The sequence below is a fragment of the Coptis chinensis genome, chromosome 6 (genome assembly GCF_015680905.1).
Source record: "Coptis chinensis isolate HL-2020 chromosome 6, ASM1568090v1, whole genome shotgun sequence".
Classification (NCBI taxonomy): domain Eukaryota; kingdom Viridiplantae; phylum Streptophyta; class Magnoliopsida; order Ranunculales; family Ranunculaceae; genus Coptis; species Coptis chinensis.
The window spans coordinates 24,583,575-24,644,867 of NC_141461.1; the positions used below are offsets into that span (position 1 = coordinate 24,583,575).

A 61,293-nucleotide genomic window follows, 5' to 3' on the forward strand; every position below is an offset into this window, starting at 1 on the left:
AAAACTCACCGAAAAACAAGGACAACACTTATCTATTTACCTACGGGGCTTTTATCCTTATCTGATAGTTATCTATATTTAGTTTAACCTATTATCATTATTATTATTATTATTATTCTTATTAGTATTATTATTCTTAGGAAAAATAAAAGAATAAAAACACGGGGTGTTATAGTGGCCAGATGAGTATCGAATCCCAAATTTCTCAGGCTGAAACCACCAAAATTCCCAATGCCGAACCAAATCCCCTGAATCTGCTACATATCTCAGAGGATCCTTCGCTTTTGCCGATGTGGGAAATTGGGTCAGCTTCGTCTTCACATTATCAGGTGCAAACTCCCACCCCCTTCTACCACTGTTTAAATAAAATGTTTTCCAATATCATGATCTGTCGCCAAGCATGCTACCTCTTAATCCATCTGTTCAATATCAAAGCCTTTCCTCCTAAATGCGTTTATGAATTCGGTTTATATATATGGTACTTCATATTTTATGCCTCTTTTACCTTATATCTATACCTCCTGTATCACTGTTTAGAAACCTTTAGTTTCTATGATGTCTATTATATGTTGTTCAGTAAGTTCTCCACTCATCATCTGAGTAATGTCATCGAATCTCTGTGCTATAATAAATCTTGGTTCCTATTTAGGTTTGTGATTGTACCAGAACAGTCACCAGTAGTTATTTAATGAAAACGATCAGTTGGAATTGCCGAGAATGTGGTAGCTCCTCTACCATTAGACATTTGCAACATTTGATCACCCTTGAAAACCCCGATATTCTTTTTCTATCTGAAACAAAAGCCTCTTCTCAATCCATAGCTATTCTAATACACCAACTCAACTACCCTCACCAATTTTCTGTACCTTCAATCCACACTGCAGGTGGACTTTGTCTTATGTGGAAATCCGGCATTAACCTATCTGTCCTCTCTAATTCTACCAATTCTATCACTGCTAAATTTAATAAAGGCTCTTATCAGTCTTGGATTGCTTGTTTTTTCTATGGAAGCCCATATAAAACCATTAGAAATATAAGTTGGGACCCTATAAGAAATTTAGAATTTTTTACCCTTCCTATCCTAATTATAGGAGATCTTAATGTAACTATTTCTAATGAAGAATCCCTAGGTGGGAAACCTTATGAATACCAAGATGGAGAACCTGCTCACACTATTATAAATGATCTTGCTCTTATTGATATTGGTTTTCAAGGTTACCCATACACTTGGTCTAATAAAAGAACTTCACCTGACAACATCCAAAAACGACTTGATAGAGCCCTTGTTAATACAGACTAGTATACCCTTTTCCCTGATGCCACTCTTGTACATAAAGCTGCTATTGGTTCTGATCATTGTCCTATCCTTCTGGACACCCAACCACCCAATAAAACTACCCCAAAACCTTTTAAATTTCAGTCAATGTGGATACATCACCCTGATTACCACAAAACGGTCAACTCTGCTTGGAATAATTCTTATCATCAAGAACACCTTTTTCCTCCACATCTTCTTTTCTCAAAAAAATCTTGGTTCAACTAAAAAGGCTTTTAATCTTTGGAATAAAGTAACTTTTGGTACTATATTTGAGCAAATAAAAAACTTACGTATAAAATTGCTTCCTATCAAATGAAGGCACCCACTGCTGAAAACATTTTTCTTGAGAAAACTGCCCTTAATAAACTTGATAATCTGTTTGAATGTGAGGAAAGTTTTTGGAAACAAAAGTCTAGGGATGTAGATATAAAATAGGGGGACAGAAATACGTTGTACTTTCACATTAAGACCCTAAGACACATAAAATATAATAGGATTGATCATTTGAAAACTGAAGATGGTTCTTGGGTCTCCAACTCATCCCTCATTGGTAAAACTCTGGTGACTCACTTTAAAAACTTTCTTAATGAAGATAAACCTGTTAATTCTACAACCATCCCCTCTCTCTTCCCCCATATCATTACACAAGATGAAAATAATGCCCTTCTTCTTCCTATCACCAAAAAAGAGGTTAAGTCTGTTCTTTTGGGGATGGGCGCTCTTAAGGCTTCTGGTCAAGATGGTTTTTCTGCTTTATTCTACCAAAAATCTTGGGATCTGTTACATGAAGACATCTTCAAAATGGTTTCAAACTTTTTCACCTATGCTCACAGTCTTGAAAATCTAAACCATACTAACATTGCTCTTATCCCAAAGTTTGTTAATCCAACCAACAATAAAGATTTAGGCCCATTAGCTTATGTAACATCTCTTATAAAATCATTTCCAATACTCTAGCGAACAGGCTCAAAGCTATTCTCTTCCCTAGCATATCACCTTATCAAAGTGCTTATGTTACTGGTAGGCAAATCTCTGATAATGTTATTCTTGCACATGAGATTTTCCACACCATGAAAAAGAAAAAAGGCATCTCTGGTCTTATGGCGATCAAAGTTGACATGTCTAAAGCTTTTGACAGAATCAACTGCAATACGATAACTGAGATCATGAAATCCTTGGGTATTGACCCTCATTTAAGTACCCTTGTCCATAACTGTATATCCTCCCCTCACTTCTCTGTCATTGTTAATGGTACTCCTCATGGTCACTTCAAATCCAAAAGAGGACTTAGACAAGGTGATCCGTTGTCTCTTCTTTTCATTTTGTGTATGGAAGTCCTCTCTAGACTTATAAATAAACTTGTTTCTGATAATAATATTCATGGGATTAAAATAGCTAAAAATAGCTCTCCCATTGCACATCTGCTATTCGCAGACGATGCATTTATCTTCTGTAGAGCAGATATAAAGGAAGCAAACTCTGTTCTTGCTATCCTCAATGATTTCTGTCATATCACTGGACAAGAGATAAATTTTGAAAAGTCAGGAGTTCACTTTAGTAAAAATATTCCCAGCTGTAAAGTAGTCGATATACAAAAGATTCTTAATATGAAAAGAATGGTCATGGGAGAAAAATACTTGGGTACAAAACTCTTTCTTGGTCAGCCCAAATCTGAGATTTTCAATGATCTAATCCTTAAAGTTAACAAGAAGATTTCGGGTTGGAAAAGTAAAATTTTATCTCAAGCCGCTAGAACAGTTCTCATTAAGTCCATAACCTCTGCTATGCCTGTTTATCATATGAGCACTTTCCTTTTACCCATAGGTATTACAGAAAAAATTAATGCGATTCAAAGAGATTTCTGGTGGGGAAAACAACCAGAGAAAAATAATCCTTGTTATCTTAAAACTTGGTCTTTCATATGTCAACCCAAAAAAGTCGGAGGCCTAGGCATTAGAGACTCCAAACTTAATAATTTGGCTCACCTAACTAGAATTTTCTGGCAAATTCTTACTAATCCAACTTCTCTAGTAGCTTCCCAGCTAAAGAGTAAGTATTTTCCAAACAATAACATCTTACAGACTTGCAGAAAAAATGGATCCTCCTGGTTCTGGCAAGGTATGTTGTATATTCTACCTCTCATTAGAGACAATTCCACATGGCGTGTTGGAACAGGTACAAGCATAAATATATGGGAAGACTCTTGGCTACCATGTGGTAAAATCCCTCTATCTTATCCTGTCAATATTAATTACACTACTGTATCACATTTGATTAATCAACACAGTAGAACATGGAATTCTTCTATTGTACATTCACTATTCGATCAGGACATTGACATGCATATTCATAATGTTTACCTCTCAACTAGAAACCTAGTTGATTCTTTACACTGGGACCTTACAAAAAAAAAGCACATATAGTGTTAAATCTATGTATAATAAACTAAGCATGCCTGTAAATATTTCGGTAACCCACGCTCCCACTTTGTCTTTCTGGAATAATGCAAATTTGCCGAGACACACACTCCTAGCATGGAAGTTCTATCATGAGATGGTACCCACTAGAGATCATTTATCTAATATTATGTTTATCCCTAATAAATCATGTCTTCTATGTGGAAATGTGTTAGAGAGTGTGCACCATCTTCTGCTGGCCTGCCCATTTACAACAGCTTTGTGGTTTCAAACACCTTGGCTGTTTCGTCTAGAGGAATTCAAGCTATACTCCTCTAACAGGTGGATTGACATTTGGTTCAAGCCACCCCCTAATTGGCCAATTGAAACTAAACAGTGGACCAATTTCTGCCTGCTTCTTTACTATAACATATGGGTGGACAGATGTAACATCCTCCATACCAAGACTACACCTTCTATTAACAGAATAAGCAAAGTCATAAAAAAAAAATTGACCTTCTTATTATACCTAGGCCCAACATAAACAATCTGCTTTTGTCCATCACAGTTAAATGGTTTCCTACTCCAAAGGAACATCTAAAGTTGAATGTAAATGCTAGATTTCTTAAAAATAAAAAACAAACAGGTTATGGGTATCTGTTGAGAGATGACAAAGGCAAATTCGTGGCTGCAGGAACAAGCACAAGCGGCTCTACCAGTGCAGAGGAATATGATTGTAGAGGACTTCTCAGAGCCATTAGTTGGTGTCCAAAAAACACCTCCTTAAAGCTTCATGTGGAATTGGAGGTGAAAGCTGCAGTTGATTATATGGGCAATAAGCCTTCAAATCTTTCCTGGACAGCACAATTTATACTTTCATATGCAGCAAATCTTTTTAAACTTTTTGGTTCTGTAGATATTAATTATGTACCCAGAAGTGGAAACTTAGTTGCACAGAAGTTGGCGGCTATTGCTTCTACAAATCCACAGTACAAGAACTGGACAATCACCCCTCGAAACAATGAGGTCAACATTCAGTTTGTTTTCCCTAGTATTCCTTGTCAGATAGTTCCAATATGGCTGAAACAAAGCCTGGAGCATGACAATGCTAATGTAATCCTTTGTTGATATAAATAAAACAATTTGATTACCAGAAAAAAGGGGGGGGGGACAAGAAGAAGTAGGATTTGTACCTCAATTCAAAGACCATACTTCTAATATCTACCGATATATCTATGTACTTGATATATTGGAGAATATCAAAACCGATCAAAAGACAAAATTGGAAACATAAATATCGGTTTCGGATTTTTCGACCCAAAATATCAAAGTCTCAAAATTTAATCCCGCTTTAAATTTACCGCCATTTCTCCACACTTTAAAAAACCAAAAATTGAAAAAAACGAGTAGAGAGCAAAATGAGAGAAGAAGAAGAAGAAGAAATGTCTTCATCTGATTCTGATTCTGATTCTGATTCTGATTCCAGTGATGAATACGTTGTTGACGTGGAAAGCAGCAACGACGACGAAAAAGCAGAAAAACAATCCCAAAATAAAAAATCACTAAATGTAGAAGCCCTTGTCAGGTATAAGAATTAAACACTCTCAATTGTATTCATTTTCGTATATAGTGACTCAAAGTATTGACCCCCATTTGTTTACATTTTCATTTTGATAGATAATTTAGGGTTTCAAATTTTATATGTGATTTAATGGTATTATGTTAAATTGATTTGTGCCTATTGTTTTAATTGTGATTTGGTATGATGGGTTGTTATAAAGTTTAGATTTTTAGGGGTTGTTAATATATTTGAAGTTTTTGTGGGTATTTTTTAGGGGTAACCTTGTTGTGAAAAGACAGGCATTGATTCCGAGAGTTTTATCTGTGTCTGAAGGAGCTGCTATAGCTAGGAAACCATTTAAACCACCATGTAATGAAGGGTATAGTGATAAAAAGGGAGAACTTAGTCGTCGTCTTTATGCTCGTAAGAGATTCGTGCCGTGGGGATCTAATAGACCGGTGTTGATATCAATTACGAATGTTTTGTACGGTACGAATAATGTTGAGGAGGATGTGAAAGAGGAGACTGTGTCTCTGCCGCCTGGGGTTGAGCCTTTAGTGTTGTGGCAACCTGAAGAGGTAGGAGAAGGATGTGGGAATTCTACGGTGATAGAAGTTGATTTGTTGCTTGTTCGTTTCCTTCGACCACATCAAAGGTATTGCATTTTCTTAGTTTGTTTGATAATCCACTTCTGATGAATTTGTCAATCTCTATATGAGCTTATAGCGGGCCTTTAAATTTTAATGCAGAGAAGGAGTTCAGTTCATGTTTGACTGTGTCTCTGGTTTATTAAGTTCTTCTAGTATATCTGGGTGCATTCTAGCTGATGATATGGGGTAAACGTCTCATCTTATCTTAGTTGTTCTTCTTGATTTGTGGATATAGTGTATTCTGGTCTTAGTAGTGGCCATGTTCTCAGAGAATCTTCTATTTTCATTATTTCTGCAGTTTAGGGAAGACATTACAGTCTATCACGTTATTGTATACTCTTCTTCGTCAGGGATTTGAGGCGGAACCAATGGTTAAAAAGGCAATAATTGTCACTCCTACCAGCCTTGTTACTAACTGGGAGTCTGAAATTAAGAAGTGGGTTGGAGATAGAATTCAACTTGTTGCTCTGTGTGAAAGCACCCGAGAAGATGTTGTCTCTGGAATAGATAGTTTCATAAGACCTCGCAGCCCTTTCAAGGTAATTCAATTCCCCCCTGCTTTGGCAGTACAATGGATCTATGACACTGATACACCATATGGTTTTGAAGGTGCTTATTGTGTCCTATGAGACATTCCGGATGCATGCGTCAAAATTCAATAAAAGTGGATCCTGTGACCTTCTCATTTGTGATGAAGCTCACAGGCTGAAAAATGATCAGACATTAACAAATCGGGTAAGATGAGCAATAATGACTATTTTTCTCCACGACTATCAACTTATTGGTCCTTCTGGAGTAATTATAATCGTTTGAATTTCAAATTCAGGCATTGGCTACCCTTTCATGCAAACGGCGCATATTGTTGTCTGGAACACCAATGCAGGTGACATCGAACACATATATTGAAGTGACTTTTGTTTTAGTCTTTTATTCTACTAATGACAGTAATTCTATTACAATTTCTTTGCAGAACGATCTAGAAGAATTCTTTGCCATGGTTAACTTTACTAATCCAGGAGTATTAGGAGATGCTGCATATTTTCGTCGTTACTATGAGGTAAGGTGATGTCTTTGTATAACGTTCATCCATCTCATACTGATATGTAGCCAAATACACTGATATTTTGGTTTTCCATGTTGTTGAAGAATAAAAGCCCTATTAATCAATTCAAGAACCTTTGACTAAGTATCCTGTCCTTAAATAGAAAGAAGTCTTTGTGAAGTAGTTTATTATTTCTATGTTGATGAAGAAATTGTCGTTATGGATATCTAGGATAGATTTGGGCGACCGACTCACAATATATTCTCATCCGTTTCACACATTTAGCGTGAAAGGACTTCCCTGTTCTTTTAACTCTTAGTCATCAGAAGAACGTGTTAGCGTGATTTGTAATGCAGCCCTGACCTTTGTAGAGTCTCATAAAAATAACTATTTTGTGTTTCGATTCATATCTTTAACTTTATTTATTATGTCCTTCACCCTCTTACCATGTATCTGATTTTACCATATATAGGCACCTATTGTTAGTGGAAGAGAGCCTACGGCTTCTGAAGATGAGAGAAAGTTAGGCGTTGAGCGCTCTGGAGAGCTAAGTGGAAAAGTGAATCAGGTAAGTTTCTAAGAAAGAAAATATTTACATATAATTTTGTTCAAGATTGTGACTCTGTTAACTCGAAATTGTTATTGTTGTGAATTGCACAATATTAGTAGCTTGTAATAGGTTTATGAGGAAGAATTTTTTTCCCCTTGTGACCTGTGGATATGTTTTTCAGTTTATACTTAGAAGGACGAATGCTTTGCTGTCAAATCACTTACCACCAAAGGTATGTGTCTTGCTTTGCTCTTAATTTGATAGTTGAACTGTTGGTTCTGAGTTTTAGACGTCATAATATTTTCTTTATGATTGTACTAAAGCAGATAGTGGAAGTTGTTTGTTGCAAATTGACTCCTCTCCAGTCAAACTTGTATAACCATTTTATACATTCCAAAAATGTAAGTGTTACTTTCTTTCTTCTTTTGATTTGGCTTCACCTTTTGAAATGTCTAACGCTGTTCTTCAAACTGAACTTAACAGATATATGGCCAACGTCACTATTTTCTTTTTGCATCATTGTAGGTTAAACGAGTAATTGCAGAAGAGATGAAACAGTCAAAAATTTTGGCTTATATTACAGCTCTTAAAAAGCTGTGCAATCATCCAAAGGTATGATGTAGTTGAGGTCGACGTTTTTTCTAGAACCTCCTTGAACTGTTTAACTATTTGCAATAGCAGTTACTTGCTTACTTTGTGGATGTGTGTGACGAGGACCTAAGATGATGTGAAAACTGAGGTTTATAGGAGAGATTCAGTAAACCTGTACTTGTGCAGTTGTACTGCTGACAGGATAATTTCTGGTTGTGTTTATCATGTTAGAAAACCTCAATGGTAAATCCAAAGTGAATCTGAGAACGTTTTGTAGCTGATCTTCTCATACATAAGCGTAGATTTATTTTACACTTGCTACTTCTAGAATCTTTTATACATTCACCAGAGGTGGTATTTTTTCTTGTAGCTTATATATGATACAATCAAAAGCGGTACTCCAGGGATGTCAGGGTTTGAAGATTGCATACGTTTCTTCCCGCCAGAGATGTTTTCTGGGAGGTTAGTACACTAGCATTTATTTATTTTTGGTTGTTCTGCTGCTATGTGTTTCAGTTTCCAAAATGTTTCTATTCTGTTTTGGTCAGATCCGGATCATGGACTGGTGGTGATGGGTTTTGGGTCGAACTGTCTGGGAAAATGCATGTTTTAGCACGGTTGCTGGCCCACCTGCGTCGTAAAACTGATGATAGGATTGTTCTTGTGTCAAATTACACTCAGGTATGTTATTCGTTTTGTAAAAAAATAATCACTACTCTACAGAATTGGTGAAATTTTTAAAGGAGGCCTTTGTGTCTGCATCTGTGTGTGTCAATATGCTGGCGAGATTTTCTCACCACTGATGCCGCACATTCTGATATTACATTTAGGCCTAAAACAATGTTAAGTCATGAGTTATAAATGGACTTGAGCTTTGTTTGGGCTTAGTGTTAACTATACTAAGCTGGCCTTGAGACCAAAATAGATAATTTGTTGAAATGGATACAGATAAGAGTTCGGATAAGCTGGTGTGAAAATAGTGTATTAACTGTTTCTATGTACTTTCAAGATGCCGTGTCAGACAGCCACATGTATCTGTCAACTTCACTTAGATAATAAGTTAATAACTAGATACGTAGAGATTATAGAGGTTTTATAGAAAAAAGACAAAAAGTCATTTCCAAACTGTGCTGCACAGGTACGGCTGAGACATGGCAAGGACACTCTGCATTTTTAGTTAAATAGGGAGTGCCCGACACCGGTGACACGGGTACGGCTTCCATTTTGAAGTACCTGTGCATTCTAGCATCTAACATCTACAGACACCAAATACTATGTTCAAAGTAATAACAAATGAAGCATGCTTAGAACAAGAATTAAATGCCCAAAATCAAACTATATAGTGGTCGGTATAGATTACTGAGGATAATATTTCTATCCTCTCTTTTCTTCTTTTATCTTCTTTCAAATGTGAAGGGGTAAAACTATTCTCGTCTTTCCTTTTTCTCACTTTTTATTCCTTCGTCTTCTTTATCTTCTTCTGAAATCATCTGCATCAGCATGTGTCTCTGTGTTTAGCACGAATGTTGGTGTGTCAGGCAGGGATTTTCTTGAAAACATGAAGTGTCCCTGTTACTCAGGTTTATATTAAGTGTACCTAATTTGTATGTAGATGTAGTTGTTTATTTACATATATATCTTTTAGGAGGATGTATAGGAGTGACTAACATTACAATTGACTATATATGATCAGACGCTGGACCTTTTTGCTCAATTATGTCGTGAGAGAAGATATCCATACTTGAGGCTCGATGGCACTACATCCATCAGTAAAAGACAGAAATTGGTGAATTGTTTTAATGACCCTTCAAAGGTAAATAACTTTCTGCCCTGTTCCTTTAGTAAGAAACGTGAGTGCCTCCTTAATATTTATTGGTAAACCTATCTTAAATCATACCTTGCAGGATGAGTTTGCCTTTCTCCTAAGTAGCAAGGCAGGTGGTTGTGGACTTAATTTGATAGGTGGTAATAGGCTTGTCTTGTTTGATCCTGATTGGAACCCTGCCAATGACAAGCAAGTATGTCCTCATGTTTAGATCGTATATTTGTGTATTTTGGAAAGAACCACCCTGTTCCTATATGGACATAATCTTATTATTCTTTATTTGTATTTTATTTGTAATCAATAGGCTGCTGCAAGAGTCTGGAGAGACGGGCAAAAGAAGAGAGTGTACATATATAGATTTTTGAGTACTGGGACCATTGAAGAAAAGGTGTGGACACTTAAACAGTCGTAATTATTGTTGTTAGTACCTTATTTCTTTCGTATAGTATTTCTGTTGCAGGTCATCATCGTAATTATTATGTGTCTTATAGAAACTGCAATTGTTTCGCTGGTTATTTTAAGAGTGATTGATATCATAACTACATTTTGTAGGTATACCAGCGCCAAATGTCTAAGGAAGGGCTTCAGAAAGTTATTCAGCAAGAGCAAATAGAAAATGATAGCGCACAGGTGCTGGCATTGGCTTCTTTTTCTTGTTTTACTTTTAACAAACGTGTTGGATGAACTGAAGGAAAATCAACATCGTCTTGCAGGGGAATACTCTTTCAACAGAAGACCTTCGCGATCTATTTACTTTTCATGAAAACTCAAGGTGAGGTCTTTTTAATCTATTATTTTTTTCTTAGATTGGAATTTTTCAAGCCGAGTTCCATAACGTGATAACAGGGATACTTATCTAAATTCAATTACTACTGAATAGCTAAACTAATTGGTAAGTGGAAGAAATTGTGAAATTCACATGTTAATAACCAGCCATTGTGATGGAGATTGTAAAGGTGTACAGTAGCTCTCCCCAGGAACTCACATGTTAGTTGGCTAGGCTTTAAACTCCCAATGTCAGTCTGAACACGCCCCCTCACGTGTGGTTAGACTTGAACCTAACACGTGTACTTTGATTTTAGCGGGTGACATGTTGCACATGGGCCTTTTGGACCAAGCTAGCTTGTCTGCTACCATCTTATACATTGGAGCATCCAACTTTGCTACCATCTTATACATTGGAGCATCCAACTTTGCTACCATCTTAAACTTGTATATAATTACCTAGATTTTAAACTCCCCATGTTGAACTATTAATTTCAAGGGGAGATGGGTGAGAGATTCCTTGTACGCCGATCAAATCAAGACCACATCATCTTGGGGCTGCCATAAAAACCTAAAACAAAAACTTTGGATGAATGCACAGATAGTAACCTCACCCGTTACTCTGTTAGTAAATTTCACTGTTCTGTTGTACATTGTTGTTACTCATGTTTTGTGTTTGATCTATTTAAGTTGAAGGAAAGTTCTATCCTAGGTGTTTGTACCTCACTTGCTCAGCTATTGTTTGCTAATATTATATCTTCGGCATGTGCCAATATCTAGAATTTTTGTTTATGGAGTTAAGAAGAACTTCACTAAGCTTAGGGTTTTTTTCACTTCTAATGAATAAGTTAAACTGATCTGACCAATCAGAGTTGGCAAATTACCTGCGGTGTAAATCTGTGATTTTCTCCTATAACTAATTGAAGGATGTCATGTACACATGGATATATCCTCTTACGGAAATCAACATGCACTCAAAGGGAATTCATTAATAGAACCTTCATTTTTTAGCTCTAATTAGACATCAAAATGTGTTTTATATGGTTTATACATTCTTCAATTTGCCAGTATACTGTATACCTATAAAACATTCATTTGTAAACTAGAATACTCACTTTGCCCCGTAAACCAGAGATTCGTGATGACAACAATGGAGGAAGCTGGAAAAATGAATGATCACAATGGATTTTATTCAAAATGTTCTAAATTGCTTCTGTAGTTAATATGAGAGATCAGTTTGGCTATTACAACTAAATTTTTTTACACCATCTTTATGTTTGTGAAGATGTCCCCTTGTTAATATTTATCAGCTTGCAGCACCGGTGGCATAACATACATGGATTAGCAGAACGTATTTAAATTGTATAAAATCTATTGAATGTTCTATCTCTCATTTATGTAGGTCGGAAATTCATGAGAAGATGAACTGCATTCGGTGTACAACATGTAATTTGGAAGTTGAGAGTTCTGATACTGTAAGAAATGTTGGGGCTGGATCAGATTCAGGTGATGTCTGTGAAGTTGATGAAGATGACATTGGTGGATTTGCAGCAATATCAGGTTGTTTGCACAAGTTAAAAAACTCAGAAAAACAGGTGAACCACATTTCATCAATTCCGCATTTGCGTACTAATTGCTAGTTAGATCCTTATTTTAATTCTTTTTTTTTCTTAAAACAAAACTGTTAAGATCGGAAGTCCTCTAGAGGAAGATCTTGGAAGTTGGGGTCATCATATTTCCCCAACGTCCGTACCTGATGCAATATTACAAGCTTCAGCTGGCGATGAGGTAAGCAACAATATAAGTTCATCTGTATCTGATTTTTGGAGGGAATTTTTTTTCATGTTACATCACTTTATTGCAAAAAGTTCGATCACCACAGAATTTAAGGATTTCTAGGAGCTGAAAATGAAAGCCAACTAAAAGTTGTTCTAGTCTGGTGTTAGATTTAATCCGATAAACACGATGCCGAGACATTACATCTACAATTAAAACTGTGGATTCGATATATGATCCTCTCAACTAAAATTTGGTTTAGTCTTGTGTTTGATCTACTATAAACAAGAGGCCCAGAGATTACTTCTATAGTAAAAGACCTTGGGTTTGATCTACTATGATCCTTTGTTTTCTAGTTACCACTTTTCCTTGGACTAGAACATGGACATGCGTAGGTGGAATTTTTAATACATATGTGAAACATGGCATTAGATAAGATGTGAGTTGCATATCTTATTACCTGATCTAGGGTGGTTCTGTGGGGTACTTACCTTAAGAGCAAGTCTAGAAAACACTAGTCCGGTGTTTGTCTACCAACAGATTGAACCTTAATTTTGACACCTCCGATTTGAACTGCCAAGCATTAAACAACAGTTACTAGGTTATTTTCAAATTTCAATTTTATGTGATCAAGGCTGATGCAATTTATAAATTTTCATTTTCTTTTCATTTTTACACTTGAGCTACTCGTCTAGTGTCCATTGAGGGAAATGCGTGATGTTTAAATTTTATGTTTGTATTGCAGGTCACATTTGTCTTCACAAACCAAGTAGATGGAAAACTTATTCCCATTGAATCAACGCGCTTGAAACCTCGAGAAGTGGAAACACATCAAGCTCATTCCGGTTTTACTGGAAGAACAAAAAACCAAAGAAGTCCTTTCTTGTCACAACCACGTCCACAACAAACACCTACAATCTCTTGTAATACTACTAGTACTATAAGCAGGACACCTACCCCATTCACACCTTTGCAGAGTGGATCCATAAAATTGGCAAGAACATGTCCTAAAACTACGACGCCTGTGCCAACAAAGCCTCGAACTAGTCTTGCCAAACATTTGCCCCTAAAAAGATCATCTGCTGAGTCCGTAGGAAATGATGATGATTTTATGTAAACTTATAAGCAGGTTATAAGGCTTTGTCAATCTTAAGCCGAGGTTTTACCAACTTTCTTGTCAACTATCATAGAAGGTTGCCTGTTGAGTGTACAGTCTGCATCAGTATTAAAACTACATATAAAGGATGCTTTCATAGATACTTTGCAACCTTTTTAGCTTTGCAGACTAGTTGGTCACAGGTATGTTGGTTCATATGTTCACTTCCAAGAGGTCGAGGTGCACTATATTACAAACAAGAAAAGCCACCAGAGATGTTTTACCGAAAATCACCAAATTCACTATGCTCTATAGCAAACAAGAAACATAGTTAGAGCAACTATTTATTTCACGGTTTATTTGCCTAGATTTCTATAATATGAACCGAGAATGCGTGGATTTCCACCTAGAGTCAGAGTGTAACTGGTTGTTTTATATTTGTCAATTCACCTCGTTGCTTCATACATGATTCTCATTTTTTTTTCCGATAGCCATCACCCCCCAATAGATGATTCTTTTTGTTTTTTCTAAGTAAGCAAATATTGCATTAAGAGTAAAAAGAAAGTGTACAGAGTACAAGGAGGACTTATAGCCCGCTAAAAACAACCAATACATGATTCACATTCATCACATTATTCTGTACAAAAAAAGCATCAGAGATTGTTTTTTTTCTTTCACCCTGATATGTTGAAATCAGTGGGCTCATTTCTGTCTGCTGGAAACAAAATGTTTCAAAGAGCAAAATATAGATACGTGGCTAGGCTTAAAACAAGGGCACAGGTTGGATCAGAACAAAGTTGGAGCTTATTCATTCATTGTTTGCAACAGTTGCATCTGAGAATGGTTCTTGTTCGCCAAGGGTTTATCAAAGTTACACTTAAAATTTTAAACCAGTTTTTGTGTATGTTATTGTTAGATAGTCCACAAATGAATGATTGTAAAATGCCATTTAAATTTTAAAGTAGCCTTTAGTTTTGTGCCAGTATATATAAGACAGACTACTGATTGGTATGTGAATCCCATGATTGAAGGAAAGATTGATTGCTTATTAGCTGATTAGCAAAAATATGGAATACTAAAGCGGGCCAAAACTTCTGATCTAACCTTGGAGAATGAGCCATAAACATATTTCATTAGATTGAACTCACTCCTAGTTTGATTTATATATCAAATTTTGCAAGCATTGTAGGAGACCAAAAGAGAGACATCACCCTTAAACCAGGCATTAAATAATTATATCTTAAGAGGTTCAATATATTTGTTTAGTGTTCAAAATTCTCCACTAATAAAGGCATATGAGACTTTGCCATTTGTCACACGAGTTTCACTATGAAAGAAACCATGTGAGTGACAACCATGCAATTTGATGCATGAACCAACGAGTTATTCTTCTCGTGTTAGTCGGAAAAAAAAATGTTAGTCGAAACTAGGTCCTAAATTCCTAATCCTAGTATAGTTTGTTAAACATTGAAGTGATAAGGAATTGAGGACTCACTCTGCTGTCTGCTGTAGACTTCTAGGTCCACAAACGAGCACAGGCTCTAGAAAAATATATGGAAGCAAATACTACAAACTTTATCCTCATTTATCACATAAAGCAACTCCATGGAGTCAAGGACCATGAGTCCATGACCATGATCCCTTCTTTACCAGAAGTTTTTCACGTGACCACATGGTGATGATCTATAATACAGATTTCCAGAGCACAAACAATAAACAGAAAAACTATTTTGCTGATGCTTTCACTTTTAAGTTTTTCTGTTTTTGCAATTGAGGAAATCTTAATAACGTGGTCCCCTCGATTGATCAGCATCACCAGCTCATCCACCACTAGAAACATACAAGTCAAAGACAGGTCAAAATTGTTTCTATAAATTAATCATACACCTTTGCTTTCCATGCCAGCAATATAGTAACTGCATTCTCACCCCACCAGAACTCTGATCCTGCATGAAGAATGCGTCCCTCAATTCCTCAAATATAGTATCCTCCTATTCATTGCTCACATGCTTATCAGTAATCACCCCATGCATGAACATGTAATGCCATGTGCATACATACAAAATAACAATACGGGATAAATAGTACACTCACCAAGTCCTTAAGGACCTGTAGTCCATGAGACCATGACTCCATCATCTCAAATTCTCATTTTCATTCCTACAATCTTATGTGGACTTGTGGGTTGGACAATCGACAAAAACCTTATCTCCAGCTACCGTTTCTCAATATTTCACTTTTAATTTGAGACTTGTTATCAGCATTCAGTTATATCTCCAACCAGTGAAGCAGTCTGACACTCTGGCTAGGGCAGCCTTTGTTGATATTTAGATGAGCGTGTTTGTATGAACCAACCACTCGAAAAGTTAATCAGTATATACAAGGTATTTGTTAATTTGTATGACCCTTGAGATTAGGAGGTTGATCAGACATTCAGGCCTACACCTACTGCATGCCGCTCCTTGTGAGATAGTTTGGAATCCACACAGAGCCAAAGTTTTTGAATTTGATACTTTAGAAGTAGAAGTAGAACCATAAACTTAACCTTGCATCAAAGAATACTAATTTGTTTGTTATGCAATTTCGTCACAATCGATTGGTCATCAATAATTGATTATGTGTCTTAATTCTAATAAGAAGTTAATATGTCTACTTTAGTAGACTCAAAACTTTTAGCCAATGTTCAAAGTTCATTATGAGCAAATAATTTAAGATTGTCCATGATGACATAATCTATACAAACGAATGAACGATCAATATCGTTTGGACTTTGGATGCCCTGCATATTGCTTTCATTAGTTCAAGAGCCAATGTGTATGTAAGGGACTATATACTTTCATTAGTTTTCTCAAGAGATATATAACGGAATCACGCATATATGTGGTACATGTTGGACAATCATGCCAGAAATCTGTTAACTGACTGAGATTTAAACTTGTACTTCGCTCAACTAAAACAAAAAAAGATTTTGATTTTGAAATCTTCCTACACTGATTACTAGTCTTCCAAACTATGACTATGTATCAGACTTTTAAGTTCATTAAAGTGTACATGCATGCCTGCACACATACATAGTCCTTATTATGTGTACATTAATTTGTCATAAACATGCCCACTCTGCGTATATATATACAGACATCAGTTTGTTAGGTGATGAAGTAGTGCAAGGAAGGCTTGAGAGTGCTAGACTGCTACCTAGCTTTCTCCTAAGATTTCATTTTCTTGCTCAGTAGTCATGGCATGCATAGACATGTTCAAAACCGACCACCAAGGTTTGTGCGCTCCAATGAGCCCAAGAATCTCATTTTCCAATGATTTCATTGACACGCAACAAACAATCAAACATGAACACAACAGTTCTAGAGAAGTACCAGTTGCTTCAGAGCACTTTGAATTCTCTGTGAACAGGTACACCATGATGCCTGCTGATGAGCTCTTCTTCAAAGGAGCATTACTTCCTTTCAAGAAAACAACATTGCGAGATGAACTACTTGTGGACCACGAAGAAGACGATGTATCAGTAAGGCCGCCTAAAGTACCTACTAAATGGAAGGAGTTTTTGGGTTTGAAGAAGAGCCACATCCTGTACAAGAAACCTGAAAAGAGTGAGGAGCCCACGGAGAGAGTAGTTGGAGTAAATGGATCAAAGTCAATTCATCAAGAGAATCACATTAGCAAGATCTCACAGGTTAGAAGAGGGGGTGAAGTCGTAGTATTAATATAGTATGAATTTGATTAATGAAGTCCATATTCTGTATTTGTTGGAGTTGATCTAACTACTTAGTTTATGGTTTCAGGTGCCCTTAGCTAATAAAGAGTCTATGTTTGGAGAGGTGGAGATGCTGATATAATGCGATTTTTTCGAAGAACTTGTAGAGAAACCGTTTTTTTTTTTGGGTGTTTTTAGGTGGTGGTTATGCTCTGAATCTTCTCTTTTGGGCTCTGTAGATGTTGATTTCGGTGGTTTTTGTACAAAATCTATGCTTATGTATTCAGAATTTCAGATTTCTTATTAGATGATGCTTGAATTTGAATTAGATTCGTTTTGTATCATTTCACAAATGATCATATGATTGGTAAAAATGTCCCCTCATGTATGTTTTAGTATAGAGACCCAAAAAATTTCATGATTGGTCACATAAAAGATCAGGTAAGTGCAACATACAAAAAGTTGGGATTTCAAGTACTACTTAACTAAAAGTAATGGAGAGAGACTTGCGAAGTACATTATTCAGTTCTTACAATCAGGAATTTGATTCTTGTTGCCAACAATTCAAACTAGTGTTCAAACTTCAAATCATGGCCATTATTTTTTGGTAGTGTTTAAATGGGCTGAAGTCCTTGCGCTGTGTCAGTTATAGTGGACAGTATCTGGAACTCCAATCGTCGGAGAAGGGAGAAGGCCCGTCAAAACAGGGATTATGGCCCAAGGACAAAGTCCAATAATAGTTTCGCCCCAAGTCTACCTTTATTTTTAATTACAGATTTAAAGATCAACAATCTTCACTAATAATTTTGATTTGATTTTATGACAAATCTTCATTAATAATTTCGAACCAAAGACAAACTGGTATTTTTCGCAATTGAAGAAGTCTATAAAATTATATTTACATAGTTATGTTATATAGTATAAATTTAAATTTTCATATTTATATTGCTGACATCAGCCATATATTTTTAAAATCCGTAATTAAAATTCAGGGTGAAAAAGAAATTGGAAAATTGGAAAATTACTTGTTTGTTAGACCTTGACGACATCTGCAAAGGGATCCGCAATTTTTTTTGCTTAAACCCACTGCCCCTTTCATAGTTCCATACTTCCATTGTATCATTGATGGCTATGGAAAAAAACAAAGATAGGCTAGGAATTTTTGTCTCACAGAGTCACAGTAGTATCAAAGTAGCATAACTGCGAGAGTGATGCTGAAATCTGAGCTTAATGGTCGACTCAATAGCATTCTCTAATTTTACATCGTGTGTGTCTCAGATCCACTAAATTAAGCTTACGAAAATCGGTCCAATATTTCAGACCGAAACGAGAATTTGATCTACAATTAGCCACTTGGCATATTCATGTATACAGAAATATCACGAGATATTTTGACGAGAAGATAAGATATTTGATTATTGTCCATATATACCAAATCCTCATTTGTTTTCGTTTTGAGTTTCAGTGAAGTGAAAAACCACTCCTCAAAACTCCACTTCCCTCAATGGCAACTCTCATTTTCTCCCCACTTCCCTCAACACCAACACTTATACACAAATACCCATCCTCCTTTTCATCTTCATCTTCATCTTCTTTTCTCTCTACCAACTTCACGCCCCCCATTTCAATCTCTTTCTCCAAAACCAACTCACTTTCAAGAACTTTCTCTGTTTCTGCTACTACTACTACTACTACTGTTGGTTTTCCAGTAGAGACCAGTACTAAAACTGGTCTTGAAATTACTAAACTTGGTATCTCTGATGAGATTGTTTCTGCTCTTGCTCGTCGTGGAATTACTGAGCTGTTTCCCATTCAGGTACTTTGTGTTTTATAAAATGTTAAAGTATTGTTTTTTTGTGGAATGGTGTTGTGGGTTTATGTGTAGAGAGTGTTGTTTTTGGGTTTTGTAGGTGAAAGAATGTATTTTTAGAATGTTAGAGTGTTGTTGTTTGGACTATTATTTATCTAATGTCTAAATATAAGATACATTAGATAAGGGATCCAGGATTTACCTTGTACAGGAAAGAGAAGTGGACTCTATAGAATGGCACTAACTGTCTCATGAGAAATGACAATGTATAAGGATATAAGGAGAAGCTAACTTACATGCACACCTAGAAGAAACAAATGTCACAATAGTCATTTTCTGTTACGAAGGTTTGCAATGGTTATAATCCTATGTTCTACTAAAACAGACAAGACTTTTGATGGAACCTTGGGTAACCAAATATATTGCAAAGGTTCGAACGAAAAGAAAGTCCATAGGTCTCTACTGTCTAGTATATAACTTCATTTATGATTCTGTACTGGTATCCTCATATTTATACATTATGGCATCTACATATTGTTTACTTCAAGAAACTACCCCCTTCTGCAGAGAGCAGTGCTGGATCCAGCCATGGAAGGTCGTGATATGATTGGAAGAGCTATTACTGGGTCTGGGAAAACTCTTGCATTTGGTATTCCCATATTAGATAAAATTATACAAAACCGGAGCTCTCACAGGTATATCCTTGGCTCCTGGATCCATCCTCCGCTCTCTCTCTCTCTCACCCCCCTCCTCCTTTTAACCCTTTATTTTGGATTTTTTGGTAGTGTGGTATGTCTTAAAACAATTCATTTTTCTATATTATTCGTATCCTTTAAGCTTTCTTAAGGCCCTAAAGGAAATAAGTCAATAAGACTTTCAGGATTCTGTGGGGAACATAATATGGACACATAGGCACAACTTGACTCAGAATGTAGTTTCATTTTATTTTATTTCCTGGATTCAGAATGTAGTTTCACCTTCTGCATGAATGCTTTACTTATTTTTAAAAATGATTGTTGAATCCATCTCTTATATAATTATTTAGTAATGAACAACTATGGTTTCATGCGGTCATGCCAATACGTACTCTAGTTTTGATTACTTCACTTGAGTTTGAAATGTTGAATTATAAATCCATCCCCTTCTACCTTTCTGAAAAGTCATGCTGATAGACATATTTGCATTTGTGAGCTTTCCAAAGGCACCATGTTGGGAACCTGGTATCTTTTAAATGACTGGTTCATGCTGCCTTGTTACATATACACCTTTCTTTCCTAAAGCTATCTCAGTTAGTTACTGTTTCAGAATTTATTTTAGAAACGGAGTTTGTACTTGCTATGTAAAAGTGTTCTCCTATGGTTGCTCTTGTTAACTTTTCAAATCAAACTTCAGCACAGCTAACGAAAAATAAATTTATACTGCAACATTTTAAAAGTGGTTAGTGAAACTATATCACGTTTATTTTCTCTCAGTTTTGTGGTCATTTGTGGAACCTTATATTTGGTCAAGGTGTGCTCACTGCTAAGCAGGATAATAGTGGGAAAAATAATTGCCGGATTGGTAGATTTCATCTAAAATACTTGCGCTTGTGTTCTTTTTTAATCTCCTTCTTTTCAATTAGTTCTGTTGTATTTTTTGTTATTCAGACAAAGGCAAGTACCCTCTGCTCTTGTATTAGCTCCTACCCGCGAGCTTGCCAGGCAAGTGCAAAAAGAGTTCAAAGAATCTGCACCAAAGCTGAGTAGTGTCTGTCTTTATGGAGGGGTACCAATTATGAGCCAAGTGCGTGCCCTTGGGTACGGTGTAGATATTGCTGTTGGTACACCTGGAAGAATTATTGACCTTGTTGAAAGGGGTGCCTTAAATCTCTCTGAAGTTAGATTTGTTGTGCTGGATGAAGCTGATCAGATGTTGGCTGTTGGTTTCCAAGAGGATGTTGAATGTATTCTGGGTTACTTACCTGCAAAGAGACAAAGCATGCTATTCTCAGCAACAATGCCATCATGGGTGACTCAGCTTTCTAGGAAGTTTCTCAAGGATCCTGTGGTAATTGACCTTGTAAGTTTATTTTCCACCCTTTCTTGCATTATGCTTCTTCTTTATTTCTTTTTCAATAATAAAATGAATTTATTATTAAAGGGGAATTAGGCTGAGAAGGCCTACATTACAAGTGAAAAGAATAAAAAAAAATGCATGTAATAAACACCCCATGTCTAAGAACATAAGACTATCTATACACACTATCTAAACTCTTTAAAGAATTTTGACCACTGAAACATAAAAGCCTTCATTGAGAGAATAATATCTCCATGCATAGCTGAGGTGCCTTCAAAGTGACAGCTGTTTCACGCCAACCAAATCCCCCACATAACCATAAAAGGGGATAAGCTCCAAAGGTGATTTCCAGAAGAAGAGAGGGGACCAAGATCCCCAACCTTTAAGCAACAGGCATTCCCGACCTTATATTATGCTTCTTGATGTTGTAATCATGTGAACATCTTCTATTCTACTATCATCTGTCTTATTCTAGGGTTTTAGTGAAAATGGGAATTATTGAGTGCGCATACTCTAGTATAGTTTTTCTTTTTGTAATCCTGTACATATTCAATATATACCATGCAGGTGGGTGGTTCAGATCAAAAGCTAGCTGATGGCATCTCTCTTTACTCAGTTGTGTCAACTAGTTCTGGAAAGGAAAACATCCTCCCTACTTTGATCTCTGTAAGTATATATGCTCCACGCCACCACCAAAAGGTTTTTGTATGTAGTTGTTGTCTTGATATTTTAATGGTGAAAATCTTGAATTTCTATATTGCAATAGTATTTGAACATAAAAATCAAGATTATCCCTACTTGAACTCTTTGTTGTTTGTAATAGAACAAATGTAAACAGGTTTGTTCATGAATGTCCCTAAGGTTAACTGCAGAATGCTGGTGTTGTTTGTCAGTTTTGTATGACGTTGGTTATGTTACCCTAAATGTTTGTTATTTTTCCAAGTTCAATCTAAATGTTCAAGAAATAATTCCATATGTTGTGTCTAATGTTATGCTAATAGTTTACTGTAGTTTCTGGTTTCTTAATCTTAATAAGATATTATTTGAATTGGCATCATATTTTGGACAAATTAGGGTTGGGTCGAAAACTTAAGATCATAAAGGTGTCTCTTTAATTGGTTAGAGACGGTAGGGAGAAACCTTACAACCTTTGTTGAATCATCATATTGAACATGTAGATCTTGATATGGATGACAAACTAAGTTTGCTCACCTAATCACATGGTGAACATGTAAAAAAATTCTTTTTCTTTTTCGTTTTAGATCAAAAATAAAAATCGATAAGCGAATAGAAATGCATGTGAAGAAGGGCGGCCTAACAATTACATAATTGCCAATAAGACATAAGTTTAGACTTAGAAAGAAATGTAATTGATGATTGCGTTAGGGAAGGCTACCCATCGGGGTAGTAGCCAGTTGGCCTGAAGTTTGACGAAAACTGGAGGAGATGCAGGTTCGAGTCCTCTCCTACTGAAAGTGACTATTAAGAGGCTGGAGCGATACGTTACTCCTGGCTTTCCCAGAGAAATGCCTGGTGGGCTGGCAGGAGTGCAAAATTCCGTTTTGATTAGGATTTAGGACCACTCGAACGGCGATGAACACCACGTTAACAAAAAAAAATTGTGGTGTTCACCAATGGGCTTTTGAAATGGCTGAAGTTATCATGGGCAATTAAGAGGAGATCATTTGAATTAGCTCAAGCAGTTAATTTGCAAGGTCTTTTTTTCAGAGTCGCTGTATTTGTACTCCACGTTTATGGGATTGGCATCCTATTGGCCAATTCCAAGGTATCACCCCTCCATTAATCATATAAAAAATCACCCACGGCAAGAAGTTGTCGCGAAAAGATAATGCCCACAACAAGGAGTTGCCGCAAGATGGATTGCAAATCCATAGAAGGTTGTTGCCGTGAGTCCTTTTTTGTTTTAATTTTCTTTTTTTTTTAGCCACCGCAAAAAAAGTCAGTTGCCGCTAGATGGTTCTGTTTACCAAAATGGAGTCGTTGCTTATATTAATTACCAAAACTCTTTTTCGTCAACTTGATTACAAGACTATGCCTCAATGGTACATTTTTTTTTCCATGGGTTTGGTGTTGTTCTTGGAGCGTATGAAGAAACTCTAAAGAAGAAGATGAGGTATCCGCGTGCCGTGTGTGTTCATAATTTAAAGTGAAAAAAAAAAAACAAAAAAAAATCCTCCGTGGCGACTCGTTGCCGTGGAATGTGGGATCTCACGGCAACTCGATGTCGTGGAATGTGAGATCTCGCAGCAACTCACTGCCGTGGAACTATCGTGCATGTGGGGTGTAAAAAGACATATAGGGAATAACCATTATTCATGTACCATTTTGCCAAAAGGGTGCCAATTTCATAAAGTGGAGTGTAAATACCGCGACCATTTTTTTAGGGTTGTTACAATATTCTATAAACTACTAAAGCAGCTCAACAATGGGTGAAATCCTTATAGAGAAGCTTGATGACTACCTCTCAAACTATCATGTGAGCTCTTTTGGCGTCAACATGTTCAACATTTTTGACTGCTCATTTATTACTATGGTTTAAAAAATAAAAAATGAAAACAAATAGTGTTTTAAGCTAAGTAATGAAGAGAGTCCACTTTTTAGGAATTTCCCGTGTTGACTCACATAGGACTTTTATTTCATGTTTATAGGGGTCTGTGTATCCAATGTTTAATTTTGTTCATAATAAAAACTGTAGTATGTGGTAGATAAGCATATTGAAGATCCAGGCTTTCGTATTTGATATAAAGTAGTATAGCATCTAATGTGGTCTTACTTTTAATAGATTCTAATATTCTATGTGTATCGTTTAATGGTTTTTGAAATTGACTTTTGTATATAGAAATATGGGAGAGGAGGTAAAAGTATCATTTTCACGCGAACAAAGAGAGATGCTGAGGATCTTTCGAGATCCATGGGAAGCATACTTGCAAGCAGAGCATTACATGGAAACATGCAGCAGATGCAGAGGGACAGAACTCTCTCTGCTTTTCGAGATGGACGGTTTAGTGTGCTGGTTGCCACAGATGTCGCTGCTCGCGGACTTGATATTCCAAACGTTGATCTGGTATATATACATATATATGACTGTAAAGTAAATCCATATTTATAAAAAAAAATTGGTTAAAAAAAAAGAAAGAGGTAAATCTGTTTTCATTTCCTTGAGAAGTTCATTGATTTTTCTGGTAGTAGGCTTCTATGGTGTTCAGTTTACTTATTCCTGCAATGCAACTCCATGCAGGTCATTCACTTTGAAATACCAAACACTTCTGAAATTTTCGTTCATAGATCTGGCCGGACAGGACGGGCAGGAAAGAAAGGTACTGCAGTTCTTATGTACACAAGAGCTCAGCGCCGCGCTGTCACTGATATAGAGCGGGATATTGGTTGTAAATTTGAAGAGGTAAGCATTTTTTTTACTCACATGGAGTTGAGTTGATATATTATGCAATGTGGATTCATTTCCTTTGGGTATTGAAGTGTTGTTGAAGTTTAGAGCAATAGTTATATCTTGGCCTTACTGCTAGGCAGCTTATCTGGAAGGAACTTTTCCATTCAGAAGAAGACTACAGCGAAACATATTATATTAGAGAAATTTTGTATTTTTGAATGATTAGGTTTATTAATAGGGATAATTATGTTCCATGGGTTTAAGATACCTCTTGGTTGATATCACTGTTTTTCGACTTTGTCTTTCGTTGCTTGTTAGAAATTTTTTTTGGTGGGAAGTCCAATATAAGTTGGTTTTTTTTATTTGCTTTAGTAGTAAAAATGTTATGTTGAATTTGCCAGATTTCAAGAATCACTGATGATATCGGAAACAACACCGGAAGAATGTATGGAGAGGATAGAAGCTATGGGCGGAGTGGTAGCCCAAGAGAGGGCCGCTATTCTGATTCTTTTTCTGAACCTCAATATGGAGGTTACGAAGGATCGAGAGGGTATGGACTCGAGAGTGGGAGGAGTGGTAGCCCAAGAGAGAGCCGCTATTCTGATTCTTTTTCTGAACCTCAATATGGAGGTTACAAAGGATCCAGAGGCTATGGAAATGGGAGTAGAAGTCGTGGTTCTGAAGGATTTAAACAAAAGGATGGACGCTTTGGAGGTTATGGAACCTCTGGAAAGAATGACTCTTCAAGGAGTTCGGGTTCGGGATATGGTCAGTTTGCAAACTCTAGACGAACCCAAGGGAATGTCTATTCTGACTTTGAGAGGAGCCATGTCTCAGAGAAGAATGACGTTGAAAGGAAGCAAGATGGTTTCAAGCAAATAATCGACATGCTTAGGGAGCAGCCTTAATTTACTAAGGCTAAGATTAATGGTTTTGATCACTGGTAAGCTGTAAATTTTTATTGGCTAATCACTTTTCTTGAATAGTTAGCAGTTTTTGTGTTACTTATGTGCTTCACTAGGAAAGTCATTTTGATTAAAGGATGATACCTCTACATATTGTCCTTCGATAGCTATCATGCACACATCTTTCTCTATTGACCTGTGTGTTGCTTTGTACACATTTTCTGCCAATAAAATCTCAATGACTTGATTTCTGTGTTTAACTTTTTTTTATCTAGATATGGTTTGACCAATAACTTGGTCCTTCCTATGATTGCTATTTTCACCAAACCCTGAGATGTCTTTAAACTAACCAACCATTTCGACATAAATCTGGTTTTATTTCCCGTACGGTTATAAACTGGTATACTTTTTATCATGACAAAAGCAGAACTACGCTTAAATAAATAATGATGCAATATGAAGCGCTCCCACCACATGATAAAATACAAAATATCCTCTAATTTCTTCTCCCTTTGGCATTATGTATTCTCACCATTCTACAGTCTCTGTACTTCTTTGTTTAGCTTGTTATTTGTGTGCTACTTTTGTTGATAAAAAAAGTATAGGCTTGTGTGTTTTTTCTTCTTTCTTCAGACGAAGAGTGCTGCATTTTTTTATGAACGTAACTCTAGTTTTTATTTCATCTCAAAAAGGAAACCTTCTTAATGACAGTATTCTCATGTGATATCAGTATCCTCTTACATTCTTACACCTTATTCCAAGTGTAATGGTCCAGATTAGAAGGTTTGTTTGAATCATACTGTTCACTGGTTTTGTGCAGAAATGCACATGATGAATCTTGCCTAGTCGTGCTAAGCTCTGGCAGTTGCTGGTCCGGTATCGGTTGTGGAATTGGCAGAGCAACTATTGTTTCGGAACAAGACGAAGAACCGTTCCGCAACTACAATATACATTGGATTATTGTAATGAAGTCTTTCAGAGCTAGGGTCGCCAGTTTATTTGACATTATGTTTCATGATAGGTTCTATAGGAGTCTGCACTAACAAACACTCAGACTTTCTTCTATTGGAACAAACAGTTCTAAGACTTTCAAATTCCTCCTGTGATGAAAATGCCTCATGTTGAACAATTTATACGGTTGATACGATGAACAATGATCACAGATTTTTTTAATGGCATTTTTTTAGTTCTTTACTCATCTAGCTGTATGAATGTTTTACCTGTTATCACCTATGTAAGACGCATATAAACAATGTAGTTATGTAGTTGATATACTTAATGTGTTGAGTTCGAATGCGTATGTGCACTTCACCTGACATCAGGGAAGAAAGCATAGGTATATGAAAGTTTAACCAATACCTGGCCAGTTAAAGAACCAAGATTCTTGTTGGGTAAAATGAGGTGGTTTGCTTGTATAATAAACAATAAAGCTGGAACCAAGATCAGAGTGTTGAGGAGGCAAATTACCCAAGCTCATGTTTTATTCGCCAAAAGTGAGAGGGACCTTTTTAAGCCTTTTCTTTATTTTGGGGACTTCTATATTAGACTTATAAGATAGCAAAAGTTGCAATCGAAAAATAAATAAATAAATAAAATGAGCTGAAGTCGAAATACTCCAAACTTCACTTTTTGGCGTCTTCATACCCGTTCTTCATCTCTCTCTCTATATATATTTGTTTTTCAACTCGGTTGGTCCAAGTATTCGTACCTAACAATTGCTCTTATGCCCCGACAACTTCCCAAGTATCGCACATCTGCAAGTCTATGATAAATAGCTCACACTATATAGCACAATATTTACCTTATCCATCCTATACTTTTTTAGACGGGCGCGCCATGAAGGAGCATTTTGAGATAGCTGTCTGTGTGAATAATTTCATGACAAGTTTTAGAAACTGGTATTGGCATTTGCTTACATGTTGGTGTCAAATTTGTAGATAAATAAATGAACAACAAATTAAACACGGCGTGAAAACTGTTAGATAGGATCAAGTTGGCAGTGCGCATTCATTGCTATCACACTTTATAAGTATAACTAGATTGATGCATGTGCGTTTTGTTTAAAACATAGAAGGGTAATATCGTCAATCTACTAAAAAAAAAGAGTAAAACAGTCCAAACAAAACCATGACCGAGAAATTTAGAGATACATAAATATATATATATATATTATCATTGTTGGGCGGGACCATAGGTGAGGGTCGTGGATTTTAAAGTAGTTTAGATATATGGCTCACAACTTCACATATGTATAAACCAAAGCAAGTGATAAGGAGAGATCAGTCTCTCTTCCAAATGGAGCGCACTTTAGCAAGGGTTGTGAGATAGAGTGTACACATCTCAAAAATGCCGAGTCAGCAAAGGCAGGAAAATAAAACACAAAAAAAAATATTTCAACAAAAGATTCGGTCATCTTCTTCTCTCTTTTTTCACTGTCTTACAGTCTTACTCCACTCTTCCCTCTATATTTCATTTTTCATTTGAACAATACACCCACTTCCCTCCATGTTTCTTGTTACATATATACTATAATAAAATATTTAATTAACTCCACCTTACTAATTACTTTTGAAATTTGCACTTGTCAAGTTCTTTCAGTGTGAAGCTTTTAAGAATGCTTCAACTATCCGTCCAACGTTAAGAAGTGCAAGAACATCCCCAATTCTCATTGTATATTGTATATAAGCTTTTCAATTCGAGTTTTTTGTGAACTCCCCTTTAATTTATGTTTTAGGTCTTGATTGCTAGATGAATAAGAACCAATTCAGCATTAGATTTTTACTAAAGAAAATGTTAAAAGAAAGAATGAGAAAGAAGACGAGGGTATTCAAAGTTTATTTTGCTTTTTGTCTTGTCTGTGAGCCACGAAACAGTTGCCAACTTAGTGAGACATACTCTTTTAGGGATCTGGTAGTTTCCTATCTAACGGCTATTTGGCTAGATTTCTCTATAGCGTGGAGAGATCAATCTCTCTTTATCAGGACTCATAAACTAATAGTTCATCTATTCATTGTGAAATGGTAAAAACCATTAATATTGCAGCGTACTAACCATGGACAATTGAACAAATCATCTAATAAATATATTAGTGTATACTTGAATATATGTTGCGTCATGAACTCATTGTAACTAACAACTACGATAGCTTATTAGCTTGTCATGCTCGAGATTCATTGGACAAGAAATTGTAGAAATGAGTTCTATGGTTACTCCTATTTTTCCTTTTTGTCATAAGATTAACTAATTTGGCTTTATTTTTAAACCTGCAGTAAAGATGTGCAGGCTATTTTATAATGATTTTGTTGATTGGGAATTAAAATGCTTCAATAAGCTTAAAGCCTAAAGCCTATCAGTAAAGGTTTCGTGGTGTAGTTGGTTATCACGTCAGTCTAACACACTGAAGGTCTCCGGTTCGAGCCCGGGCGAAGCCACATTTCAGACAGTAGACGTTTTTGCACTGCTTTTCTTTCGTTTCACTATTTAGGTCATTTCACATATATGGTGGTAACTGCGATGCTATGAAAATGCCGAATGAGGTTTCCCAATACCCTTTCCCAAGAAATGGAGAAGCTTTTAAAAGATTACCACGAGTACTAAGTACTAACATAAACATGTTGATAACTTTACAAATGATTAATCCTGTCAAGGAATGATTTGATGAAACTAGCCTGAATATCGTTTTCCTTTTTAAATATAAGATTGTCCTTGAGCCCACCAATCATCCCCCGCGTGTAGGGGCTTTTGTTATATTTGTTAGTTGGTCGTATATTCCAATGTAGAAAAAGAGAACATTCATATATATTTTTGAACCATCCAATCATAAAGACACACACACTTTCACATTCCATAGCTCTTTTCATTGATGGATATGGCATTATCAATTTATCATGGCTTTCTCTGTTCATTGGTCTTTAAAGTGAGTATTCAAGAAAGGAAGAAAGCACTTTCATGTGGTGAAGTGGTTTCCTTGTTTTAATGGGGGCCGGGTAATAATATAATGATGATAAAGATAGTGTTTGAAAAGAGAGAAGAGCTAACTTAGTACTTAGTACTTAGTACTTGGTAGTTGGTACTAATTCAAGGTGAGTGTTTCTGTTACATCATCGTCTGAAGATAATGTACCATACATCTATGTTTCTCAACTTTAGAAGGTTATTCCATTCTGGATCTGAGACAGTGTCACTCCATAGTCCATTCATATGTTTGTTGAATTGTTGACATTTCAAAATATGACATATAATATATTTATAATATATGTATATGTATAACAAAATGAAATTGAAGGGTTTTATTAAAGATGAGTTCGTTTTTTTTTTATTTGAGAGTGAAATTTTCACGTTATAAGAAATTTGGCTAAGTGATCAATATAATATTATCTTAATATATAATAGTTATGCATATTTGCAAATATTTTTTAGAATAATTAATATAACAACACCCGTTCGTAGATAATTTTTGAAGATTCCACATAGTGAGTCATACATAATTTAAAGAATAATTAATGAAAAATTGGGAATTGGATAATCTTCGATGATCCCATATAGTAAATCAAGCATAATTTACTTTTTATGTTGTGTTTGGACACTACAAATGGATCAGTAGAAGTTGGTATTACACACCACATTGGATAATTAAAAGAAAATCAGAAACTGGATTCAAATACATAACTGAGCTCAAAAAGTAATTAACGAGAAATCGGAAACTTTATGCAAATGCAATAAACTAAACTCATAAAGTTTGCATTAAACTAACGTCAGATAATAACTAGGGCTGGAAATGGTACGAGATGTGACCCGAATCCGACCATATCCGAATCCATTTTAACGAATATAGTTTCTATGTTTGTGTCACGCCCTGAGACTCAACACACCTCCCGAGGATGAGAAATGAATCTCGAAGCGGTCGCTATCCCGATTCTAACGAAATTTCGGCAGAGTCTCCTTTGTTTAATCGACGTTTCGTATACTCAAAACCTATCATAAACCCTGGACATCACATAATTCATCCTTAACAACAACCATATAGGTGCGACCAGCGAGGCCGCAACATGGTGTGGCCCTCTCTAGTTCTAGTGAGAGAAACCTTATACCCTTTCCATTTCTAGTAATCTTTTATCATAGGCTATAAGAGTTCCTACAAAAAAAGCTCCCTTTTTAGGCAAACTTCCCAAGCTTGACCACCATTGACTGACAACTTCTACTTCTCTGGCCAGACTCTTTTTGAAGATCTCTCCTCTAAGAATTGATCTATACTCTACCACTATGGAAAACCCACTAGCTTCGGGTCAATGATTTCCCCCCTTACCAAAGAACATCTCTAACCGCTGCTTGTAATGTTACTCCTTAAAATGCTAACTTGGCCTCTCCTTCAAATTTCGCTTAGTACCATCGCTACTAATTCTTCATGGAGCTCTCTTTAAAGCGAAGTCGCCGACAACTCTGCGCACTAAAGAAGGTGAATGTCAACATAGTTGACGGTGTTTCAACAATCCCATCCGAGCTTATCAACAAGGGTATAAATGAGTGGAGCAACTACGCAGGGGTTCTTCTTCTGAAGGAGGTCGCCTTTACCCACTAGTCTTGCGAGATTTCGCAAAAACTGAAACTCAAAGGTGGGTACTCCATCTCTACCGACAAAGATTTATTTTACTTCAAGTTTAGTTTAGTGGAAGACATGAGGCAAATCTTAGAAGCCGGACCAATCTATATCAATCGGGAAGCTTTTTGTCATTCTAAGAAGGACACCGGAGGTGGAAGCTCGTAAATCTTCTATCAAAACACCGCCATTTGAGTAAAACCCATGAACCTACCCAAACAACTATGGACGATGATGGACTCCGACTATGTAGCAAGTCTAATAGGAAACCCTATGTGTATGGACCAGCCACTAAGCTAAGGCAAAAGCTTAACTTTGCAAAGTTTTGTGTTGAGGTTCCAATTGATCATGAGTACAAGAAATCGCTTAGGATCAAGATGAATGAAAAGGAGATGGACATAGACCTTGAATATCCATGGATTCCCGCTGCCCGCTCAACTTGCAAAAAGTTGGGCACAAAGCGATCGATTGTACATCAAACACTAAAACTGTATGGGTAGTGAAAGAGACCAAAGACAAACAAGTGAATGTACCAACCAAGTAGTGAAGTCATTAATGTGGTGGAAAATAACACTACTTCAGGACTCCGGCGTAATTTCTATATCTCCACTCTGACAGAGCAACCTAGTAAGCCAATTGTGCGAGAATGTAAATCCCTTCCAAATGATTGAGCAAGAAGAACAGGAGGAATTAAGTACACTTGTACAAATCAATCACAACATCAACATCACAGCTGATGTAAGAGGTGGCACTTCGCAAGAAGAAGTTTTAGAGGTGGCTCTGCTACTAAAGGTGGAACATCATCTAGAGGTAGCCTAACCATTGTAGTATGGGTGCTTCTAACAGAGGAGACTCAACCGGTAGGGTAGTATCATATGAGAAAGACCCTATAAATGTCTTGGCAGTTGGGACTCAAGAGATGAACACTTTGGAGTTAGCTAATGCGAAATGAAGGAGAATTAGAAGATGACCTCCTTGAATCCAACACCTAATTATTTGTAGATCATGTTCCTAAGAGTACATCGGGTATACAACCCAGTCCTAAGGATCAAAACGAATGGAGTGTTGCAAATCCAAAAGAAGCAAAAGAATACAAGAGCCGCTTCTTCGAGAAGTAGAGCCCACTCTTGCAATGATGAAAAAGGTAAAGTCAATAGTTAAAACAAAAAGATGAGGAATCTTGAGGACTACACCAAAGAATTTTGGGATGACACTCTAGGACTCACTTATGTGTGTTGTGCTTGCGAGGGTTTCTTCTGTGACTATGAGAAAGCGCAGACTCATCTTAGGAAGGATCATCCAAAAATAGTGAAGCAATTAATGGCCAAAAAGTAAGAGAATGAGATAGCATTGCTTGCTATCACTTCATTCTTGATCGAGGACCCATTGTGATATGTCTAGCTAGTGAGTAATCTCATCTTTGTCAAGTTTGTTGCGTGTTGCATTTTGATTTTGTAAGGCTTTGTGTGCTTCCCTAATGATCTAACTCTTAGTGAGGCTTTGTAAGGTTCAACGTTCAATAAACACAGGTGGGGGTCTGCCTTAACCCCATAACCATTTCAAAAAAAATCAACAACAACCATATACATAAATCCTAACTTTATACACAACAGTGATGTCCATATACATATCCAAAATGTTTAAGATTAACTACACTCCAATACATCAAGTATTACATCCAAAATGAGCGAAGCTCTCCTATACAACCAAAAGAAAAGAGTTATACTCTCTATATACAACAAAAGAATAAACTAGACTATCTCTATACAACCTAAAATATGAACTTGACTCTGTCCCTCGTCAAACATGGGGGAAACCACCCAAATCCCCATAACCATCATCCTCGGTGGTAGGGAAAGTCTCCTCCCAGAATCCGCTCGACCGAAATGTTAATGTAGGATGAGCAAAACAACTATGCCCAAGAGAAAACGATAACCAATAAATAGTTTACTTATAGAAAACATTTAAAACATACTGGGGTTTCCATAAAAGTATTCAAATATCGCGACTATATATATATACATCACTAACTAGCGTAAATCATCTCGACATGCTTCATTGATATACAAAATAGATTTTTTTTCACAATCATCATACAACTATTGTGGCACCGCATCCTATTAGAATGGTGAGGGTATGACCGTACTTTTCACCCAATTACGAGGCAAATCTCGGTTCAAAGACTTTCCAAAGGTGAACCATGCAACCGTTGTTTTCCGATTTTACCGGGTAGGGAGCTGAAATGTCGCTGTCGTTCGTTATACACAAAATCCCCAAAGCTTTTAGGGTTCGGTGGGCCCTGTGACCACGACCCCCATACACGTCACCACCTAACTTACGGTGGTCAACCGTTCGACGATCATCGCAGACGCTTCGGGATCCCCGACACACATCCGTGAGGGACTAAACTCTCACTCTTCGCGTCTAAACCTTATCGAGGTAACATGTAACCTCACACAAGCTAAGCACCATACAGCATGACACGTACAAGCATGGTTATCTAGAAAAGTAGAAAGGGAATTCCCGGACTCCATCCTATGATGCATCCCTTTAAAGATGGCTCACCACCTCAAAAAGTGTACACCACAGTTGGGATCCTAGAGCGAACTGCCGTCTCCGGAAATGCGACAACAGTTCCTTCTTTATAGGAATTCACCAATTCTTTTCCAAATCCCCTCGTGATAAGCATAGTAATATATATATATATATATACTCGTATTACCAGTTATTTCAAAATACTATAATTACATATTTAGTTTTCCTTTTAAACTGTTGATTCTGTAGGGGTGAGTTCCTAGATTTCCCACAATCGAGTAAAAGCAACCTATAACTCCCAAACGGGCCAATCATAGTAAATAACAACCGATGATTCCCAAACGGCGAATCATCGTAAATAACAACAACCATCCCGGGAACAATCAAGAACCTCACACCTAGTTACAAACAACCGGATAATCCTTACCCGCATTACAAAATCCATCTCTCTGTCTCCTTACTGAGACAAGAGATGAGAACCTTTCCCAAAACCAGTTTTACTCTTTTAACAAAGAAAATAAATCCCCACTACCCCGATTTCGCAAACTCATTTTTCACACAAAAGCTATCCGTATATTTAGTTTATATCGCTGAAAAATACAAATGCAAAACATGAATACCATATATACATGCATGGTTGATACGCAAACTATCTCTTAACAATTTAAACAAATCAAATCATGCATGAAAATAAGCATGCTATATATTGGTATGTAGGTTCCTACCTTAGCAAGCTCCATTCTCCTCAAGCCCACTTAACCGAATCGAGCCCGCTTAACCGAATCCACTCTTATTTGACTCCTATAACATCATATATATACGTAGATCGTAGAGTTTATCAAACTAACGAGGAAATTCTTATCTAATGTAAGTCGAGAACAAATCTCAACGCTAAGAATTTGGTTTCGTAGCTAACAGAGCTACAGGCCATTGCTAGCACTGTTCCTCGACAGGCTCAGAGTCATTTACGTACCATAGAACCAAAGACGCCAATGCCAATCATATCTATCAATCAACTAACGATTATGATTTTTTTTCCCAACTCTAACTACAACAAATTCCACTCTTCAATTCACATTAAATCTAATAATACCAAGTGGGTGCTCTTTCTCACTCACTTAATACTCAACATGATCTTAAACAAGTGTGAACTAACATCACTACACCATAACAAATTTTATTTGTAACGGATGCACATCCGCTACAAAAAATATTAGTAACGGTTATTTTCCGTCGACACAAAAAGCGTGACAAATATTAGTAAATGTATATTAGTGACGGATATAGAGTGTTAGAAAATTTAGTAACGGTTATCAAGTGTTACTGAAATTAATTTCAGCAACACGCATCAACCGCTAGTAATTTTATTAGTAACGGTTATTTATTTTGTGCTTGATTCATTCCCAAGAAATAAAAATATTCGTAATTATGCCTTTGTGACACTTGCCCTTCCGTTACTATCACTTTTTTGCTTTGTAACGGTTAATGATCCGTTAGTAATAATTTGTTATTTTAAAAAATTATTAGAATTTTCTTCTCTGCTTTTTTCACAAGCCACCTATAACAACTCCCAAATTTATAAATATTTACATTCACAAATATTGTCATTCATGTAAAACAAATAATACTCACTTGGAACAATTGATAGTCAAACAACACTTCGCTAAATAATTACAACTTAAGTCTAGAACTATCATATGTTTATAGCTTAAGAAATTAAAACTTAAGTATAAATAGAACCGCACCACCTAAGTACAAGCTACATAATTATCCGAAAGTAAACAATCCTTACGCATCAAAATGAAAGATCTCATCTTCTCCACATAACTATTTTAAGTATAGTTTTTACAACACCTTGCGAACTATGATTCGATATCTCCAAAAGCATGTAGTCTTCACTCTTCCATATGACATCTTGATTATGCACTTGTGACTCATCAACATATGGTGAATGTCACCTTTCCCTGCAAACAATATTTGAAAACAATTAAAGGTTAAGACCCTTGCAACCAAAGATAAACATCATATTACTAAGAAGGGGATGAATAGGACGACAAAAACTAACTTAATAAGGTCTTTAAACCATAAACTAAGGTAGGTAATGAAAATTAATCTAGTGAAACTATTTACAATTAACCTTCTAAGAGTTCTCCTGCAAAGAATACACTTGAATTAAATCCAGTAAGTAGACAAAAGTTTTAAGCTAAAGTCCTATAGCGCATTGGCAACTATGGTTGGTCATCGAGCTACCCGAGTCGAGTATTGGCATGCTCAAGCTCGACTCAAGACATTTAGTGAGATACGAGCTCGAACTTGACTTCGAGCTTAATATAGGGCACAAGCTCAAATTCAAGTTCGAGCACAAGCTCAAACTCAAAAAAAAGAAGAAAGAGATTCACAGTTTACATTTCAAACTAAATATAGTTCATTTACCGTACCTAAAAACACAAGTTCCAACTAATAAAACAAAACCCCATCTTGCAAAATGATTTTAAACTAGCTATTTGGGAAGAAGACTAGACTAACCTCTAAACTAATTAAACGGAAGTCAACGGAACTCAATCTCGCCTTGTCGCAAGAATAAAAGAAAACCCAATAGCCACACCTAGGTCATATTTTGAATTTTCACACTTAACTTTAGTGTTTACAAGAGATAGGTCATAAATTTTTTTAAGGTGGATAGATGGTTAATTATTAAACTTTGATTTCTCTTAAGTAGCTTGTATAAGCTATTGGCGGAAAGTGAAGGGATAAAAAAAAAATGGGTCTGTAATTGTTTTATTCTAACCTTGTATGCACTTTCAACTAACAAAGAAAAGCAACAATGTGAAAAGGCATAATGAAAGTGACATATTGATCAAGCACACCAACAAACAAACAACAGGGGAAATATGAAAAGGGTTACCTTTAGCTGTATTGGAATGTATTCCCTATTCTACATGCGTCCTTTCCCTCTCCGCTATTCCTAAGGTTCCTTTTGCCTCCCTTTGCTTCAAATAAGGTTCTTTCATTCGTGGGTAGAACACTAGAACACCTTGGTAATACCTTCTCAAACAAAGTTGTAACAAATTTACAAGTGGAGTGTCTTAATCAGTTAATCTACACAAAGGAGGAAAAACTTTTAGCAAATAACTATGACATCCTAACACCTTAATATCTAAAGTAAACAAAGGAATGCATTGAAACCTTACCAAAGAATCAAACAGAAAGTCATGAGAGAAAAGAATATTTGGAGATTTTTCTAGCAAAGGGTTTCACTTACCATGTTCAAAGCAGACTTCATAGCAAGTAGATGTCCAACATATCTCGTAAAAGAAAGAAACGATATAAGTGCTAACCTTTCTTCCTCGTGACATGCATCCTAGAATGGATGCAAATTGACGGAAAGATGCATTCCCCAAGTAATTTGTTCAACTCTCACGCTCCACTCACACTCTTCATAAAGATGACAACTTGATTGAAATCCAATGCATCAAGGAGATCATTCAACTTATGATTCTTCTCTCCCTCGCTTAGTTTGATGTAATGCCGATAAAAAATGTTGGCAGAAAAATTTCATCCGCTAAACAAATAACTATGACACAACCAAATTTTAACAAAAGAGCATAAACATCAATATGTAGATTTTAAGTCTCATGTATACCTGTACAAGCCCCGTAAGGTCAGCTTGGCTTCATCATCTACATAAATTTCCATTGGCTCAAGACAAACGCTCATATTTAAAAAATTAGGAGCGCTTCCTCAAGCTAATAGATTTGAGTACCAAAACAATGAAGAACCACAAATCTTCAACTCATATCCCAATCCAAATAATTTAAAGACGATGCTCACATTCTCAATGAATCTCACCCAAAAATATCCTACTACTCCCCAAAAAGTCAACAATGCAAGGTAAAGTGGCATAATACTAGAACGATGAAAGCTAAAGACGATGCCCACATCAACGAGGTAAGATGCCGATCACCCAAGTACGAATGAGTTGGACAAGATAAATGTTAATAGACAACCTAATCACATTACAAAAAGGTAATCCAGCAAAGAATTTCTCGATCCTTGCACCAACATTAAAACCTAAGGTACCAAAGGAAATAGCAACTAAAGATACCAAGTTTGTCCAGATTAAATATTGAAACCACCAAGTCCATTAATGTGATTTGTTGCGTAAACATGGCATTACAAAAAGGACAATGGTCATGTTAAAGAAGTATTGGCTCAAGGACATTACGCCTTGCATAAATATCTTGCGACCGGGCCAGATCTCCTTGCTAAGGGTTGCGAAAACATCATGACTTCCTTATCATGAGGAGTCATCTTAAAATCTCCTCGCACATCTTTCCGCAAGATGTCCGCATAATTTAAAACATTCAACAACAAACCGAATCAAGACAAAAAGATGTAACAAAATAATTTACATAGAGGTTAAAACCAGAAAACTAGAGAGTCAAACCTGACTTATAAAGTATTAAAAAGAATTACCGAAAGTGACTCCAAAGATCTTGTTACATTCATCAAGGATAAAATGTCTCACATTCTTCAAAGGAAGGTCCTTCTCTCTTGCCAGTGCCAATATCCTCCTGTGGGTTCCAACAACAACATGTGGGTACTCATTTTTTAATAGATCTTTATGATTTTTAATATGGACACCACCATAAAAACAGCAACCTTAAGATCGTAAGTAGGTGTTTGAACCTCTCAAACTCATGACAAATCTGCCACAAATGCCCATTATCAAAAGTAAAAAGTTACCATCACCCACAACAAACGGTGCAAAAGAATGTAGTTATCATCAAAACACTTCTTTTCAAGTTCCAACAAGTCACGATAGAAAGACATACCTGGTAAGCTAATTCCCCGTGTATGGCATAGAACAAGAACAACTACTTGACCAAAGACTCTGGTTCAATCTCATAGCAATATTGACAAAACAAACACAAACTGTTTTCCCCATACCGCACTTTGCTTGACAGATGACATCCATCCCCGTGATAGCTTGAGGGATGCATTCATGTTGCAATCGATTAACCAAAAATCGGAGGAACGCTCCTCAAGAAACACAAATTACCTTCGATCCTTTTGAATGAAAGGTTACCGGACCACTTTGTCCTTGATAATCAAGATATGGAAATAGTATATTACCCGTGGACGATAAAAGAATAAAATGTTTTAAGAAAAGACCACATAAGTTTAGAGTTTCTTGTTTTTCTTTTCTCGCTTTGAATAGAACTAAAATGTAAAATAGCTAAATAAGGAAACAAAATAAACATGTACAAATTGGGTATAATGTAAATCTTTCTCGCATCTTTTTTTTCCTAGATTTAGATGAATGAAAAACAAAATGGGGAACTACGACGACAGGAAAAAGATTCATACACCAACCAAGACACAACATAGCTTCAAAAGTGACGGAGTTCAACAACTCTCCAACACCCAAATTTTTAAAAACTAGTAGTTTGAAGATCTACAGAAAATTGCCAACACAAGTTTAAACTTTGAAAAAAAACAATAACCCGCTTATCATGTTAATTGTACACCGATCCGCACAAGTAAATTTTCTGCCTTTACCAAAAGATAGTGTTGCTTGACCTGAATGAGGTGTCTACATCCTAATGATTGACCACTTGACGCCACTAACATATATCCCGCAAAACAAAGGCGAACCTCAATGCATTAAGTAGGTATTGCACATTACACAAAGATCAATCCATCAAGTCTTTTAATTAGTTCATTCCCTTTGAGATGACACTTTATGCTCACTTTCAAATATATAAGTCAATCAAGGAATTTATGACAACTAATAAGTAAATATGTTAACAAATGCATGTAGAGGGAGGGGACATACGCCAGAGCAGCACTCAAAGGTCCAAAGGTCTCTGTATGTATACGATATAATAATATCTAGCCCTCAAGAAGTACCCGAAGGTCCAAAGTGGTCCCAGATGTATACGATATAATAATATCTAGCCCTCAAGAACTTACTTTATTTTCTATAACACCTTCTCAAGTTGAGCTGATTTTTTACTGTACCAAGTACAAGTGGACATGCTTTTCTAGATTAGTGACAATCTTGCTTTATCATTCATAGATTTAAGATATGGTCAAAACTCAAAACTAAATCTCCAAGTCCTCAAATAATTTTATCTTTTAATCTTTTATGTGCCTACGCGAAGCTCAAGGCATTTATCAAGTTCCACCTAACTACTTTCGTTCACAACTAGTTACTCCTTATAAGATTTTGATTCATTCGTTTAACAAATTTGGTTGACCTAAATTTAGTGGGAAATACAAAGTCCAATTAGATTTATCTAACAATCTCCCCAACTCTTTTTCCTTCCTTCCAATGCAAATCCAAAGGCGACATATATAAAACAAAAGCTACCAACAAAGTAAACCGATTTGCTACCATAGCTTAAAATTGTCCAAGTTACTTCAAAAATCTACTCAGTGTAATGGAAGATTGATTCTCAATATCGCTATTGGGTTACTAAAAAAACAATATTAAAATGAGACACACCTCCATGAAACAAGTGACTATTGAACAAGGTGAGGGTCACTCAAATTCATGGAAATTATATAAATAAAATTAAACCAACTTAAATAAAGATTTGAAAAAAATACCAAAGCAATTGAGCATTCAACATTTGGCAACCTAATCGAAAAAAAATTCCAATCAATTAATTTCATATCAATACTTTGCAAGAGAAGCTTGCCAAAATAAAAACACACCAAGGCAAAACTATTTTACACTATTTCACACATGGCAAATAACCCAAATTAAAAACATACTAGTGTAAGTGTTTGCTTAAACTTTCTATCGATTGTTAGCCTTTTGTTTTTGAGTAGAACATGCAGAAAATTATCCAATATATAATAACTTCAATAATTCTAGCAATGTGTAACACTTGTTGGATTAAAATTGTGTCCTTTAACTCAATAGTGTGTATGTCCCTTCATCCTAAAAAATTAGAACACGAGACAAACTAGAACAACACGATGCCCTTCTTCGATATCGGTCGGAGAGACTTTGACACTTTGCCCGACAACAAACAGAACAATACCAAAGAAATGTTCCTTCTTTTTCCCAAAAATTCCTTCAAGCATGCACACGACAATAATTAAACATAAATTATGATTCCAATTTGCTTAACATTCATAACATATTTGGCATCTTTAGTATTCGGGTTAATTTTCCTCGTGCATCTTGCGACCTTTAGTCGAACACACACAAGTTGAGAGATGGGTACATAAAAGCACTTGAAATTGCACTAAAAAATATAGTAGAGACATAAACTTGAAGAGGTCTGCCCTCATGCATCATTTTCTTATCAAAAACAAGATTATATTGACTCGGAGCAAAAAACTTGTCTAATAACACCATACCGCCTATTGGAAGCCCAATCTAGCATATCATCAAACATCTAGTACGCACAAAACATAACCCCCACATTACAAATAAATTTTCAAATAACTATTCAACAACTTAATTACCTCGATCAGAGATGTTTTCCAAAGAAATTAAGGTAAGAAGCAAGGCATGACACATGAGTATCTACAATTTCTCCAACATAGTACAATGCTAAGAAACAACACTAAACATACTACAAAATTCCCAAAACAATAACACCAATTAAAGTTTGCATTTTTAGAGAGATCGAGAGTTACCCGAGAAGATATTTAAAGCTTCAAACTTTGATTCAATCCCGACTTGAAACTAAACAAACAAGAACACAAAATTATTTCAAGGCTTCAAAGTTTAGATTCCTAACTTCAAGCAAATTGAACTTGAAATTTGATACCTGAATTGAAGAACGCTGTGGAGGTATTTCGAACGAAGAGATAAGTGTTTTCTATTTTGTCTGTTACAAAATAGAAGAAAGAAAATGAAAAAAAAAAAAAAAAAAAAAAAAAGAGAAAAAGGAAGAACAATGCCGGCATGGCGTTTTTTCATCACTTATCTCACCGCTTTTGTTACCGAAAGGTGTGAGTCCGAGAGCTAACGCGGAGAATGAAAACATTTTCACCCACTTCCAATTGTTTTCATTTTTTATTTTATTTTCTGTATAGGCAACACTCAATTATCCGCTACTTAATATCAAGTAATTGTTCTGACGAAAAAATCAAGTATTTGTCTTGAGAATATGTAACGGTTGGTAGCATTTCCAACGGAACAAAAGTGTGATAAACTTTGTAACGGATGAATAAGTGTTAGCAATCAATTTTACTATATGTTGCAAAATCAGTGTTATGGTGTAGTGCATCAATGTTCTAAAATTGATTGAATATACCAAAATCCTTACCAAGTCAGCAAGAATAGGTCCTTAGCTTGCTTCTCCACCAATTTCGCAAGCTCTACTTCTCCAAACAAGCTACTCCCGAATACCACACCACCCTATATCAATTATCTCTCATCAAATACAACCAATTAAATCGAAATCGAGTTTACACTAGCGATTTGAGAAGAATTTACTCACCACGTCATTTGGATAATACCATTTAACTTCCAATCAATTTTGAAGCTCCACACTTGACTCTAGTGTTTACAAGAGGTGGGTGGCGAGAATTTTTGGTTTAGATCGATTGAATTTGGGAGAATGGAGTTTTCTCTCTCCTAGGTTTTCAGTATTGGCGAAATGGGAGAATTGGGTGCGATTTTTGATTGTTTTGGTGCGATTTTGTCTAATTTTTAGCCAAAAGACCATCCTACCCCTTACCTTCTAATTTAGCATCCAACAAGGTTTTGAATCCCCCGCTCTCGCGTAACGCCCAAATTTGCGCACACGATACCAAAATTACGGCGCTGTCGTCGAATGACTTGTCCAGTTTTTAAAGTTTCCGGTTTACAGGCGACAGACTCTTATTGACTATGGAAGTATTTAATTATGCGCACACGAATTTACCCGATATCGAATTATTTTATCATGTATTATTTATCTTCTTTTCGATTTTCGAATATTCTAAGTAGCCAGTTATATGAAACCTTAGAATTTTTCGAGAGGTTTTCCTGAACTAACTTGGTTTTCTCGGTCGGTGTTAAATAAATTTACGTTACGTCAGGCTAACCGTCTATCTGACTGGCCAAGTACGTAATCGCCCCTAAGGTTCAAGTGTCTTTTACTAATTTACCCTTAATAATAATTTAGGATTTTACAGTTTGTGACTAGAATCCGACCTGAATATCCGAAAACCCGAATCATTTTAACAAGATTTATATTTTGATGCCTAAAAATTAATTTATATCTTACATTTATATATGAAAATCATTAAAATAGTGTATTTTTTTGTGTTTTTTAATAGATATGGACATCCGAAATTCGACTCGAATCCAGATAAATCCAAATATGGTAAAGAGTTTTGAGTTAGAATCCGACCCGAACCCGCTCCATTTCCAGCCCTAATAATAACTAACGAAAAATTAGAAATTGGATGCAAATCCTTGAAAAATATTTAATGGGAAATCAGAAACGTTATGCAAAAACATAAAACAAACCTCATATATATAAACCGGAAACTGGATGCAAATGCAATGAACTAAACTCAAAAAATAATTAACAGAAAATCAAAAACCGAATGCAATTGCATTGAACTAACCTCATAAAATAATTAGTGGGAAATCAGAAACTAAATACAAATGCATTGAAATAATCTCAAAGAATAATTAACGGGAAATCAGAAACCGGATATAATTGCATCGAAAAGCATAAATAATAAGAAACTAGATGCAGATGTATTGAACTAACCTTAAAGAGCTACTAACGGGAAATCGGAAACTTGATCCAAATGCAATGAACTAATCTCAAAGACTAATTAACGAAACATTGAAAAATAGATGAAACTGCACTGAACTAACCTAAATGAATAATTAACAAGAAATTATAAATTTTATGTAATTGCATTGGACTAACCTCAAAAAATAATTAACGGAAAATCGGAAACTTGATGCAAATGCATTGAACTGACCTTAAAGAACAATTAACATAAAATCGGAAATTGGATGCAACTGCATTGAACTAAGCTCAAAGAATAATTAACGGAAAACCAAAAACTGGATGCAACTGCATTAAACTAAAATCAGATATTAACTAACGGTAAATCAGAAATTGGATGCAAATGCATTAAAATAACCTCAAAAAATAGTTAACTGGAAATCGGAAGTCGGATGTAACTGCATTGCACTGACCTCAAAGCATAAATGTCCATTTTTTAAGCCTTCTCACATGAGTAATTAGGAGCCTAAAACGAATGTGAGTTTATAAAAATAGACTCTTACATGTATGCAAACTGTATAGAAATTGTAAACTATCAAACTAACCTAGAAAAACAATTAACGGGAAATCAGAAACTGGATGCAGATGTATTGAACTAATCTCAAAGAGTAATTAACGGAAGATTGGAACCTGGATGCAAATGCAATGAACTAATCTTAAATACTAATTAACTAAACATCGAAAACTTGATGCAATTGTACTGAATTAACTTTAATGAATAACTAACAAGAAATCATAAAGTGGGTGCAATTGTACAGAACTAACCTCAAATAACAATTAACGAGAAATCGGGAACTTGATACAACTGCATTAAACTAACCTCAAAGAATAATTAATGAGAATTTGGAAACTGGATGCAACGTACTACATTAAACTAACCTCAAAGAATAATTAATGGAAAATCAGAAACTTGATGCAAATGCATTGAACTAATAACCCTAAAACATATTTGTATTATATGTAGGGGAATAAATGTCTCGACAATTATAATTTTACATTTTAAGTAGTGTTTATCATAATTCTTTTATTGTGATTGGAAATACTTTGTTATTCAAGTAACTTCAATATTATCTTCGCCACATTGGACATTCTCACAAAACTTCAATCAAACTTTTATTGTTAAACCTAACAATAAAAAGAAGTCGATGAGTTTTATCAAGGTTTGATGCTTCCTTTTTATAGAGAGTGTTGCAAAAAATTTAAATGAGTAATTAATATAATTTTCATATCTCATAGCTATGCATAATAGTTGCTAATATTTTTTAGAATAATTTAATATAACGGAACCCGTTCGTAGGACACGTTCATGTGATAAATCTTTTCAAGTGGGAGTAGTGTATTCTTTGAAGATATGGAAACAATCAATCTGTTTTAGTAATTTGTACACATTAGTACGTAAACTGAGCGGTGATGATTTACCGCTAAATCACCATAAATCTAATAAAACGATTATACAAGCTAGATCGAGTTTAAGATAATTTTATTTGAAAATTATGGATTAATATCCTAAACCACAAATTGAATAGGCTATCTCAATTTGATCCCTTAGTTTCCAAGTATTTATGCACCATAATCGCTGCTCATTAACGTATTTCGGTTTATTTTCAATAAAAATATATTCTTATTCGAAAATTTGCCGCTAAATCACCATAAATCTAAAAAAATTATTATACAAGCTAGATCGAATTTAAGATAATTTTATTTGAAAATTATGGATTAATATCCTAAACCACAAAGTGAAGAGGCTATCTCAATTTGATCCCTTAGTTTCCAAGTACTTATGCACTATAATCGATGCTCATTAATTAACGTATTTCGATTTATTTTCAATAAAAATATATTCTTAATAGAAAATTCGTGTGAAACATTTTGTGAAGCCTTTTTAACACACAAAATATTTAATAGATCCCGGGCGTATGCTCGGGTCCAAAATCTAATGTATACTATTAGGGTATGCCCGTGTCGTACGGCACTGATGAACTCGATGCGCTTTCGGCACTATCTAGCATGAACTCAACGCGCCTTCGGCGCTATCTCCTCTACCAACCCAATTGGTCATTATCCATAAACCTAATAGTATCAATTGGGTTAGCCCTATGCAGTATCATGTTAAATTTGGAGGCCCGACAGTTTATAGGTTATCCCAGTGTTTATAAGCCCAACCGCAATTGTTGACTTTTGAGTGATTTTTAGATAGATCACATAGATATTGATTTGGTTTAACAAAATTACACAAACCCCTAAATCACTTGGATTCGTCATGTCATATTTTGTGAGAAAGATTTGTAGCCGCCATATGGAGCCTTTTGGGCCTACACCGTTCTGTTTTGTTAGATAGAAAGATAGGCATATTACGTAGTAGCGACGTCAATATTTGTCGGCTGATTGCCATAGGAAAATGTTCATGCCAATTAAATTTGTACAGGTAAAACATTGGCCACACTGCCCACACGATACATTAATGTTCAGTTCTCAAAGAAAACATATTAGATACTGCAATATATCTATCGCGGCATGCACTATGACACTACAGGTAGATGAGGTAGATCAAGTATAATTGGTTATGTTATGTTTTGCAGGATTTTGTACTACGCAAGTAAGCAGTACCTGTATATATATTTTTGTACCATCAAAATCGATCATGAGTCCCACACTCCCAGACAGACATGGTATCTCAGGATTCTTACCAATTTTCTAGCCCTACCACAGACTTACAAGGTACAATCAAAATGAATAATGGTCCTTTTCCATTACATACCTTTATGATCTAAAGAACTACAGTACGCTATACCCACACATTTATTTTAGTCAATATTTTGTTCTTGCATGTTATTGCTTACTGCATAACCTTCATTTGTATAATTGCATTATGAAAGAAAACGAACCTCTCAAGTTGTGTATAATTGTATAGCTGTTCTATTTAAAGACTTAAAATGTGAGTTTAGATGTAGTATAACTGTATAAGGTTGGTTCTTACCAGGAAATGAACAAATATGTAGAGTTGGGGGTAAAAAATTAATGGTAACCCAAATTTTAATTGTTTTGCTCTACTTGTACTGTGTACATCATATCATATCATTGGGCTGTTGATCAGATAACTGTAGGTCCACACCAATGTGATTCTTGTCAGTTGTTTGCTGCTCCAAATAGAAATCATTTGAGTTAAATAAAACTGCATGGTGAAGCCGACATTGGCTGGATCCTGTAACTCAATAATAGAGCGTTCTCTGTGAAACAATAAATGAATTAGGTCTCAGTTTACCTGCGAACAAATTAAGACATAATAAGCTAGAGGCCAATTTGGCAGTGAAAGCCGACATGGAGTCCTGGACCTGTTCATTAATCTTATTGGGATTAGACTATTAGTTAGACGGAATTGTTCTGTATAAAATACATATTCATTATTCGCGTACAATCAGCATTTTCATATGTATTTTTTTTTAAGCGATTCGCTATTTTGAGTATTTTGAGTAGACCCAACCTCTCGCCGATGCGCCATTTTGAGTAGACCTAACTGTCTCCACCTTGTCCATGAAGACTTGCTTTCACTCCTCCGTACACCCATCGTAACAGCACTTTGTTTTTAGCCCGCAGACTCACTTGGCCCAAAGGCCCATCACATAATTACACAATAAATAAATTCCAACCAACACTTGTGGGATTGGAACTTACAACCTCTCCATGGAGAGAAATATACAACCAATTGAACTATAACCTCTTGTGTATCTTCATATGTATTTGGTATAAAGCTAGACCTCAATCTATACTATGTGCCCATGTCCTTTTCAACTCTTTGTATAAACCTTCTATCTTTCTCATTGGTCTAACTATCGGTCTTCGTTATAGATGACCAAAACATTTGATCAACTACCTCTTTGTTTATCCCTTGTTGGTTCACTTCCCTTCTTCTCAGTTCTTCTGATTAACATTTATATCTGACTTTGGCACTTCAACAATTTCAAATCATTGAATTAAATTCACTAATCTCCAGAGCATGCAATGCACTTTGACAACTAAGTCACAGATAATGTCCTTAATTGGTACTCAAAAGTCCATGGTCCATGGTATAAGATGGTCAAGTCTGTCTGTTTACAGCATTGTGTAAAAACTATAGTTTAGAGCACCACCAGAAGGGTTGTCTTTAGATATTGAATTACATTAAGAACGAACGATATATAATTTCGTCTCTTATGAGTTCAAAATTTCAAATTTTATGCAAAACCTGAAGTCATCTATCTTTCCATGTAATACAACTATACAAGGAGACACAAATGGTCTGATTGAACATAATAATCCATTGAAACTCATATCCATTTACTCATTTCATACATCATACTATACTTTACATACAAAATACTAAGAAATGTAAAAAAAAAGACAACAAGAATTTTCTTCAGCTAGCTAGAATCTCAGCAACTGAGTTTCTCTTCTTTTATTGCAATGGAGTTCTTACAATGTGTAATGGCAGCTTGTATTGCACTTTGTAGCTCTTCCATAGTACTATCACTTTTTGAAGAAGATAGAGCCGGATTGGCAACAAGAGGACCACTATTAGTCGGAGAAGTCCACATAGATGCCGGTGCAGAGAACTCACCTCTTCTTCCTCTTAACTCGTGTTTCCCTTTCCAACTTAAATTACCCGAAAACGAATAAGGTTGTCTTCGCAGTTGTCCATTATCTCTTCTTCCTCCTTTGAAGATCAAAAGAGGTCTAATGATTCTCACATACCTTCTCAGTATATGACTCATGTTGAACCTCAACTTCCTTTTCTTCTTCATGTCTTCCTCCTCTTCTTTTTCTCTATCTCCAACTTCAACACCCTTTCGCCGTCTTGTAAAGCTAAACAAGGAAAAAGACTTGGCCTTACTTCTTCCTTTTTTGATGTTCATGTTGTTGTTGTTGTTGTTGCTCTTGTTTCTACTGAGTTTGTGATCGTCGAAGGGGTGGCTAAAACTTTCAAAGGAATTAGTAGAAGCACGAGGAGAGATGGGAAGATGAGAAAGGAGGTGGAGAGGTAGGAGGTGACCATGGAAGAAAATGTCGTCGGCTGGGGACAAATCTATAGCAAATGAAGGTGGGGGTGACTTGGTTTTATCTGGCACTGTAGGGTGAAGAGAGATTGTGAAGGAAAACTCATGAGAAGGCGAAGAGGCTGCTGAAGGTGGAGAAGAAGTGATGGTGGAAGATGATTGTTGCTTTGTAGATTGGCTTCCTTTGCCTTCTTTAGTTTTCTCTTCTTCAACTCCTCCTTCCCTTTCTTTCTGCTGTTGTTGTGGTTGTGTACTCATATCTCAAAGATAGGCCTAGAAGACCAACAAGCTTGTTATGAAATTTTGTAGTTGTTCTCTCTTTTTTTGTTCTTAGTTTTGTTTATGAATACTATTAGAGTTTTGGCAGAGAGATAAGAATTTAGGAAGGAGTGAAGGGTATGGATTTGAGAGAGAGAGAGAGATTGGAATGTCTTGACTCTAGTATATAAAATGTAACATGTAATGTAGTTCTTGGAATGTGAGTTGTATTATCTATTAAGGTGGTGGCCTGGTGGGTACTAGTTAAGATTTTCACAATTTTGGGAAGGTTGAGATGGAGACAAAATAATACACAAGCATCCAACTATTTCTATGGACAGATAGGTAAGGCTAACAAATGTTAGGAAAGCCATGGAGCCTGTGCAGTGTGCACCTATGGATTTTAGTATCACCTATCAACCCAACACTTTATACATGGCTCATTTGGACCCCATTACTCATCTGTTATTATATACACACCAAACATCGCCGTTAAGCTGCTTTTTCTTAATTTAAATGTGCCTAATGGATATCTAATGGACGCATATATGATGATTTTACACAATTTACATGAATGAAATTCAATTTCCGAATCAGATAATGAATACGTGATTAGCAGCCCTACTGTAAAAGCAAAGAAACCTACTTATATCAATTTAAAAGCAAATAGACCTACTTCTGTCGATTCAAAAGTGGTACACAATTATACAAATAATCATTTTGTGCTTATAAGGCCTCAACCCAAACTGCCGAATTCCCTAATAATATATGTTCACAAGTTCTATTATATGGTCAAAGAAGAGACATTAAACATTACACACTTAACAAGAGGAATCTTTAAGTATCACAAATATGCCTATGACGCTTATATAATTTCGATGTGCACGTAAGTTGGGTGGGGTTTGAAGTTTGTAGTGCACAGTACTAAGATACGTACACGAGGGACCAAATATACCCATATAAAAATCAGGTGAGGTCATTCATATGAGAAGAATACAAAAAGGATAAGAAGGCTTCAACTTTAAAGCTAAATCACACAAACACTTTCCGTATAAAATTTTCTCTTATATTTTCAGTCAAACATATGATCTTCACCGGTCTTTTTTTAAGAACAATTAAAAACAAACATAAGAATTATTGCTTTGTAGTATAGTACTATGTGTTTGCTATATGCCCAAACATTCATATCCCATGATAGTTGTATCTGGAATTGATTCATTGTACCTTAAAACATTTAATTGATAAGACCATACGTCCATACCTAATACAATTTAGTTCAAGTTAAGTAAGCTAAGGTCTTAAAAATTCCAGTGAGAACATATTGGTATTTGTATATATGAGAGGACAAGCATGTACATTATATTTTGATTATTTTCATCTGTTGTTTATCTAAGCTAGTACTCTCATACTGTGCAGTGTGTACGGTGTTACGATAGTACATACTGATCGTATTTGAGCTCTCAACTCAATGTATCTACAGCCTTTGCACGGAAATTATGAAGCTGAACTACTGAGCATTAATTTTCGTAAAACTGATATCTACTATCGAGACATCCATCCAGTCATACATTCAAATAGCTTCCTCTTTTCCTCGTACTTGTAAACCAATACAGATTACCAAAAAGATTATCTTTCTCTTCCACCTTGTAAGCATTACAATACAAATTCTGAGCTTTATTTGGCATGTAGATGAAAGTATATATATATGAAACTAGGATCGTTCTTTCTTTTTCTTTCTTGTAGCCTAGCTTGAAGGGGCCTTATGCATTAGCAGGCAACATACATTATGTGAAGTGTAAGCATAGGCAATGCAACAACTCAGTACTATATATTAACTATTAAGTTCATAGAACTTGATAGACAGATTCTGCTTTAAATTTGCAACTCGTGAGCCGGCAATATTATTGATGTTCTCATAGACAATTACTCCAAACAAAACAGCTTATAATTATAACTTAATATTTAAGTTTCGAATACTACAACACTATTAAGTGCTATGTGATCTGTGATCTGTGAGAACAAGGTCCACTGATAGAACATGAATAAATTGTGGAATGTTGTATGTATTTGAATGCATGATTAACTAACCTACAAATTAAAGCAGTGTATATAAACTGTTAGGTGAGAACTGAGAGAAGTCCCACATGCACGTGTTTGTAGTGGTCCATCCTTCTACTCCATGCTACAGTTTTGTTTGGTTAATTAAGGTCAACATCGCAATGATAGAAGCAGTTATTTATTTCCTATGGGCACATAGCACATTTGATGTAAAATTCTAAATTCATCACGTATGCTACATTGCTACTAAACAACCAATCAAAACTATATTCTCTATTTTATTGGGACAAAAGGTGAGAACTTAGAAAGCAAATAATGAGAAGCAAACGTTACATAAAACAAAAGGAATTCTAAGAGTCCACAGTCCATCCTTAATAGAAATCCATTCTAAGTAGCTTCTCTTTCATCCCTTCTGCCACTAACCACTCAAAAAACATTTTCTATCTCCAAAGAATCATAAAAAGAAAAATCTACTCACAAACACCCAGATATGTAAAGACAAACTACTCTTGACATATTTTTGGCACTCTTTCACTACAAATTTGCAAATGCATGTTACTGTTTGTATTCTTTGTGGAGTCAGCCCAATATTGTAGTGGGCAAATATTGTACTCATATATATATTTCTTTCAGTATTTTAAAACTTGAGATATTGACATAAGGGCCAATATCTCGATAGATGTCAGTGGTATTTAAAATGTTTACAGGCATAAGGCGGGAAAGGAAATACAAAAAGAAAGGACAGGTGACGAAAGGAGGTTGGGTCAAAGGCATTTGGGAAGACTATAAAAAGGCTGGATGAGGAAGAAAGGATTCATTCAATTCAGATCACAAAAAACTGTAAAATAGGAGAGAGAAAGAGTGAACCAGAGAGAAATTGTAACAAACTTTATCATCAATCAATAAACACATCGCTTTTCTTCAATTCTTGGAAATCTTTCATTCATTTCTACATCATGAGTTGTGTGAATTGAGAACATTAGTTAGGATTATGTATTCTTGGCAATCACATTGGCGCCGTCTGTGTATCTAGAACAAGAAAATTTCTGATTTTCTTCTTCTAAGATTCAGAATCCAAAGGGTTTCTACAAATTTGAGTGAAGAAAGTGTGTTAGAAGAATCTGAATTCGGTTAAAATGGCTCCTAGGAAGAAAGCAAACAACAAAAGAATGGAGAATGATAATCAATCGGATACAAGGAACACAAGAGCTTCAGTAAGTCGAAAGGAGATGGAAACAAATGTGAATGTGGAGGTGTCGTTTTTCAGGAAGTGTTGAAAAAACTGAAAGAATTAGAGAGACAGAATGCTATTTTATTAAAGGAGAATCGAGAGATGAAGAAAGGAGAATCAGTGTTGAATAAAGGAGGTCCAAGTAATGTGGTTAGAAATTTTCAAGAGAAAGAAGAGGAAGAATGTAGTTCGAAATTGGGTAGTTGTGATATGGGAAAGGCATCAATAAGAAATGAGAAAGGGGCAGAAGTATCGCCAGTAGCTGAAATGCCGATACCACAGCCCATCACTAAGGAGATGATACAAGAAATTATGTTAAAACAATTGGGAAACCAAGTGCTCGAGAAGACTTCAACATCAATAAGAAAATTGGCGGATGATGTTAGTAGAAATCCGATACATCAAAGTATCGAAATGATGCCTGTTTCGCCAAAGTTTAAACCAAGGCCCAAAATTTCGATATCGATGAATATATCGGTGTACCCAAAAACCGATATATATCGGATATATCCAATTTTTTTGGTGACCAGTCCAAACTATTTAAAATATCGGAAATATCAGATATATCGTAAATATCAGAAATATATCGGAAATATATTGGAAATATCAGATTTATATTAAAAAAATGGTCAAAAAGTCAACCGATATATATCATAAATATCAGATATATTGATTATATCGGTGATATAAAGTTTCATATCGGAAATTTTGATATATATCGGAAAAAAAGGTTCAATATTCGGTGGATATATGTCGAAAATATCGATATCGGTGTACCAATTTATCAAGATATATCGGCGATATATCGGATATATCAGCGATATTTTGGGCCTTGGTTTAAACTACCTAAATTCACTCAATATGATGGCTCATCGGATCTAATGGACCATCTCTTTGCATACCGGCATCAATTTTCGATATATAAGGGAACTGCATATTTGGATTCATTGCTATGCAAATCCTTTTCGTCAAGTCTGAAGGGGAAGGCATTAAAGTGGTTCTGTTCTTTACAAGAGGGATCAATATCATGTTATAGGGAGATTGAAGAAAAATTTCTGACCAATTATGGGCATCATCGAGTGAAACCAAAGCAGGTGTCGGCTTTGTTCCAACTGAAGCAAGGAAAGAAGGAATCTCTGAAAGGTTTCTTATCGCGATTCAAGGCAGAAGTGCAGTTAGTAGAACATTTGGATGAGTCAGAGATGACAGCAGTAATGGCATTTCAAACAGGGCTCATTCCTGTATCCGATATGCACAAGTATATGCTTTGAAAGGATATTAAGACTCTGAGAGAGCTTTATGATAAAGCTGAGAAAGACGTGCAAGTTGAAGAGGGTGTTCTATTATCGGCTTTAGTTCAACATGTGTTACAAGTATCTGAGGCAAGCAACTCAGCCAGAGAAGAGACCCATCATAAATCCGATAAGCGAAAGGCGAATGATTCTTATTCGAAATATGAGGGTCAACCTTCACAGAAGAAGAAATTCAATAGGTCATTGAGAGAGGAGTTGGATCCGTCCAATTATATTGCTATTAATACTACATTGGAAGACATCTTGAGAAGGGTTGGGAAAGAACCTTATTTCCAACATCCGACTCACAAGCCTCGAGAGATAGAAGATAAACCCTTTTGTAATTTTCACAAGGTAAAGAATCATGAGACGAACAAGTGTCTTCGATTGCTCAAGGAAGTGGATCGATTAATAAAAGATGGAAAACTCAGGGAGTTTAGAGCTGATGCTAGACCAAAGGTAGCGGCAGTGATGAATGATAAGCCTTTAGGGGTGATCAACATGATATATATAAGGGGGTTATCCCACAGAAGAAAATCATAAGGATAAAATTTGAAAGATATCGACAGTCAAGGAGGTGCTGGAAGTAAATGTGGAGCCGATACCAATAGACCCTGCTCTCATATCGGCAAGTATACCTGGAGCTATTATGTTTGTACCTGACGATTTGTCAAAGGTAATGTTACCTCGCGATAATGCTCTGTTGATTACATTAAGAATATCAGGATATGATGTGCAAAAGATTTTGGTGGATTGTGCTAGTTCCGTCAATATTCTGTTTTGGAAAGCATATACAGGCATCGGATTTTATGAATCCCATTTAAAAGAACCACAGTTTAATCTGTTTGGTTTTAATGGAACATCAACAAGACCAGCAAGGGAAATCAAGTTGCCAGTAAGGGCAGGCCCACAGACTATTATGACTAAATTTATAGTCATAAAACATCATTCAGATCATAATGCTATTTTGGGAAGAAAATGGATACATGCGATAAGTAGGGCTGGTCATCGAGTCGAGCTATTTGTGAGTAACTCGAGCTCGGCTCGTCGAAGGCTCGACTCAAACTCGTTCGCACAAAAGTATGAGTCGAGCTTGAGCTTAATTTAAAGCTCATTCTAGATAGCGAGTAGTTCGAGTTCGAGTTCGAGTTCGAGTTCGAGTTCGAAAGTAGCTCATGAAGTTACTCGTGAGCTACTCGAGTCGAGCTCGAGCTTGAGTAGCTCGCGAGCTACTCATTTTATAAGCCCATACGTAGTATATAATTTATAATTTATACGATATTTTATACTTTATACCCAACTATAATTTACAATTTATACTAGTTTTAATGTTTTATATACATTTTTTCGAGTTTGAGCTCGAAGTTCGAAGTTCAAATGAGCATAACTGAACTTCGAAGTTCGAACTGAGCTCGAGCTCGAAGTAAAAACGAAGTCGAGCCGAAGTCGAGCTCGAGCTATTAGTATAACTAGGGCGAGTCGAGCTTGAGCTTCAATATTAAGCTCGAATCTTGAAGTTCGAAGTCGAAGTTCGAGTCGAAGCTTCTACATGTGCGAAGTCGAGCTCGAGTATAGCAAAACTCGACTCGGGTAGCTCGATGACCAGCCCTAGCGATAAGAGCAGTTCTGAGTACTTTTTATCAAGTAATCAGATTTCCGACAGCATATGAGCTACATGAGATAAGAGGTGACCAGTCAGAATCTGAGAAATGCAATTTTGTTACGGTAAAGGGTATGATGAAAGGGGAGAAAGTGGACACTAAGGGCGTCTCAGAAGTCGCCAGATAGCAATTAATGGAAAGTTCATCTCCAAAATCCAATAGCAAAAACCATCAGGAGGATTTTAGATTCAAATCGGAGATGAAGATAGAGCCCGAGATAATCCTAAGTAAGACAATGGAAGAAGTGCAAAAGATTAATATTTAACAAGACAATGAAAGTTGCTTCACTTTCATTGGAACAGAGATGAGTTTAGAAATCAAGAGTGATTTAATCAAGTTTCTAAAGAAAAATAAAGATGTATTTGCTTGGTCGATGGTTGATCTTCCGGGTATCGACCCTCATATATGTTCCCATAAGTTGAATATACGAGAAGGAGCAACCCCAGTTCATCAGCGTCATAGAAGGGTCAGACCGATATACGCACAACCAGTACAAAATGAAATTCAGAAAATGCTAGAATGTGGAATCATCAAAGAGATTGATAATGCAGAATGGGTTGCAAACATTGTGGTTGTCCCGAAAAAGAATGACAAGGTTCGGATATGGGTTGATTTCACAGATGTTAACAAACAATGCCCGAAGGACTACTATCCAATGCCTAGAATTGATGAATTGGTGGATAGAACAGCTGGATTTGAATTGTTGAGTTTCTGCAATGGTCATTCTGGGTATTTCCATATTATTATATCAATATTAGATCAGTTGAAGACAACATTTGTTGTTGAAGGGGGTCTTTATTGTTTCATTAGAATGTCATTTGGTTTGAAGAATGTAGGGGCAACATATCAGTGATTGGTAGAAAAGATATTCAAACATCTGATTAAGCATATTATGGAAGTATACATAGATGATATGGTTATCAAATAAAAAAAGGTGAGTAGTCATGTTCAAGATTTAGATATGGTGTTTCGAATATTCTGACAGTTCAATATGAAGCTTAACCCTGAAAAATGTACTTTCGGGGTAAGTTCAGGGAAATTACTCGAATATATCGTCACAAAGCGAGGAATTGACGATAACCCAGATCAGATTCAAGCTATCCAACAGATGCCTTCACCCAGTACAAGGAAGCAAATTCAAAAGCTTACAGGCAGAATTGCAGCGTTGAATAGGTTTATATCTCGAAATTCTGATAGATGTAAACCTTTATTCAAACTGTTGAAGAAGAATACAAAGTTTGTATGGGGTAAGGAATGTGAACTCGCGTTCACCGAGTTGAAAAAGTATTTGCAAGAAGTACCAACTCTGATAAAACCAGAATAAGGCGATACGTTATTCTTATACCTCATCGTCTCGGATTTCGCTATCAGTTCAGTACTCGTCAAAGTGGAAGATGGAGCTGAGCGACCTGTGTATTTTCAATCTAAAACAATGCTCGAAGCTAAAACTCGATACTCAATGTTAGAAAAATATGCGTTAGCCCTCCTGTATTCTACGCAACGGTTAAAACGTTATTTTCAATCCCATTCAGTAGTAGTAATGACAAATCTTCCTCTGAAGCAAACTTTAGCTAAGACAGCTAAATCAGGGACAATGGCGAACTGGTCAGTTCCTATTGATGAATTTGGGATTGAATATAGAAATAGAATATCGGAGAAAAGCCAAGTTCTAGCGGATTTCTTAGCATATTTTCCTGTAGAAGATGAAGATTGGGAGGCTGAAGAGGATAATCTTCTACTGTTACAAGAGCCTGATAATGCAATGGATGAGGATGATCCTTGGGTCGGCACAAATGGATGGAGGCTCTTTGTAGATGGATCGTCAGGCCAAAAAGGATGTGGTATTGGCGCTGTGCTGATAACTCCAGAAAACCAAAGACTCGAGTCAACAGTTATTTTAGGTTTTCACGCTTCTAACAATGAAGCTGAATATGAGGCTCTAATAACAAGTTTGGAGATGGCTAAATCATTAAACATCAAATACTTATCAGTTTTCAGCGATTCTCAGTTGGTGATAAGCCAAATCAATGGAGGATATTCGGCAAAATGCGATAACATGATAGATTATTTGAATTTGGTAAGAGTAAAGCTCAAAGATTTCAGGAAGATTATTTTTCAGCATCTCGACAGGGGAGAAAACCGACATGATGATGCATTGGCATATGTAGCTGCTATGCTCGAGAATGAGGAAGGTCGTCTGTTGCATATCGGTGTTCAGCAAACTCCAAGTATTAGTATAAAACATACAGAGGTGATAGAAATAGACACACTGGGGGCGTCATGGTTGAGCGATTATATGATGTTTTTGTCAAAAAGAAAATTGCCAGCAGATAAGAATGAGGCTAGAAGGGTAAAAGGAGGAGCTGAAAGATATCTATTAATTGATGATCAACTGTATCGAAAAAATCCAGGAGGACCACATTTAAAATGTATATCGACAGAAGATTCTTAGAAAATTATTGCATAAATGCATGAAGGGGAATGTGGGAATCATTTAGCAGGAAGATCGTTGGCAAGTAAGATTGTAAGGCAGGGATATTTCTGGCCACAAATCCGGAGGGACTGTCTACGATGTATCGCCAATACTCTCTTTTTGGGTGAGGGTATCAAAAATTATATTTTCCTTTTGATACAAGTCCAAGTATCAGCGATACTCTATCTTTGTTGAGGGTATCGAAAATGTGATTTTCTGTTCATATGATGGTTAGTATCACTGATATTCTCTCTTTGTTGAGGGTATCGAAAAATGGTTTTTCTTTTGATACAAGTCCAAGTATCAGCGATACTCTATCTTTGTTGAGAGTATCGAAAATGTGATTTTCTGTTCATATGATAGTTAGTATCACTGATATTCTCTCTTTGTTAAGGGTATCGAAAAATAGTTTTTCTTTTGATACAAGTCCAAGTATCAGCGATACTCTATCTTTGTTGAGAGTATCGAAAATGTGATTTTCTGTTCATATGATGGGTAGTATCATTGATACTCTTTCGATGGTTGGAAGTACAAGTAAGGGATAAATACAAATAATGGCAAACAGTCATGGCAAAAAATCAAGGGAAGTTAGAAATTATAGCAATCAAAAAGTATTACTTGTTTAGAGAATACAACACTTGAATCAAAAAGATTATAGTCTAGAAGGGAGGATTGTTGAGAAGGGCATCGACATCAGCCAAATCAATATCAATGTTTTGAGCAGCATCAGGAGTAATTTGTGAGGTGGTGGTATCAGTCACATCAGGATTAGAAGGTGCTATATTTTCTTCTTCATCATCAGAAATCATCCCATTCTCCACAAGAATGTTATGTGGAACAAAGGGTTTATTAATATCCAGCTTGTCGCCCAGGGAGTTTACTGCGGCCATGACAGTGTTGAATTCAACATCAGCAACTTCAGAGGCTTCTGCACATTTCTTTCTCTCGGAATCAAAGTCTTCAAGCATCTTCTTCACAACCTCTGCATGTTCAGCCAGTTTATCCGATAAAGTCTTCTCAGATTTTTCAGATTGCAGCTTCATATCAATTTTCAATTGATGGATTTCCTTCTTGAAGCCGCTATTTTCTCGGGCTAATCTATCGAATTCTGATTACTGAGAGTTTAGGGTTTTTCTAATACGCCCGATCTCGCATTCTTACGTATGAAGCAAATCGAATTGAGCCATGGCAAGCACTTTCGCCTATAAAAATATCAAAAACAGATCAGCACAAAGTAAAAAGGCGAAATTGATATGAAATGAGAGAAGACAAGACATGAGTACCTTTTCCAGGTGATCGCAATACTGAGTAAGGCGTTTAGTGGGATCCACTTTCATAGCAGCTAGCTTGTCTTTGGGAAGGATACAGCTGCTGGATAATGTGACACCCAACTCATCCTTATTAGTATTTTCAAATAGCGAGGCTATTAAAGGGATATCGCTGCCATCAATAAAGCGAAACACAGGACTGAAGAGTTGGTTGGCATCGGCTGACGGAATAGAATCCAGGTTTTGACCATCGACAAGTCCACTCTCACCTTATGCATGGGTTTTTCTTTTCTTAGAATGAACAGTAGTAGTCGAGGGAGGGATGGAGGTGTTTTGCTGAGAAGAAGTAGGAGGCTTGTCCTTAGTAGCGATAGAAGTATGTTTATCAGGAATGGAAGAAGGGGCAGAGGGGGCAGAGGGTTTGTCAGCAGCAGTTGGTGCCGAGACTGGTTCATAGGGTTTCTTTTTCCCTTTTTCAGATAAGTAGTGACCAGCGTTGGCATTCATCGGCATTCAAGGATCCATATCTGTATACAATAAAAGATGCTCATTAAATATACTTTGTAAAATCGGATATTCATAAAAGTCAGGAACCTCTTCTTTAATCTTAGGAAAAAGATTGGGAGTCATGATACAATTGTTATCTAAATATTCAGAGAAACTTTTGGGAAATTTAGGAGGCAAGCCATGCAAGGCAAAGGAGGATACGAGAAAGGGAAGATCGTCTGAGGAATTTTTTAAAGGAGATTGAGGGGAGTTGGCGACTGACCCATTTTTTGAAGAACTCGGTGTTTGAGTACATAAAGAGGTGTGCGATAGCTTGAGATATCAGGAAAGAGGAACAGTAATTTTGGGATTCCCTTCTTTATCAGCCCCCGTTTTAATATTGACATCGACTTCAGTCCCTTCTAAAAGCCTCAGTACTCTGTCTGAATTTCCACGGCTTTTCGCAAAATGAGGAAGATGAACTGAGAAGACACAAAGAAGACTAAGGTTAGGTAGGAATTCTGATATTCTTAAGATAGAAAATGAATCAAAATGAGGATATACCTGAAGAGTTGAAGACTTGATGTTTCAAAGGAGGATTTGCTGGGATATCAGCGCTTTCCCAATTACCCATAACAACAATCGGATACTGGGTCCACTGTTTGTCGCTATTACGGTTTTTTCGAAAAATACCTCTAATGTTTCTGTGGATATGTTTTTTGGGATAAAAATATCCGATAATCTTTTCACAAAATCTATATTGCATAAGAATATCGGATAGCCTAATCCGGTCAGCTTCATATCTATCAGGAGAGAGGTGGCTATTTTAGTAATTACAGACAAACATTAACCTCCAGAAGTTACCCATACCCTAACCAGGGGAAATATTCAGATGGTTAAGTACTTCACGATCGAGGTTGGATAAAGGAAATCTCAATCCAGCGGGGAGTTGGCCAACAGTAACAATGATTCCCTTTTTGGTACCACTTTGACACTGAGTAAAAACCCAAGTACCAACATAATGTTGTAAATAAAGGGTGGAGGGAATTTGATAGGCGACTTAAACTAAAGCTAGGTTTGGTCGCTTGATGAAAAAGTCGCAAAGTCCGTCAGCTCCATCGGCTAGTATCTTCAATAGTATCGCGCTCAGATTATGAGTTAGTGGTTTCAAAGGGATGGCAGGGAATGCCTTCTACAACATATGATAAGTCCCAAGAAATCTGGGGCCAAGATTTATTGGTTGAAGTGGAAGCAAAGTTTTGGTTGTAAGGTCTATCATCAGGAAGTATATCGTCAGAAAGGATATCATCCGATCTGGTGTCCTCAGAGTGGAGGCTAGCATCAGAGATGGTATCTTCACTGGCCATTGAAACAACTATACACAAAGAATGAATGACAAATGTATTTTTAATATCGTCAATTCAAAGATTTACAAAACATTATTAACATCATAGTATTATAATGTTGGAAATATCGATACAAAGATTAGAGTATCGGCAATGTCGATATAAAAGTTGAATCATCGGAAATACCGATGAATAGATATATATCGGAATAACGTAGTGTTGGAATATCGGGAATATCGTTATATATACCGATAGTTAAGCCAGAACAAACAAAAAGACACAAGTAATGTTATGAATAAAAAGATTCAAACTTTTACATATTTTGAAGTTTAAAGTAGTAATGTATGTTATTGCATAAACATTAGCACACAAGCACATGCATATTTAAGGGATTCAAATGTCAAAAACTAAAGTTAAAATAAATTATCGTATCTAGTAGTACTAAAATAAGTACTACAATACATTGTATGGAAAGCTTAACACAGTGCAGGAAAAAAAAAAATACCTGCTGAGTTGCAAGAGTTGTAGATTTTCAAGTTTGCTGGTAAAAGAAGACGATGAGACCAAAGTTTGGTTGGAGAAGAAGCATATTCAAGAAGCTAAAGTGTGAAAGATGGTTCGTTTTTTAAGATTTGTAGTGTTAAATATTGGACCGGGTGGCTATTTGGGCCCGACAGTTTTCAAATCCGTTCTCTGATATAACCGCTTCTAGAAAAGTTGAAATTTCAAATGAAAATTTCAAAATTTCGAGAGGAGGCGATGTAGTGGGCAAATATCATATTCATAGATATGTTTCTTTCAGTATTTTAAAACTTGATATATTGGCATAAGGGCCAATATC

General features: G+C 36.1%; 6 protein-coding genes, 1 non-coding gene and 1 pseudogene across 9 annotated transcripts; 5 read left to right on the plus strand and 3 right to left on the minus strand.

Moving 5' to 3' along the window:
• Positions 1-5,076: 5,076 nt before the first annotated feature.
• Positions 5,077-13,733, plus strand: RAD54 (DNA repair/recombination protein). Of its 3 annotated transcripts, XM_086566969.1 has the most exons (21): positions 5,083-5,299; positions 5,550-5,930; positions 6,025-6,111; positions 6,224-6,464; positions 6,535-6,660; positions 6,752-6,808; positions 6,896-6,982; positions 7,440-7,535; positions 7,699-7,749; positions 7,844-7,918; positions 8,043-8,129; positions 8,479-8,570; positions 8,657-8,789; positions 9,802-9,921; positions 10,013-10,126; positions 10,238-10,321; positions 10,486-10,563; positions 10,647-10,705; positions 12,101-12,293; positions 12,388-12,486; positions 13,220-13,733. In XM_086566969.1, the coding sequence occupies exons 1-21, from the start codon at positions 5,133-5,135 to the stop codon at positions 13,589-13,591; spliced, it is 2,799 nt and encodes a 932-aa protein (XP_086423095.1). In that variant the 5' UTR covers positions 5,083-5,132; the 3' UTR covers positions 13,592-13,733. The 3 variants fall into 3 exon arrangements, with proteins under 3 accessions (XP_086423096.1, XP_086423094.1, XP_086423095.1); XM_086566970.1 differs by lacking the exon at positions 7,844-7,918 and having other exon boundaries at positions 5,077-5,299; XM_086566968.1 differs by having other exon boundaries at positions 5,078-5,299; positions 6,752-6,982.
• A 2,725-nt stretch (positions 13,734-16,458) lies between these two features.
• LOC147492259 (uncharacterized) lies at positions 16,459-17,607 on the plus strand. The gene is made up of 2 exons (XM_086565512.1): positions 16,459-17,258; positions 17,368-17,607. Exons 1-2 carry the CDS (start codon positions 16,806-16,808, stop codon positions 17,419-17,421), a joined length of 507 nt encoding a protein of 168 aa, XP_086421638.1. The 5' UTR covers positions 16,459-16,805; the 3' UTR covers positions 17,422-17,607.
• A 936-nt stretch (positions 17,608-18,543) lies between these two features.
• On the plus strand, positions 18,544-26,654 carry LOC147492260 (DEAD-box ATP-dependent RNA helicase 53-like). The gene is made up of 8 exons (XM_086569223.1): positions 18,544-19,095; positions 19,657-19,784; positions 20,736-21,147; positions 21,712-21,810; positions 24,005-24,229; positions 24,404-24,565; positions 24,955-25,496; positions 26,279-26,654. The coding sequence occupies exons 1-7, from the start codon at positions 18,784-18,786 to the stop codon at positions 25,459-25,461; spliced, it is 1,845 nt and encodes a 614-aa protein (XP_086425349.1). The 5' UTR covers positions 18,544-18,783; the 3' UTR covers positions 25,462-25,496; positions 26,279-26,654.
• A 2,161-nt stretch (positions 26,655-28,815) lies between these two features.
• Positions 28,816-28,889, plus strand: TRNAV-AAC (transfer RNA valine (anticodon AAC)). The gene has a single exon. It is a non-coding gene; the product is annotated as a tRNA-Val (tRNA).
• Positions 28,890-36,921: 8,032 nt separating this feature from the next.
• LOC147492262 (DEAD-box ATP-dependent RNA helicase 15-like) lies at positions 36,922-38,596 on the minus strand (annotated as a pseudogene).
• Positions 38,597-47,626: 9,030 nt separating this feature from the next.
• Positions 47,627-48,868, minus strand: BKI1 (BRI1 kinase inhibitor 1). Its single transcript, XM_086566539.1, has one exon. It carries the CDS (start codon positions 48,635-48,637, stop codon positions 47,759-47,761), a length of 879 nt encoding a protein of 292 aa, XP_086422665.1. The 5' UTR covers positions 48,638-48,868; the 3' UTR covers positions 47,627-47,758.
• Positions 48,869-56,419: 7,551 nt separating this feature from the next.
• Positions 56,420-57,331, plus strand: LOC147492264 (uncharacterized). The gene has a single exon (XM_086567453.1). The coding sequence runs from the start codon at positions 56,420-56,422 to the stop codon at positions 57,329-57,331; it is 912 nt and encodes a 303-aa protein (XP_086423579.1).
• A 625-nt stretch (positions 57,332-57,956) lies between these two features.
• LOC147492265 (uncharacterized) lies at positions 57,957-59,142 on the minus strand. Its single transcript, XM_086569437.1, has 2 exons — positions 58,636-59,142; positions 57,957-58,554 (listed from the first exon to the last, which is right to left on the minus strand). Exon 2 carries the CDS (start codon positions 58,393-58,395, stop codon positions 58,012-58,014), a length of 384 nt encoding a protein of 127 aa, XP_086425563.1. The 5' UTR covers positions 58,396-58,554; positions 58,636-59,142; the 3' UTR covers positions 57,957-58,011.
• Between the last annotated feature and the right edge of the window lie 2,151 nt (positions 59,143-61,293).

What these genes read in the sequence shown, in the direction of transcription:
- RAD54 (XM_086566968.1), top strand. Translation starts at nt 5,133, where the DNA reads ATGAGAGAAGAAGAAGAAGAAGAAATGTCTTCATCTGATTCTGATTCT. An exon ending in CCAGAGATGTTTTCTGGGAG is followed by an intron (nt 8,571 to 8,656) that starts GTTAGTACACTA and finishes TGTTTTGGTCAG; the next exon opens with ATCCGGATCATGGACTGGTG. An exon ending in AAGCTTCAGCTGGCGATGAG is followed by an intron (nt 12,487 to 13,219) that starts GTAAGCAACAAT and finishes TTTGTATTGCAG; the next exon opens with GTCACATTTGTCTTCACAAA.
- LOC147492259 (XM_086565512.1), top strand. Translation starts at nt 16,806, where the DNA reads ATGGCATGCATAGACATGTTCAAAACCGACCACCAAGGTTTGTGCGCT. An exon ending in ACATTAGCAAGATCTCACAG is followed by an intron (nt 17,259 to 17,367) that starts GTTAGAAGAGGG and finishes TTATGGTTTCAG; the next exon opens with GTGCCCTTAGCTAATAAAGA.
- LOC147492260 (XM_086569223.1), top strand. Translation starts at nt 18,784, where the DNA reads ATGGCAACTCTCATTTTCTCCCCACTTCCCTCAACACCAACACTTATA. An exon ending in CAAAACCGGAGCTCTCACAG is followed by an intron (nt 19,785 to 20,735) that starts GTATATCCTTGG and finishes TTTGTTATTCAG; the next exon opens with ACAAAGGCAAGTACCCTCTG. An exon ending in ATATTCCAAACGTTGATCTG is followed by an intron (nt 24,230 to 24,403) that starts GTATATATACAT and finishes AACTCCATGCAG; the next exon opens with GTCATTCACTTTGAAATACC.
- BKI1 (XM_086566539.1), bottom strand. Translation starts at nt 48,637, where the DNA reads ATGAGTACACAACCACAACAACAGCAGAAAGAAAGGGAAGGAGGAGTT.
- LOC147492264 (XM_086567453.1), top strand. Translation starts at nt 56,420, where the DNA reads ATGACAAATCTTCCTCTGAAGCAAACTTTAGCTAAGACAGCTAAATCA.
- LOC147492265 (XM_086569437.1), bottom strand. Translation starts at nt 58,395, where the DNA reads ATGAAGCTGCAATCTGAAAAATCTGAGAAGACTTTATCGGATAAACTG.